Source organism: Pelophylax lessonae (assembly GCF_965119305.1).
Source record: "Pelophylax lessonae genome assembly, chromosome: 3".
Classification (NCBI taxonomy): Eukaryota; Metazoa; Chordata; class Amphibia; order Anura; family Ranidae; genus Pelophylax; species Pelophylax lessonae.
Genome location: NC_138770.1, coordinates 379,087,615 through 379,159,703, shown reverse-complemented (window position 1 = coordinate 379,159,703; position 72,089 = coordinate 379,087,615).

Below are 72,089 nucleotides of genomic sequence, written 5' to 3'. Positions count from 1 at the left end.
CCACCTCAAACTAGTATCCATGTCTTTTTGGACCTTGCTTTGTGTGCTGGTGGGCAGTCATGTTGGAACAGGAAGGGGCCATCCCCAAACTGTTCCCACAGTTGGGAGCATGAATTTGTCCAAAATATCTTGGTATTCTGAAGCCTTAAGAGGTTCCTTCAGTGGAACTAAGAGGCCATGCCTAACCCCTGAAAAACAAACCCACAACATAATCCCCCCTCCATCAAATGATTTGGACCAGTTTGGGGTGGAGGAACCTGATTGGTCTGCACAGAGTCCTGACCTCAACCCGATAGAACACCTTTGGGATGAATTAGAGCCTAGACTACGAGCTAGGCCTTCTGGTCCAACATCAGTTCCTGACCTCACAAATGCGCTTCTGGAAGAATGGTTAAACATTACAAATGACACACTCCTAAACCTTGTGGACAGCCTTCCCAGAAGAGTTGAAACTGTTATAACTGCAAAGGGTGGGCCAACTCAATATTGAACCTTACAAACTAAGATTGGGATGCCATTAAATTTCATGTGCGTGTAAAGGCAGGTGTTCCAATACTTTTGGTAATATATATATATATATATATATATATATATATATATATATATATATATATATATACACATACATACATACAGTATATATGGGTATTCACTTTTTTTTTTTACTTTTATTTATAAAGTGTTTTAACCCTCAAGCACTATAGGCTATGTAATATTTCATGACTACATATTAGGCTAACCAAGCACAGAAACATTTATATTTAGTGGTGATATTGGATATAAAAAGATCATATTGGTAGGAGATTTTTAAAAGTGTATTATTCCTAATTGGTAGTGATTAAGAGAAAATTACTGTTTATTTAATTGTATTCATTTAAATATGTAAAACATAAAAAAAAAAAAAAATATTTAGATAAAATTGGTATTTATTTGCTAAATGATAACTTTTTATATTATGTGAAAAGCTTAAAATATCATATTCAATTCTACTTCACACTCACACAAAAATCTTTGACATTGTACTTACATTGTTACTGCAATATTTTTTCTCCTATCCAAAGGGCCTAATTGATTTATCTGCCAGAAGCCAAAAGCCCCCAAAATAAGATAGCTTTGAGTTTACAGAGGTCATTTTTCATTGTCTAAATAAAATTTTCTAAACAAAAATCTTTCATCCTGTTAACCGCAGGGTCCTTATCTCCCTGGAGGCAACAGAATCCTGAAAGAAGCCATTTCAATTCCTTTATATGGAGAGATAAAAGCAAGCGTTTGATTAGAAAGGTATGGGAAACATTACCATTACATAGTATTATTATGAGCTAAGGAAATAGTTCCATTGTGCAATATAAACTTGATTCACATAAGTGTAAAAAAGATGAGTATATTTTGCTTCACTTTCTTTAAAATATATAGAAATACCCTAATCATGGTTAAAGTCATAGCCAAAACAAGTTGATATGTATCAAGCAGACTGTCACCAGCTGAAAAATTGCAGGTAAAGTCATTGGAAAATCAAGTAGATTGAATGTTTATATGCCGTGTTTTTCTATTCCAAAAATTATTTGCAATACGCGAAAGAACTTGCTAGTACATTTGACTACTCCAGGAAGAGTCTATTTCCTAGCATCATCTTCCTTGCCTATCATGGCTCTCTCCTCTTCTGGGAGTATGCAATTACTATTTGTCCTGGTCCACATCATCTATCCCTCCTTTCCCTACATACCCTTGTATTTATCTTCTGAGTGGGGGAATACTATAGAGTGTCAATTGAGTGATATTTCTGAGTCTGCTGGGACTGCAGACATCACATGCAAGATGGTAATCCAAAGCAGTAGTCTCAGGCTATTAGGGTGTCTACAAAAAAAAATAGTTTTTTTTCTGGTAGATAATATGCATACTATACTTACTGTCTCTAAATATTGGGATTTTTGTACTTACCGTAAAATCCATTTCTCTGAGTTCATCGACAGACACAGCGCTCCATAAATCATAACTACTGAGTTACTTTGCCTCCTTCAGGAGTAGGAATAGGCAGAACAAAAAACACCTGGCTACGCCCATGGACCGTCCTTAACTTGGTATATAACCCCTCTTTCTGCTCTAGGTAATCAGTTTAGTAGCAAGCAATATTAGAAGTATCAGAATTCCATAGAGGGGTGAGTGGTGTGTCCATCGATGAACTCAGAGCAATGGATTTTATGGTATGTACAAAAATCCCATTTTCTCTTTCGTTCATCGACGGACACAGCGCTCCATAAGTCATAACTACTGGGTTATTTTGCCTCCTCCAGGAGTAGGACTAGGCAGAACAAAAAACACCTGACTATACGATGGACCATCCTAAGATTGGTATATAACCTCTTTTTCTGCTCTAGGTAATCAGTTTAGTAGCAAGCGATATTAGAAGTATCAGAATTCCATGGAGGGGTGGGTGCTGTGTCCGTCGATGAACTCAGAGAAAAAAATCCCATTTTCTCTTTCGTTCATCAATGGACACAGCACTCCATAAATCATAACTACTGAGACATCCAAAAGCAGTGCCAAAAGGAAAATGAAGGGTGGGCTAAATAATCCAAGGCTAAACATAAGTGCCCTTAACAAGGACACAGGAGCCCCGCCTGATAAAATAAAAGTTTAAAGAAAAACATTCCTCAAGAGGGAACAGCCCCTCTTAAACAGCAGCCTGCAAATCTTTGCAGCCAAAAGAAACACCAGCTAATGCCAAAGTATCTACCAAATAGATTTTTGTGAAGGTATGCACCGACAACAAAGTGGCTGCCTTGAAAACTTGCAATATTGATACCTGATAACAGAAGGCCCAAGAAGCACTCAGCGCCCAAGTAGAATGTGCCATGACGGGAAAAGGTGGAACCTAAACTTTAATGGAATAGGCCTGAGTCACTGTCTGTCTGATGCATCTGGAGATAATAACCACAAAAAGTGAGTCTGACCTCTGAAAGGACTCAGTAGCTGCCAGAAACATCCGAATCGCATGAATCACATCCAATTTATGCAAAGCAAATTCCTTGTGATGAGCCGGCTTGGGACACAAGGAAGGCAACACAATGTCCTCATTCAAATGGAGGTCAGAGACAACTTTGGGCAGAAATGATGGACAGGGACAAAGAACCACTTTATCCCTATGGACCACCACATATTGACTGCGACAGGAAAATGTTGCCAATTTCGATACCCTGCGGGCCGAGGTAATAGCCACCAAGAAGGTCACCTTCTGGGATAATGTAGACAAGGGAATCTCCTATTCTCAGATGGAGGTTTTTGGAGAACTGGAAGCACTAAATTAAATCCCATGGCGGCAAAAGAGATCATACAGGTGGAGCCACATGACGAACCCCCTGAATGAAGGTACAAACTAAACAGTGCGTGGCTAGGGGTCACAGAAAGAAGATTTTCAAGGCAGACACCTGGCCCTTGATGGTACTCAATGCCAACTTCTGATAAATGCCCCATTGAAGAAAGGTTAAGATCCGAGCCAAAGAAAAGGATTGAGGATGAGCGCCAATTGACTTACACCAAGAAATGTACGCTTTCCACGTACGATGGTATATCTTGCTGGAAGGTGACTTCCTCACTTTCACCATAGTAGGGATCACTGATCCAGACAAACCTCTATCCCCAGTACCTGGCTTTCAATAGCTAAGCCATTAAAACCAGCGACTGTAAAGCAGGATGGTAGATTAGCCCTTGGGACAACTGGTCTTCTCTAAGAAGAAGCCCCCAGGGGATATTTAATGGCCACCAGGATGATTGGAAGATCCTTGCTCTTGATTACTCGCAGTCACAGGAACTGCGAAAGAAGCCTGAGCCAAAGATGATACTGGCCTTACAATTTGGCCAGAGGAAGGACCAACCTGGTCAGAATTAAAATCAGACCTAGATAATTTAATTCCCTGGACAGGGACAGGAGGAACCCTGGGTAGTTCAGACATTACCTGAACCTTTGCGGGAATTAAATCCGCACAAGAAGACTCAGGAACTAGAAAATCCTGAAAAGAACAAACTTTGCCCCCCTTTCTGGGTACCCCCAAAAGAAACATTTTGCGGATCTCCTTGACGCCCACAATAAATGTCCACGGGGCCGCAAACCAGCGAAGGTGTCCCCCCCACCCCAATATTGGGTGAGGGCAGACCTTCATGTTAAAGCGGGTCTTGTCTGCTGGTCCAGAGAAGCTAGCTCTAGGCTTACCAGACCAAGGTTGCTTTGAACCTCCCGGGAAGGTTTGAAAGATCTATTTCCCTTATTCTCTGTCCCAGGAGCTCAAAATAATTTTCTATGGGCTGAGAAGGAGGGCCCCTGTCTGCGACAAGGCTCCTTCCCTTTTCTTGTAGTAGGAAGTTACTCTTTTCCCCTGTGAGACCCTTAATGATGTCATCCAGGGTATCCCCAAACAGGCCTTGAAAGGGCATATCAATAAGAGCTTTCTTGGAGGCTTGGTCTGCGGACCAATTCTTAAGCCACAGCACGTGCCTAATCTCCACCCCTGAAACAGAAAGTTTGGACAGCACAGGAGCTGTATCCAAAGCTGCAATACAAATAAACTGCAGCTCATGGATCAACCGGTCCGCTAAATAAACATAGGCAGCGGGGACCTGCTCATCCCCCAGGCCCTGGCACAAAAGCTTGGCCCATTCCCACTGCATCCTCTGCCCTGGGACCCGCACCAGACTCCAGGTCCAGACAGGGGAGAAAGAGAGTTAGGGAAGCCCAGCTCACTGAGGGATTTTAAGGATGGGAGGAGGGAACCTGCAGGCAGGTCCGACCATCCCTGGAGTTTACCAGCGTCCACCCCAAAAAAAACACCAAAAGGGGAAATGGGGGACTGTACCTTCCATTGTGTGGGTAATGCTCCACACAGAATCCTCACCACAGAAGTAAAGGAGCTGTCGGCCAAGGGACCGCTGCGACTCAGACCCAAGCCGGCTGTATGCCACCCTGTAAGATGTTTAACTTGAGGGCCAGCCTCTGTCTGTGAGGCTATGTCGCAGCCGACCTAGCCTGTAGCAGTGGTCTTCATGTGCTCGCTGGCTGGGCTGGGGGGACCACTGGATCTAAATTATCCAGCCCATTGCCCAGCCTGCCAGTTGATTGAAGATCTCCAGAGAGAAAAAAACAAAAAAGGAAGCAGTGGAGGAGAAAAAATTGCTAGGACCAGAGATCCCAGCTGGGAGCCTAGGTCCTTACTCCTGACTAGACAGATTAAAACAGATTAACTAGAGCAGAAAGAGGGGTTATTTACCAAGCTGAGGACGGCCCATGGGCGTAGCCAAGTGTTTTTTGTTCTGCCTAGTCCTACTCCTTTAGGAGGCAATATAACCCAGTAGTTATTATTTATGGAGTGCTGCAGTGTCCGTCGATAAACGAAAGAGAAATACATATATACATATATATATATATATATATATATATACACATACACTGCTCAAAACAATGTAAGGAACACTTTGAAAACACATCAGATCTCAATGGGGAAAAATATCATGCTGGATATCTATACTGATATAGGCTGGGTAATGTGTTAGGAATCAAAGGATGCCACATTGTTTGATGGAAATGAAAATTAGCAGAGGGCTGAATTCAAAGACACCCTGAAAATCAAAGGGAAAAAAAGATGCAGCAGACTAGTCCATTTTGCTGAAATTTCAATGCAGCAACCCAAAATGGTACTCAGTAGTTTGTGTGACCCCCATGTGCTTGTATGCATGCCTGACAACGTCAGGGCATGCTCTTAATGAGATGACGAATAGTATCCTGGGGTATTTCCTCCCAGATCTGGTCCAGGGCATCAATGAGCTCCTGAATAGGAATGATCGAATGGTTCGGGTCAACCATCGGTTCGACACGAACATTGGCTGTTCGAGGTTCGGCCGAATTTAGAACTTTTTGCCCAAAAAGTTCGGAATTCGGCAACCAGAACCGACCAAAATGCAATGGGACAGGAAATGGGCTTTAAAAGCCCATGATTGGACCAGAACCATTAGCAAAAGCCAATTGAGGGGGCAGGAGAATGCTAGGGATGTGATTGGAGTGACTAGGGGGTCCATAGGCCAATCATTAGTGAATACGCCCCCCAGTATATAAGATAGCCCCCGCCAAATTCCTAGCATTGTTATACAGGGACATGGAAGAGAGTGGAAGCAGTTCGTGGACTTCTGCTACAAAGTGTCATTTAGCATTTATTAGTGTGAGGAAAGGGATATCTAGTGTAGTTAGGGTGCTCTTTTACACTTTAGTTAGCTTTAATAATTTAGTTTCTGTAGGGAAAGTGTTAAGTGCCAGGGTGACCTTAGTGTAGTGCAGGGTGAACTGACAGTGACTGCTATGGCAAGGTGACAAACCCTTCCATATCAGGGTGACCACTATAGAGAAAAGCTAGTTTCTCTGAAGTCACTTTCGCTGCAGTAATATGGCTTCGCCCCTGTCAGCTTGCTTTTTGGCTGCAGGCGTCTATAGGGATTTTTTGAGCACGTTTGGAGTCAGGCATGACATCTGAACATGTGTATAGGGGGTATATATACACACCAATGTATGTATATATACACCTGCACATATATAGGTGTACATACAGTTTTTTGGTGCAAAGCACCCGTGACCTGCGCTCGGAGTGGTGTGAACTTTAGTCCACCTTATTAAAGGTATTAAAGGTATTTCTGTAGCTGTGGACACGTCAACGCCTTGCTGCCCCTTACACGACCAGGGAAGTCTGGAAACACTGCAACAACAAACAAACACAAGGGCGCACCGGCCTAGTGCATAATCATTTAGATGGTTTATTTAAAAAATAGGATTAAAAATACTCACAAACGAGTTCTTGTTAAAGTAAAGGTATCCGAGGATGAGTAGTCCCTTAGATTCTTGAAGGCTAACGCGTTTCAAGGCCTATCCTCTTCCTCAGAGCCTACTATATATCACACCTATATATGTCTAAGTGTAAAATACATATAAGTATGTGTGTATATATACCACTATACACAAGTTCAGATGTTTTGCCTGTCTCCAAAAACCCCCAAAAAATGCCTGCAACAACACACCTGGGCGTTTTTTTTTTTGGCGCTAGCGTTGTTTTGGGCATTTTTTTGGGTTCTTTGGAGGCAGGCAAAACATCTGAACTTGTGTATAGTGGTATATATACACACATACTTCTATGTATTTTACACTTAGACATATATAGGTGTTATAGGAGCGGAGCCATATTCGTGTAAATGATTTCTGTTCATAATTCGTGTAATTATATTTCTGCTACTATTACACCTATATATGTCTAGGTGTTTATATACATATAAGTATGTGTGTATATATACCCATATACACAAGTTCAGATGTTTTGCCTGCCTGAAAAGACCCCAAAAAATGCCCAAAAAAAACGCTTGCTACTAAACTGGCAAGGTGTGAAAAGAGAGAAGCCACTAACCTGTTCTATAAGTGACAAAATACAAACGATCTTTTTTTTTATGGTTCTGGACATGCTACAGAGCTGAATCTTCACAGGTACACTTTTTAGACCCCCCAGATACTAAATCCAAAGAATTTTTTATTTTATTTATTTATTTTTTTTCAATAATTGGCTCTCTATCAAAATGACAATTTTTAAGAACTTTTTTTGTGTGATTAATAGTCCCTGGGGTTTGACCCAGAACCCTAGGCACTTTTTAGGGGCATTTATTGGGTTTTAGGGCTTCAAAATGGTGTTTTTTGATTACCGAAGTTCAGGTCCCATTGATTTCAATGGGGTTCTGAAATCCAGGCCGAACTTTTGGGAGGTTCGGGTGTTCTGGTCGAACTGAACTTTTCAAAAGTTCGATCATCCCTACTCCTGAACAGACTGAGGTGCAACCTGGCGATGACAGATGGACTAAAACATAATGTGCCAGAGGTGTTTTATTGGATTTAGGTCAGACGAGCGTGGGGGCTACTCAATGTTATCAATTCCTTCATCCTCCAGGAACTGGCTGCATACTCACATAAGGACAGGCATTGTCGCACACTAGGAGGAACCCAGGACCCACTGCACCAGCATAGGGTCTGACAATGGGTCCAAGGATTTCATCCCGATACCTAATGGCAGTCAGGGTGCCATTGTCTAGCCTGTAGAGGGCTGTGCGTCCCTCCATGGATATGCCTCCCCAGACCATCACTGACCCACCATCAAACCCGTCATGCTGAATGATGTTACAGGCAGCTTAACATTCTCCATGACTTCTCCAGACCCTTTCACATCTGGTACATGGGCTCAGGGTGAACCTGCTCTAATCTGTGGAAAGCACAGGGTGCCAGTGGCGGACCTGCCAATTCTGGTGTTCAATGGCAAATGCCAATCCAGCTCCATGGTGCCAGGCAGTGAGCACAGGACCCACTTGAGGATTTTGGGCCCTTAGGCCACTCTCATGAAGTCTGTTTCTGATTGTTTGGTCAGAGACAATCACACCAGTGGCCTGCTGGAGGTCATTTTGTGGTGTTCTGGCAGTGCTCATCCTGTTTCTCCTTGCACAAAGGAGCAGATACTGGTCCTACTGATGGGTTAATGACCTTCTACAGGTCTGTCCAGTTCTCCTAGAGTAACTGCCTATCTCCTGGAATCCCCTCCATGCTCTTGAGACTTGTGTTGGGAGAAACAGCAAACCTACGGGCCATGGCATGAAATAATATGCCATCATGGAGGAGATGGACTGCCTGTGCAAGTTCTATAGGGTCCAGGTATCGCCTCATGCTACCAGTAGTGAAACTGACCCTAGCCAAATGCAAAACTAATGAAAAACAGTCAGAAAAGATTAGTAGAGAAAATAATGGCAGTAGCCTCATCCTGTTGAACCATTCCTGTTTTGAAGGTTGTCTCATTGTTGCCCACTTAGCAGTGGCGGCTGGTGCTCAAAATTTTTGGGGGGGGCGCAAGAAGAAAAATGTAATAGGTATTGCTTTGCGTCAAAAAACGCAGTAAAAAATGCGTGATTTTGAAGTCATGGTACAGGCATGGCACAGGTGATGGTATAGGCATGGCATAGGGGATGGTACAGGTATGGCACAGGTGATGGTACAGGAGATGGTATAGGCATGGCACAGATATGGTATAGGCATGGCACAGATATGGTATAGGCATGTCACAGGTCATGGTACAGGAGATGGTATATGCCCCCTTTCAATGCAGAGACCAGCGTACATGCCCCCTTTCAATGCAGTGACCAGCGTACATGCCCCCTCTCAATGCAGAGACCAGCGTACTTGCCCCCTTTCAATGCAAAGACCAGCGTACATGCCCCCTTTCAATGCAGAGACCAGCGTGCGTGCCACCTTTAATGCAGAGATCAGCGTGCGTGCCCCCTTCAATGCAATGAATATTGTGCTGTGCCCCCTTCAATGCAATGAACACTGTGCTATGCCCCCTTCAATGCAATATACACTGTGCTGTGCCCCCTTCAATGCAATAAACACTGTGCCCCCTTCAATGCAATGAACACTGTGCTGTGCCCCCACAATGCAGAGTTCAGCGTGCATGCCCCCTTCAATGCAACTGTGCTGTGCCCCCTTCAATGCAATGAACAATGTGCTGTGCCCCCTTCAATGCAATAAACACTGTGCTGTGACCCCTTCAATGCAATGAACACTGTGCTGTGCCCCTACAATGCAGAGTTCAGCGTGCATGCCCCCTTCAATGCAACTGTGCTGTGCCCCCTTCAATGCAATGAACAATGTGCTGTGCCCCCTTCAATGCAACACTGTGCTGTGCCCCCTTCAATGCAATAAACACTGTTCTGTGCCCCCTTCAATGCAATGAACACTGTGCCCCCACAATGCAGAGTTCAGCGTGCATGCCCCCTTCAATGCAACTGTGCTGTGCCCCCTTCAATGCAATGAACAATGTGCTGTGCCCCCTTCAATGCAATAAACACTGTGCTGTGCCCCCTTCAATGCAATAAACACTGTTCTGTGCCCCCTTCAATGCAATGAACACTGTTCCGTGCCCCCATCAATGCAGAGTTCAGCGCGCGAGCCCCTTTCAATTCAGAGTGCCACAGCATTGTCCCCAATCACTGCAGACCACCACAGCATTGTCCCCAATCACTGCAGAGCGCCACAGCATTGTCCCCAATCACTGCAGAGTGCCCACAGCATTGTACCCCAATGATTGCAGAGTGCCACAGCATTGTACCCCAATGATTGCAGAGTGCCACAGCATTGTACCCCAATGATTGCAGAGTGCCCACATTATTGTACCCCAATGATTGCAGAGTGCCACAGCATTGTACCCCAATGATTGCAGAGTGCCCACATTATTGTACCCCAATGATTGCAGAGTGCCACAGCATTGTACCCCAATGATTGCAGAGTGCCCACAGCATTGTACACCAATGATTGCAGAGTGCCCACAGCATTGTACCCCAATGATTGCAGAGTGCCCACAGCATTGTACCCCAATGATTGCAGAGTGCCTACAGCATTGTACCCCAATGATTGCAGAGTGCCCACAGCATTGTACCCCAATGATTGCAAAGTGCCACAGAATTGTACCCCAATGATTGCAGAGTGCCCACAGCATTGTCCCCCAATCAATGCAGAGACCAGTGTGCGTGCTCCCTTCAACCCAATGCACTTACCTGGCGGCTCAGCTATCGGCGGCGGCTTCTCCCCTCCTCGATCCTTCGTCCTCTTCTGCGGCGGCGGGAAGGTGAGCGGCTTCTCCCTCGTCCTCTTCTGCGGCGGGAACCAGCGGGCGGCCTCTCCTCTTCTCTGCAGCGGGAACCGGCGGGAAGGTGAGCGGCGGTGACGGTGAGTGACTGACGCACGCACCGCCACCACCCCCATTGCGATGTCAGCGATCGGATGTCCTGGATGATGATTGGTCCAGGCTGGAGACTGGACCAATCACAGCCAGGATATCACAAAGGTGGGGGTGGCCAAGCGCTCTTTCCTGCGCCCAGGTTACGCCCCCAGAAGGCAGCCAATCGGCGCCTTTCTGGGTCGTAAACCCCACCCCCCTTTAGCCACCACATAGGCCAGCGAACCGATTTTTTTTTCTATAACTTTATTGTTCTTTTTTGGCATTTTTTTTCCTTTTTTTTAAGGGGGCGGCGCCCTGGCGCCCCCTATGCACGGGCCGCCACTGCCACTTAGTGCACCTGTTACTAATTTCATTAACATCAAAGCAGTTGAAACTGATTAACAACCCTCTCTACTACTTAACTGACCAGTTCAATATCCCTGGAATTTAACTGACTTGATGCTATACTGTTGGTAAAAAGTGTTCCTTTAATTTTTTTGAGCAGTATATATATATATACACACACACACACACACAGTGCGTGTATTCCATTTTATTTTTACAAAGTGAATGTCTGGTGAAAAGGTCTCTTTGATTAAGTTACAGCTCAGATTTTATGATGCTTTTATCTGTTTGCATGTGTTTTCACACATTGATATGCAACTTCTGCTTATGTAAGAGCTCCCCATCCCCGATTCAAAGCTGCTCAGTAAATAAAATGAAAAAAGAATGTAAAAAATACAAACCTTACATCTCAGTGAGTTTACCTAGATGAAGGTAATGTCACTGGGTATCAGTAATGTGGCCACACGCTAGCAGCTGGTTTTCGGCCTTGCTCCCAGTGTGTCCCAGCTTGCCCCAAGCCTTGTGTCCCTAAGTCTGTAACTTACTCTTGTCCCTCCAGCACTCCTACAAAATCTATCCTCCTTCATCGTGTCTCACTTTTTACTTCAGTTTGTTTCTTGCTTTTCTGCTTCAGTCTGTGAGTTCCCAGCAAGGCTTGTTATCTCAACCTGTGCACACCCAGCATGTGTTTCTCATTTTACATAGTTACATAGTTACATAGTAGTTGAGGTTGAATAAAGACAATAGTCCATCCAGTTCAACCTGTGTAGGTGTGTGTGGCTGTAATCATCTCACATAGCCCTGAATGTCCTGATCCTTGAGATGTAAGTCTAAGAGTCTTTTGAAAGCCACCATACTTCCCGCAGTGACCACCTCTTGTGGTAGAGAATTCCACACTCTTGTAGCCCTAACAGTAAAGAACCCCCCACGTTGCCTGAGGTTAAAACGCTTCTCCTCTAATCGCATTGTATGCCCTCTTGTCCTCATGGAATCCCTTCGACTGAACATTTTTTTTCTAAGCTGGGATCCCCATTGAGATATTTATAAATTGCTATCATGTCCCCCCTCAGGCGTCTCTTCTCCAGGGAGAATAAATTGAGCGATTGCAGACGCTCTTCGTAATTAAGGTCCTCCAATCCCCTAATCAGTTTAGTTGCCCTTCTCTGGACTCTCTCCAGCTCCAACACATCCTTCCTGAGGACTGGCGACCAGAACTGGACAGAATACTCCAGATGCGGTCAGACCAGAGTTTTATAAAGTGGAAGGATTATAGTCTTATCTCTGGAATACATACCTTTCTTTATGCATGCTAATATTCTGCTGGCTTTGGCAGCTGCCGCTTGACATTGCATGCTGTTGCCTAATCTATCATCCACCAAGACTCCCAGATCCTTCTCCATTTTTGATTCCCCCAAGTGTTCCCCCCCTAACGTGTATTGTGCTTTTATGTTTTTAGTCCCCAAGTGCAAAACCTTACACTTCTCCACATTAAACCTCATTTACCATGTCGTTGCCCACTCCGTTATTTTGTCTAGGTCATTCTGTAGGATATCTGCTTCATGCTGTGCAGTTATTGCCCTGGCCAATTTAGTGTCATCTGCAAAAACTGATAACGAACTACTGATCCCGTCCTCAATGCTGTTTATGAATAAATTGAACAAGGTTGGTCTCAGGACTGAGCCCTGGGGCACCTCGCTTACAACCTCAGACCAGTCTGAGTATGCGCTGTTTATTACTACCCTTTGGACACGCCCTTTTAGCCAGTTCCGTATCCAAGAGCAAACCCTGCTGTCGATACCTGCAGACCTTATTTTATAAATTAAGCGATTGTGGGGAACTTATCAAACGTCTTAGCGAAATCCAAGTACACCACGTCCACTGGTCTGCCCCTATCTAGCTCACAGCTCACCTCCTCGTAGAATGTTAGGAGATTGGTTTGACAAGAACGCCCATTTGTAAACCCGTGCTGATTACTGCTGATGATGTTGTCGTCTTTAGCAAACTCTACGATATAGTCCCTTATCATCCCCTCCAGAAGTTTACATACTATTGATGTCAAAATGACAGGCCTATAATCTCCCGGGATATGCCTCTGACCCTTTTTGAATATCGGAATCACGTTAGCCTTCCTCCAATCCCCTGGTACATCTCCTGTCCTAATACTGTCAGCAAAGATCAGGAACAGTGGTCTAGATATAACCTTACTGAGTTACTTGAGTACTCTCGGATGTACGCCATCCGGGCCTGGTGATTTGTTTGTGTTAAGTTTATCCAGCCTTTCCCTGATTTCACCCTCTGTTAGCCATAGTGGCAAGTCCTGTGTATTACTACTAACCATACTGTACAGTCATGGTCAGTGTACCCCTCCTTTTCATGTGTAAAGACTGACGAAAAAAAAGCATTCAGCACCGTTGCTTTTTCAGTGTCCTCTGTAACCATCCTCCCATCATCGTTAATTATGTGCGCAATATGCTCAGCCCTAGCTTTTTTGCTGTTGATATATTTAAAGAATTTCTTTGGGTTTTTTTTACTATCCTCCGCTATTTGTCTCTCAAAGTTGATTTTAGCCATCTTGATTGCGTGTTTTCTTTTCTTATTTGCCTCCTTGTATTGCTCGAAAGCTGATACTGTGCCCTCTGATTTATACTTTTTGAAGGCCAATTTTTTTCCCCTAATAAGTTTTTTAACGCTATGGTTTAGCCAGCCAGGTTTGGCTTTGTCTCTTCTAAATTTATTTCCCATAGGAATGCACTGCGAGATGCATTTGCTTAATATGTTCCTAAAGCATTCCCATTTATCCTCAGTGGTCAGTGATCCCAGGGTTTGGTCCCAGTTTACCCTTTCCATCAATGAGTACAATTTTGGAAAGTTTGCCCTTCTGAAGTTTAGGGTTCTTATGTTCCCCACTTGCCTTGTTATTTTGTTATTTACACTAAATGTGATCATCCTGTGATCGCTAGAGCCCAGGTAGTCGTGGACTCCCACCTCCGAGATTAGGTCAGGGTCATTAGTGATCAATAGATCCAGGACTGCGTTTTCCCTAGTAGGAGAATCCACCAACTGTGACATGTAATTATCCTGTAAGGTTGCCGTGAACAGACGGGCCTTCTGTGAGTGTGTAGTCCCCTCTTCCCAGTCAATGTCGGGATAATTGAAGTCCCCCAATATGATGACTGATCCCAGTTTTGCCACTTTACCCAGTAGTGCTAAAAATTCCAGCTCTACCTCCTCCCCTTGTTTAGGTGGCCTATAGCAAACCCCCACAATTACTTTTCCCTTATCTCCTTCTCTATGGAGTTCTACCCACACAGATTCTAAATCCATGCTCATCCCTTCCGTGATGTCACTCCTCTCTATCACCTTTACATTGTTCTTGACTTAGAGACATACCCCTCCCCCCTCTTTTTCCTACCCTGTCCTTCCGGTATACCGAATACCCTTGGATATTGGCCAGCCAGTCATGTGAGGGGTCGAACCAAGTCTCCGTTATTCCCACAAGGTCTATGTCATCCTCATGTACTAACATTTCCAATTCATCCATTTTATTAGCTAGGCTCCTGGCATTAGCATATACCCCTCTTAGTTTTACGGAATTTAAACGTGATTGGTGGTTATGTTTATTCCTGTTTGGTCTGAGGTTTTCCTGCACAGACCTGCCAATTGATGTTGTGGACCTACAACATCATTTTCTCTCTTAATGTATTCCTGTGTTCTCTGGATATTTTCCTGTGTATACTGCTGTCTTTTGAGTCCAGGCATCAGCGGTGAAAAAAATTATTTTTACCTGAGTTGAGGCCTACTTAGATAAGTCAGAAGATCGCAACCTTTTTATCACTTGTGACACAACATCTCCATCCAGGAGCTCTAGTGAAGACCAGGCAGTATTTTAGACAGAGCCCCTTTCAGGGTTCTCATTACCGCATAGCAAGCAGTCAATTGAATCTGCACTGTGACTTGCGCCACCATCCTCCAAGCTGCTACTCTTTGGTCAGTCCCTAGTAGGAATCTACATCATGTTGGCCACAGCCCCCCCCCCCAAAACCCCCCCCCCCAAAAAAAACAAGAGGTTTATTCATCACTTAACAATAACAAGGAGAGCCATCCCTTGAATCTTGTGCATACAGGACTGCTGGTGTATAGCACATGTACAGCTTAATTATGAATGCATTATTTGTTGTAAGCTTTAACCAAGGGTTCTACATCCAAAAAAATTATTTTCTCCACATGTTGATGTAAAGCTTATATTAAGGAAATGCCAATTCTTATATTCTCTGCAGTGGTCTGTAATGTTCCGGTACCTTTGGTACCCTAAATTACACTTTCCACAAGTGTATGCGCCCTACCATTTACTTTTGGAAAGGTGCGCATACACCTTTAAGACTGGAGCTGTCATCACTCAGCGCCGGACTAGATGGCTATTTAAGGCGTCGGTTCTCACTCACATGTGTTCGTTCAAACACCCTTATCTGGATGCTAACCTTGCTTGAAGCTTCCATGCTTGCAAGCTTACTTCGCTGACGGAACCTCGCTGCGCTGATCCCTGTATCCCGCTACTGGATCATCCGCCTCTCCTGAACCACCCTTCGGCTGTATCGCTAATAGTGCTAAGTACCCCACAGGGGAATTCTCTATAAACTTATACTAAGCTTACACTATCTAGCTCTGCATAGTAGAGACTGTTTATCACATCTGCATAAACTAGATTGCTAGCTCTTGAGACTACTGCTACTTTTCTGCACTGGGTTGATCTCTTTTGTATGTCCACCTGCTATTCTATCATCTGCTATCATACAACATTGCTAAACCTTCCTGCATCCATCTGCTACTGTCTCACCTTCAAGTGTCTATCACTCAACCTATCCCTCAACCTTCCTCATTGTGTTACCACATGCATAAAGTCACTCTAAGAACCAGCTTGCTAATTGTGTGTATTTACTGGCTGAAATAAGACCTTCCACACATGATGAGTCATTGAGGTTGGGAATGGTATCTCAGCATATCTCTTACATGACTGCTGACGTGGAACTATTTCTGCAGCTGAAAATCCACACCATATAAAAACGCAGGAGCGTTACAGATTGAACAAACCTAAAAATGGATTCAGCAGAAATAGTTCCAGAAATAACCACTCAGGTGACACAATTACAACAGCAAGTATCTGCCTTAATACACGCACTTGCTGAATTAAAAGAAGACAATCAGGCTCTGTCGCAGCAGGTAATTAGACTGACACAACTTACCTCTGCTCAGTCCCCTGAACCCAAGATAAATCCCCCTTTGGTATTTACAGGCGATCGCAAAAAATTTCGCGAATTTAAAAACGCATGTGAGTTACTTTTTTTGCTAAAACCTCGTACCTACCTTACTGATCACATTAAGGTTTGTACTATTATTTCTTACCTATCAAGCGATCCTCGAGCCTGGGCAGATTCTCTTTTTGAGAAAAACGACCAGCTTCTCAACTCCTATACCTTGTTCCTGGCAGAGCTCACTAGCCTATATGATGACCCCAATAGGCAGAGTACTGCTGATCTTCAGTTAAGATCCTTGAAACAAGGAAGGAGGCCTGTGGAAGACTTTGTCGCAGAGTTCAAGAGATGGACCCTTGATTCAGAATGGAATGATGCATCTCTGAAAACCCAATTTAGGCTTGGCCTATCAGACGCCGTTAAGGACGAGCTCGCCCGAGCGGATCTGCCAAAAACCCTGGATGCATTAATACAACTCAGTATTACCATAGATAGAAGACTACGAGAAAGAAAGGCTGAAAAGATGGGAATGCCATTATCCGTTTCCTCTCGGAGTCTGGCCGTTCCTATGGAGGTAGGAACCATACGCCCACCGCTATCAACTATGGAAAAAGCCAAAAGACGAAATGAAAATCTCTGCTTGTACTGTGCATCCCCGGATCACAAGATAAACGTCTGTCCCCTAGTCAACAAAAAGAAGGGTGAGTGTTCACATGTCTCTCTAGGAGGATTGACAACTTCATTCACTAACCCCTACATTTCTGTTTTTTTGACATTACAGTGGGACCAGAACAGGATTACTACTAAGGCCATGATTGACACAGGATCTTGTGGAAATTATATGGATATATGTTTTGCTGCTTTAAATAAAATTCCTATTATTTCTAAACTCAAACCTGTCTCAGTAAGTCTTATTACCGGTGTTCCGTTATCCTCTGGTCCGATCACCGATCAGACACAAGCACTTCTAGTCACTATTAACAAGTCTCATAGGGAGACTTCTTTTTTTTTTAAAACAGTGAGGTTTATTGAAACTTTTGGTACAATACAAAAATAAACCGTGCATTGAAACTGCGATCAGATTCATAACACATTGGGGTACAAAAATACAAATATACAAAGTGATTAACACCGAGAAACAGAACAGACATAGTAAAAATAAGGCAGTAGTCAGTGACTCTCCGTCGGCCCAACACTCAAACAGAAAATATTGGTTTAACAGGGGCGGTCAGCATAAAGTAGTTACCCACTGCATTACCAAGCCGTATCAGGGCACTGCACCCATTTGTCCCAAATCTTGTTGAACTTCTGAGGGCACCCCCTATGTTTATATAAAAGTTTATGAAATGGGATGACACTATTAATTTCCTTAATCCACAATCCTAGAGTAGGAGGAGTAGGTCTCATCCACCTCCTGGCTATCAATTTACGTGCTATAAACAAAGTTTCCTGAAGAAATATGACAGTGGATTTGGGCATCTCTCCATCCGGGTAGACCCCCAGGAGACACTCCTTAGGGGAGAGTTGTAGAGGAGACCCCATCTTGTCATGTAGAAATGTGACTACTTGTTGCCATAGAGTCTGTAATTGGGGACAGCTCCACAATAGATGAAAGAAGGAAGCATCAGGGTCTCCGCACATAGGACAAGAAGGGACCAAGTCAGGGTGATATTTGGACAGTCTAAGTGGGGTGAGATAAGCCTGGTGTATTATAAAGGTCTGGGTTAGGCGATCCGACAGTTTTGGCGACACTCTGCGGCACGTCTCCAGGGCATCCTCCCATTCCTCATCCTCCATGGCCCCCACACTGCGCTCCCAGCGGGTCTTAAGTGCAAAAGCCAAAGTGGTCGAGGAAGGTGTGTGAAGTTCAGAATAGAACATGGAAATAAGGTGACTGGGTTCCGTACTTTTAACAATCTCAAGGGTGGTAACCGATTCTAGCTCAGGAGGGCCGTCAGGGAATTGAGATCTATAGGCATGGGAGAGCTGTAAGTATCTGTAGTGCATGGGGCCCTGGAGCGCAAACTGGTCTTGCAAGGTCTCGTAAGACCGCAGACCAGTGGTCGTGGAGATATGGCTAAGGAGAAGAATACCCCTCCCGCTCCATACTGACAGGTCAGGGATGGAAAGGAACTCACGCAATGTACTATTATGCCACAGAGGGGTGAATGTGTGAAATGGAGGGCACCGAAGCCTGGACGCTACCACCTCCCAGATCCGACAATAGTGGTATAGAAGAGATCTGGGGCACAGGGGCTCCGGCGAGCCCCTGACGCCCCTAAGGATAACTAGGAGGGGGTCCCCGAGGGGATGAGCCCACCCAGGGCAGAGCAGGGTCAAGAAGCGTTCTCTATCCGTTTTATCTATGTGAAAGAACTGGGACAACTGAGCTGCCAGATAGTACAGATTAAAATCCGGCAGGGCCAATCCCCCTAGATTTGTAGGATTCTTGAGTTTGCGCCAGGAGATCTTGTGCCGGTTAGCACCCCAAACAAAGGTCTTGAGGAGTGATTCCATCTGCTTAAACAGCTTGAGTGGCAGGTAAATAGGAGAGTGCCATACAGCATAAAGTATTTTGGGAAGGAGAATCATTTTAATTAAATTGACTCTACCCATCACTCCCAGAGGTAATTTGGACCATACTTGAATTTTAGCCTTAAGCAGAGGGAACAAGGGTTGAACGTTATCCGGGACATAATCTGCTGAGTTAGCTGTCACTTGAATCCCTAAGTATTTAATGCGGGATACACATTGTAAGGCCGGGTTTGCGGGGGCGATCACCTGCGGGCTCTCGTCAAGCGGGAGAATTTGTGACTTATCCCAGTTTATCTGAAAACCGGAGAATCGTCCATACCGTTCAATTAAAGAAAGGGCCGTGAGTAGGGATTCTCTAGAGTCTTCCAAATATAACAAAGTGTCATCCGCATACATGCTGATCTTCTCCACCAGCGGTCCCTTACGTAGGCCTCGAATCCCGGGATGTGCTCTAATGGCCATCGCCAGGGGTTCCGCGGCCAGGGCATACAGCAGGGGGGAGAGGGGGCACCCCTGTCGAGTGCCACGGGATAGAGGGAAGGCGGTCGACTGCCAGCCATTTGCCAGGACCCTAGCTACCGGGGCGCTATATAGAAGTTTGACCCACTTAATAAAATTAGGTCCAAAGCCGTATCGGTCCAGACAGGTGCATAGAAATGGCCACTCTACCGAGTCAAATGCTTTAGCCGTGTCCAATGAGACCACCACCCTGCCACCCATTCCGTCGTGCTGTGCCTGGAGATTCATGAATAACCGGCGAAGGTTAAATGAGGTGTTCCTCCCAGGCATGAACCCGGCCTGGTCCGAGTGTATGAGTGAAAGGATCACCTTGTTAAGACGGAGGGATAAAATTTTCGCAAGGATTTTAGTGTCTACTGGGAGCAAAGAGATGGGACGGTAAGACTCTGGGGCGTGTACATCCTTGCCCGGCTTGGGAATGAGCACAATTAGCGCCTCACGCATAGAAGGGGGCAGGGTTGCATCTTTGAATAGAGATTGAAACAAAGCCAATAATTTAGGAGAAAGGAGTTCCGAATATTGGGAGAAAAATTCAATCGGGAGGCCGTCCAGGCCGGGGGCCTTAGATCTAGGGAACTTGGACACGGCTGCTGCAATCTCTTCCACAGAGATGGGTGCCTCGAGGGTCGCCAACTGGTCGGGTGTCAAAGTGGGAAAGTCAATAGAGTCCAGAAAGTCATGCATGTCAGTGCAGTCAGCGGGAGCCCTAGAGGTGTAAAGTGTACTAAAAAATGATCGGAAACACTGTGTCACCGCAGCAGGATCAGTGATCTCATTACCCAGGTCATCCTTCAAAGTAATAACTACCGGGGGTCTATCCTCACAATGAACTAAATATGCGAGGAGTTTCCCCGCCCGCTCACCATGTGCAAACAGATTCTGCTTCTGAAAAAACATCTTAGATTTCGCCTTCTCATAGTCAAGTTGGGAAAGGACTTTAGAGGTCAATTTATACTGGGATTCATGTGCCGGAGTCGGGTCCGCCATAAAGGCCTGTTCAGCTTCAATTAGATTTGTCGTTGCCCTGGAGATCTCCTCAGCAGCCCGCGCTCTAACAGCCTTGATTTTGGAAATCATAGTGGATCTGGCGAACAGTTTAAATGCATCCCACACCGCAGCCGGGGAGGCAGTGCCCTCATTATCAGAGAAGAATTGTGTCCAGGTCCCCTCAATGTCGTTCCCATCAGACACCAAGGGGAGCCAGGCGGGATTCAGGCGCCAGGCCGGGGGAGGTCTATTGCAGGGCAAGGACAACAGTATCCAATAACGGCAGTGATCAGACAGAGTCCGTGGGGCGAAGCCTGCCGTCAGTAACCTGGGGAGCAGGGTTCGAGACAGCAATATCAGATCAATGCGTGACATAGAATGGTGTGCAGCCGAAAAACAGGAGTACGCACGTTGAGCGGGGTATTTGCTGCGCCAAGAGTCGGCCAAACCAAAGCTCTCCAACAATCGGGAGAACCTGGTCGGGGACGACCCCGGCGGCGCCTGGGAGGCGCCACCGGATCTATCCAGACCCGAGTCCATCACATTGTTAAAGTCACCCAGCCAAATCACCGGGGCCCCCGGGCTCTGTGCCATAAACGCCAGTCCCTCCATAATAACCACAGCAGAGTAAGGGGGGGGCACATAGAAAGCCATCAGCAGCATCAATTCCCCATAGACTGACGTTTTGAGAAAAACATATCTACCCATTGGGTCGACCTGAGATCCTAGGAGCTGGAAATGTACCGATTTGGCCACCAGTAGCGCCACACCCCTGGAGTGCGAGCTATAAGCAGAGTGCTGCACCCAGCCAACCCAGGGCCGTTTGAGAGACTGTTGTACACGGCCCTCCAAATGTGTCTCCACCAGAACTATAATATCAGCCCGTACACGGCATAGAACATTAAAGACAGCCGTCCGTTTAATCTTATCGCGCATACCCCTGACATTCCACGTCAACAATTTCAATGCGGCCATGGCAGGGGTAATACGGAGCGTGGAGCGGAGGCTCCCAGGATCTCAGGCAATGAGGCCACAGAACTAACAAGTCCACGGGCATACACTAGCAGTAATAAACGGCAGCAGAAGAGCAGATAATTATTACTTGAGGTCAATGTGCATAGAACAGAAACAGTATAGAGATTGTACCAAATATAAACCGTAAACAATGGTAATACCATAATCCCCCCTCCCTGCCCTGCACCAACCCCAACTTGTGCGGGCATGTTCCCAAACAAGTGCCTCAACCAGAACAGGCCCACATGCGACTGGTAAAGAGCAAGATCAGGAGGCCAGGGACCCCCAGGGTATTCAGCAAAAATACAGCAAAATACAATTAGGACAAGCAAGGGGGCCCGGGGGCCCAGGTCCAGCAGAAGTCGCAGGGGGCAACAGGGGAGTTGGGCACAAACACACGCCTTAGCGGGTGTAGGGGGCGAAAACCAACAGGTGTATCGCTGGGTAGCAAAACCTATGGGCAGGTGGAAATCCATAGGAAGAGAACAGAAAAGTCAGTTCCATCTGTGGAGCTAGGGCGCTCCGCCGGTCAAACACAGGAGCATTTGTGCAGGGAAATGAGGGGGGAGGGGGGGGGGAAGGGGGATGCAAAGTCTTGAGTTCCGCAGGATCTACAAAACCCCCCCCCCCCACCCCTGCAGTAGCTTAAGGTACAGGCAATCAGGGAGAAAGTATCATGAAGTCGCCAGGGCAAGGTGGTCAGGCTCTAGCTTCCAGTCCTTCTAACCAGGAGATGGCGGCTTCCGGATCCTCAAAGAAGTGGGCTCGGTCCTCACCCTCCACTCTAAGACGGGCCGGATACAACATAGAGTATTTGATATTCTTGATACGCAGCCTGCGTTTGACCTCCAAAAAGCTCTTGCGGCGCCTCTGGACCTCAGCAGAGAAGTCGGGGAAAATCGCTATTTTGTGATTTCCAAATGGAATGTTCCCCTTAACTCTGGCCAGGCGCAATATGGCATCTCTGTCCCGATAGTTCAGGAATTTAGCGATGAACATGCGGGGGGGTGCACCCTGAGGGGGGGGACGCCCTGAGAGGCGATGTGCACGTTCCACAACAAAAGTGGGTGAAAAGGATTCTCTGCCATATGTCTGAGTGAGCAATTGTTCCAAATAGGATGAGGGGTCTGCACCTTCAGAGCCCTCCGGGAGGCCAATGAACCGCAGGTTACAGCGGCGCAGCCTATTCTCCATGTCATCTTGTTTTTGGAGGATAAGGTGTACTTGTTGCTGCAGCCTGTCTGAGGAGCTTTGCAATGGGGGGAGGGAGTCTTCCACCTCGCTAATTCTGTGTTCAGCCTCACCAACTCTGTCCCTTAGCTTCTGCATATCCTGACGCATCAAAGATATATCTACCTTCACCTCCTCGATTTTAGTTGTCAGCATGGTCTGGCAAGTGGCAATCGCTTCCAAAACCTTGGATGTAGCAGGGCTCTCAGGCTCCTCCACCACAAGCGACGGGCCGGCGCCATCTTGGATCGGGGCCTCCTTCTCCAGCCTCCGGAATGCAGCCAGTTTTGCCGCGGCTTCAGAGCCTTTCTTCGGCGGAGACATGCGGAGGTCAGTGTCGCGGGTGTGCGGGAGGTGAAGGAAGGATTATCGTGCCCGAAGGGCTGCAGGATTAGCGGTAAAGGATATCGGTCCGGCGGAGCTCCTCTCACACACGTCCTCTCACATGCTGCGCCAGGCCACGCCCCTCATAGGGAGACTTCTACCTTCGATTTAATACCATCACCCCACTTTCCCATTGTGTTGGGACTTCCCTGGTTGCACACACACCAACCAACCATAGATTGGAAGAAACGGTCCTTGACCTTCCCTTCTTCTTATTGCGAGGAAACGTGTAACCTCCCGTTTTCCGGGAAGATTCTGTCTGTGGTGACAGATGAGATTGCACCACTATGTTATCAGGATCTTTCTGAGGTTTTTCTTGAGAAAAATGCTCAAGCATTACCTCCTCATCGAGACTATGATTGTAGCATTGATCTACTCCCAAATAGCAAATTGCCGTTCGGTCATGTTTATCCTCTTTCACAGGATGAACTTGCCCATCTCAAAACCTATTTGGATGAGAACTTGGAAAAAGGTTTTATTAGACCTTCCACTTCTTCCACAGCAGCAGGACTCTTTTTTGTTCGCAATAAAGATTCAAGTCTCAGACCTATCATCGACTACAGGAAATTGAATGCTATCACAATAAAAGATCGCTATCCTCTACCGCTTATCCCTGAGCTCATTGAGCAGGTGCGTGGAGCTACCTATTTTTCAAAATTAGACCTGAAAGGAGCATACAATCTCATTCGAATCCGTGATGGACACGAGTGGAAGACTGCGTTCAGAACTAGATACGGATTGTTCGAATATCTTGTGATGCCATTCGGCCTATGCAATGCCCCTGCAGTTTTCCAACGATTTATAAACGATATTTTTAAAGACTTACTAGATGTCTGTGTTGTGGTATATCTGGACGATATACTTATATATTCACGGACCCTGTCTGAACACATAAGACATGTAAGACTTGTATTATCGAGATTGCTTGCACATAATCTTTATGTGAAGCTGAAGAAATGCTTGTTCCATAAAGATGAGGTGCTCTTTCTAGGCTACATCATATCCAAAACAGGAATCGAGATGGACATGAGTAAAATATCCTGCATTCAGGATTGGCCTACACCAACTACACGCAAGGCGCTACAGCGATTCCTGGGATTTTCAAATTTCTACAGGAAGTTCATAAAAAACTTTTCTGCTATTGTGAGACCCCTCACACAGCTCACTAGCATAAAAATACCATTTAGATGGTCAGAAGAAGCAAATAAGGCTTTCCACTTGTTAAAGACAAGGTTTACTTCCGCTCCCATATTACGCCATCCAGACCCATCCCTCCAATACATTCTGGAGGTAGATGCGTCAAACCTGGCAGTAGGAGCAATACTCTCCCAACGACCTACCCCCACTTCACCACTTCATCCAGTCGCCTTTTTTTCTAAATCCCTGAGCAGTCCCGAGATAAATTACCCCGTGGGTGAGAAGGAACTGCTTGCTATAAAATTGGCTCTGGAGAATTGGCGACATTTACTCGAAGGCACCCAATTACCAATAATTATATACACGGACCATAAAAACCTCCAATATCTTCAGACTAGCAAAACTCTCTCGCATCGACAGGTACGATGGTCACTATTCTTTCTAAGGTTTAACTTCCTAGTGACCTACACACCTGCAGATAAGAACAAAAAGGCGGATGCACTATCACGACTAACTGAAGAAAACTACTTTGAAATTCCTTCCGTTCCTATAATACCTCACAAACGCATTATTGGAGTTGTCCGTTCCTTGAAGGAAGAGGTTCTGCATGGTATAAGGTTGGATTCACCCCCACCACAACTAACTACCGATGCAGAAGGCTTCCTCTACTACAACGACAAACTTTATATACCACCTACCCTACGCACCAAGATCTTGGAATTATCGCATGATGTGCCTATGGCAGGACATATGGGTATGACAAAGACTTTCAATTTGATTTCTCGGCAATTCTGGTGGCCTGACATGAAAACATCTATACAAAAATTCGTCTCTTCATGCAATGTCTGTGCCAGGTCCAAAATTGACACTACGAGACCATCCGGTCTACTATGCAGTCTACCAATACCCCAAACTCCATGTGAGGTTCTGTCATTGGACTTCATCGTAGAATTGCCTCCTTCCAAAGGATTTAATACCATCTTGGTGTCAGTGGACCATCTGACAAAGATGGCACATTTCATTGCTATTCGCAGACTACCTTCGTCCAAACAAGCGGCAGAACTCCTGATGAAACATGTCTTCAGATTACATGGTATCCCAAAAACTCTTTTGTCTGACCGTGGATCCCAATTTATTTCTAAATTCTGGCAAGAACTATGTCACATACAATTGAGCGGAAGCTCACTTCTCCTTACCATCCGCAGACCAACGGACAGACTGAAAAGAGTCAACCAATGCATCGAGCAGTATTTACGTTGTTACACTTCTTACCAACAGGATGATTGGTTGGATCTTCTCCCCCTGGCAGAATTTGCCTACAACAACGCAACTCACAGTACAACCAAGCAGAGTCCGTTCTACTTGAACTATGGGTTCCATCCCTCTATTCTCCCTCCACGCATCCTTCCTTCAAATAACCCAGTAGCCTCAGACTATCTTTCCCAAATAAAGGATTCTCTGGGTTTACTAAATTCTACCATTGCACACGCTCACAGTCAACAAAAGAAGTACTATGATCTTCGTAGAAGACCTTCTCCACAGTATACTATCGGGGACCTCGTTTGGCTCTCAACAAAAAACTTGAGACTGAAGATCCCTAGCAAAAAGCTTGGACCTCTGTTCTTGGGACCTTTCCCAATCAAGAAACTTATTGGAAAAGCTGCAGTGCAGCTTACATTGCCAATGGACCTAAAAATCCATCCCATTTTCCATGTGTCGCTACTAAAACCCCATGTTCCGGACCAAGGAATAAGGCCTAATATTCCACCTCCCCCTCCTGTACAAGTTGAAGGTGGAGAAGAATACGAGATAAAAGAGATTCTGGATTCTCGTATCTACAGAAGAAGACTTCAGTACTTGGTTAGATGGAAGAACTATGGGCCCCAAGACGACACCTGGCTAAACACCTCTGACATACATGCCCCTAGATTAATCCGCAATTTTCATGCGAGATACCCAGACAAACCAGCTCCAGAGGCCTTCAGGAGCAGGTCTTAAGGGGGGGGTATTGTAATGTTCCGGTACCTTTGGTACCCTAAATTACACTTTCCACAAGTGTATGCGCCCTACCATTTACTTTTGGAAAGGTGCGCATACACCTTTAAGACTGGAGCTGTCATCACTCAGCGCCGGACTAGATGGCTATTTAAGGCGTCGGTTCTCACTCACATGTGTTCGTTCAAACACCCTTATCTGGATGCTAACCTTGCTTGAAGCTTCCATGCTTGCAAGCTTACTTCGCTGACGGAACCTCGCTGCGCTGATCCCTGTATCCCGCTACTGGATCATCCGCCTCTCCTGAACCACCCTTCGGCTGTATCGCTAATAGTGCTAAGTACCCCACAGGGGAATTCTCTATAAACTTATACTAAGCTTACACTATCTAGCTCTGCATAGTAGAGACTGTTTATCACATCTGCATAAACTAGATTGCTAGCTCTTGAGACTACTGCTACTTTTCTGCACTGGGTTGATCTCTTTTGTATGTCCACCTGCTATTCTATCATCTGCTATCATACAACATTGCTAAACCTTCCTGCATCCATCTGCTACTGTCTCACCTTCAAGTGTCTATCACTCAACCTATCCCTCAACCTTCATCATTGTGTTACCACATGCATAAAGTCACTCTAAGAACCAGCTTGCTAATTGTGTGTATTTACTGGCTGAAATAAGACCTTCCACACATGATGAGTCATTGAGGTTGGGAATGGTATCTCAGCATATCTCTTACATGACTGCTGACGTGGAACTATTTCTGCAGCTGAAAATCCACACCATATAAAAACGCAGGAGCGTTACATGGTCAAACCTGACCTCAGTGCCTGACATAGGGTAAAATTAATGCACCTGAGCTACATCCTTGATGCCGAGGTGTCTCAGTTTTTAATTTGTAGAAGCATAACAGACTTTATACTTAGAACATTCTAGAAAATAAGTGACTTATATAAATACAGAAAGAGAGAAATCTCAACTGAAAAGCCCCTGCACATATGCCAGATAAAATAATACAGGAGAAAAATTAATTAAAACTATGCTTTAAAAAGACAAGGGTACCACAGGTAAATTTTAATTGAGTTGTGGACCTTAGGCATACAACATATGAAAACTTTATGTAAATACTATGGCCATGTGTAGAATGTCCTACCCTTCCTTCTCCCCCAAAGCTCACCGAGAACATTTACTGCAAAATCCCAGCTGTCAAAATGACAGCTGGATTATGTTTTGTATCATAGGAGCAACTCTTGCTTCTTCTGTGTGCAAGGACAATGTGTGTAGTGACAATAAAAGTTATAATGTTATTATTGCCTTATTTTAACTACTGCAGCTCATTAATAGCATATCAAAGGGTTGTCTTTTGGTCTACATGTGATGTCAGATAAAGAATCATTGCAAACTAAAAGGGAAAAAATAAATATATTGTGTCTGAATCCCATTTGTTGCAGAGAAGGCCTATAATTTGGAGTGCATCTTAGTGCAGACTTCTGGAAAAATGAGTGAGCCAATCACATAAGCAGGAAATTACATTTCTTATTGTGTTCTGAACATCAACAGGAGTGTAACACCTCCAGGCTGCCATATTTAATTAAACTGTACACAAAATTACAGTGCTTCAGATTGAAAAGAAAAGGTGATTTCTAATAACAATTAAGTATAATATGGCCTGTGTATTAACTGTATATTGCAATATTTGTTTTTTGCTATTTTTTCCACAAAAGTAGAGTTAGCCTTTAAATAACATGCTTGGAGATGCCCTAAACTTGCAAATAATGTAGCACACCTGTAGAACCTACCCCAGAAAAAGTGACCAAAGAAAATTGCAACTAAATGACAGCTATTTTCCACAGACTATTGTTTGCATGCAAAGTGACCAAGTAATCCAAGTAATCCCTAGTGACATCATTGACCATGTGAGGTAAATTACATCAGCCAGTATCCCCAGTCAGTTTGTTGACATTAACAGCCGGCTATGAAATGATAATTTGCAGAGTGTAATGGGAGAAGATCACCACAAAGCAGGTCATTAGGGCATTGTTCATTGTGATTGACAATTAATCTTCATATATTGCTCTACAATGTGATTGATTTTGGATGCACATTAGGAAACCATGTTTATTTATTTATTTATTTATGTTTTGTTTTATTGCCACTAAATGAATGACTTCTGGTTGCAGCAGCCCAATGTTCAGACGAGTGACTAACTGGCCAAATATGGCCATTTATTTTGCCTGTTCAGAAAACTGCAAGCAATATGGGTTTGAGACGATCTCATGGTCAATCCATACCCAAGTATATCCCTAGTCATTACAAACAGGAGAAACTATAAAACTGCTCAAACAAGAAATATGTTTTTTGGTTTTGTCTATAATTTGCATAAAATCCATATTTCAAAATAATATTGCCAAGAGAAATTCTTGTTTGTAGAAAATAAAATCTGTATTACTTAGTTATCTTGAGTAAAGACAAAGGTAATTCATAAACAACAAGCTCATACCCAAAATAAAAACATGTCTTTGGTCAAAAGTTAAAGTTTTTTAGAGGTGCAAGAGATGAACTTCAGTTAAGAATTTAATAAAATGCAGAGAACATGGTTAGCAGAAAAAAATATTATTGGACAACAGATTCTGGGTCTAACTCAAGTTTACTCAAAGAAACTAAGGGAAAAATTACAAACCTTTAGTGAAGTTAAAATAAAGTACATAGTGTGAGATAGAGTGTTGGAAGCCTATTAGTTAAATAAATTTAAAGATTATTTTATTGAGCTACAGCAGATTTATAATCCTGAAACTCTACTTCCTATCATGCTGTATGTGGAATATTCCAAACAATGGCAAATTAATAGGAAACCATACTTAGAGAAATACTAGGGATACCAACTTGAACCTTCTTCTAAGAATAGTTGCTTGGCTAGCTAAGACTTTATATTCATATACAGTCTTTTTCATCATCCAGTGAACCCATTGTGGCTGTGATACACTGCTGCATTTGTCTCGCTCTAGTTTGGTTTGATCCTTGGGTGTGGTGCGTGATAGATAATATATTTTTTTTTATAACTTTCAAACTGTGATTATGTATATGCATGTTATATTTTTTTATTTTTTAATGTAGTTGTATTCCTAGCACAACAAAAACACTTCCTGATAAAGCCAGAATGGGTGAAACATGTAGAAGCAAGTGCATACAGAAACTGAAGTTTCAGCAGAGTGTATTTCCATCCATGGCTGTTGTTATTCATGAATATTTATGCATATAAATGTTTCCTTGTTTTTATACTTTTTAAATATGAATTACAATAAATGCAAATTATAACTGTATCAGGTTTGCTTTAAGGCTGGCACCTAAAACGTCCCACTTCCTTTTTTGGCAAATATTTTATCAGTGTATATCAGTGTATAATAAACAAAAGCCATGGCCTAAAATGTCAAGAAACAACATTGATATCTGGAGGACAGAGCAATACAAGCAGTCCAATATAGTGGTACTATTACTACAATTGGATACTGATATGAAGGATGCTGGATCCGTTCTACATATTTTTTTTTATTTTCACAAAAAAGAGGTATACGAGAAATATTAATTGGGATACCAAGCTAAAAATACAAAATTGTTGCAACTAATAAGACATATGTATCTCAAATTGCACGCAATCTAGGATGTTAGACATTGCAAATAGCTTTGAACTTTGTATATAAAATATAAGCATGCCTTTAAATTTAAACTAAATATCATTAACAACTTGTGCTTAGAACAGCATTATTTCTAGCTCTTTTTCAGCAAGTAATGTTTATAGAGTTATTTTTCGATCATACAAGGTTAGGAGGGAGGGAAATTTGTGGGAAGGAGAAATCAGCTAAGCAAATGTCATCATATGAAAAAAGTGTGATTGATTAAATATTGACCTGCTGTTTAAGCATTGGGTAAGAACCAAGCATTATAAAATCAATTCTTCACTTGACTTCATGTTGTGATTAGTGTTAGCTATTTTAATACAAGATCAAGAACTGAATAGCAGACTCATACATTTGTAACACACTAGAACTGTATTAGTCATTTTAAACCAACCTTAAATTAGACTAGAAGACAGCATTAAAGCTAATATAGGGGTGACTGTGTCTACCACTGAGAAAAATGACACATGGTATGGAATCTCTTAACGCAAAATTACTTCAGGGAAATTTACTGCTATTCCCCATCTCTGAAATGGAACAGTGAAGCACAAAGCATACAGTATATTGCAGCATATAAAATACAAAAAGGGTTATGTAACCATGTATATTTTATAATAAATCAATCAATTATGTATCTATCTATACATATATTTACACTGCTCAAAAAAATTAAAGGAACACTTTAAAAACACATCAGATTTCAATGGGGAAAATATCATGCTGGATATCTATACTGATATGGACTGGGTAATGTTTTTTGGAAGGAAAGGATGCCACATTGTTTGAAGGAAATGAAAATTATAAACCTACGTAGGGCTGAATTCAAAGACACCCAAAAATTAAAATGAAAAAATGATGCAGCAACTCAAAATGGTACTCAGTAGTTTGTATGGCCCCCAGGTGCTTGTATGCATACCTGACAACATCAGGGCATGCTCCTTATGAGACGACGGATGGTGTCCTGGGGTAATTCTTCCCAGATCTGGACCAGGGCATCACAGGGCTCCTAAACAGACTAAGGTGCAACCTGGCAGTGTTGGATGGACCGAAACACAGTGGCGGCTGGTGAAGTTTTAAGATGGGGGGGCGCAAGACCCCGCCCTTCTATTTTGGCCCCTCCCATTTCTCAGAAGCCACACCCCTTATAGACCCCACCCATTTTGTCCCCTGTATTTTGCTTGCGTGAACCAATTCTCCCAATATATCACATATTAAGGGCTCCATCAGTACTAGTATATCCCATAATAGGGAGCAGGGGCCCTATTATGGGATACACTGACAGAGTGGCACAAACCCCACAGTACAGGCCCCTTGTACAAACCCCACAGTACAGACCCCCTAGCACATGCCCCCTTTCAATGTAGTGACCAGCGTACATGCCCCCTTTCAATGTAGTGACCAGCGTACAGGCCCCCTTTCAATGTAGTGACCAGTATACAGGCCCCCTTTCAATGTAGTGACCAGCGTACATGCCCCCTTTCAATGTAGTGACCAGCATACATGCCCCCTTTCAATGTAGTGACCAGCATACATGCCCCCTTTCAATGTAGTGACCAGCATACATGCCCCCTTTCAATGTAGTGACCAGCATACATGCCCCCTTTCAATGTAGTGACCAGCGTACATGCCCCCTTTCAATGTAGTGACCAGCATACATGCCCCCTTTCAATGTAGTGACCAGCGTACATGCCCCCTTTCAATGTAGTGACCAGCATACATGCCCCCTTTCAATGTAGTGACCAGCGTACATGCCCCCTTTCAATGTAGTGACCAGCATACATGCCCCCTTTCAATGTAGTGACCAGCATACATGCCCCCTTTCAATGTAGTGACCAGCATACATGCCCCCTTTCAATGTAGTGACCAGCATACATGCCCCCTTTCAATGTAGTGACCAGCATACATGCCCCCTTTCAATGTAGTGACCAGCGTACATGCCCCCTTTCAATGTAGTGACCAGCATACATGCCCCCTTTCAATGTAGTGACCAGCATACATGCCCCCTTTCAATGTAGTGACCAGCGTACATGCCCCCTTTCAATGTAGTGACCAGCATACATGCCCCCTTTCAATGTAGTGACCAGCGTACATGCCCCCTTTCAATACAGTGACCAGCGTACATGCCCCTTTCAATACAGTGACCAGCGTACATGCCCCCTTTCAATGTAGTGACCAGCGTACATGCCCCCTTTCAATACAGTGACCAGCGTACATGCCCCCTGCAGAGGTATGGCAGTGGGAGAGATGGGATCAGGCAGAGGGATGGTGGTGGGAGAGATGGGATCAGGCAGAGGGATGGAGGTGGGAGAGATTGGATCAGGCGGTGGGCGGGATGAGATCAGGCAGAGGGATGGAGGTGAGAGAGATGGGATCAGGCAGAGGGATGGTGGTGGGAGAGATGGGATCAGGCAAAGGGATGGCGGTGGGAGGGATGAGGGCATGAGGCAGAGAGGGATGGCAGTGGGAGGGATGGTCATGGGATGAGGCAGAGCAGAGGGGGATGGCAGTGGAAAGGCTGGATGGATGGATGGTCATGGGATGAGGCAGAGCAGAGGGGGATGGCGGTGGAAAGGCTGGATGGATGGATGGTCATGGGATGAGGCAGAGCAGAGGGGGATGGTGGTGGAAAGGCTGGATGGATGGATGGTCATGGGATGAGGCAGAGCAGAGGGGGATGGCGGTGGAAAGGCTGGATGGATGGATGGTCATGGGATGAGGCAGAGCAGAGGGGGATGGTGGTGGAAAGGCTGGATGGATGGATGGTCATGGGATGAGGCAGAGCAGAGGGGGATGGCGGTGGAAAGGCTGGATGGATGGATGGTCATGGGATGAGGCAGAGCAGAGGGGGACGGCGGTGGAAAGGCTGGATGGATGGATGGTCATGGGATGAGGCAGAGCAGAGGGGGACGGCGGTGGAAAGGCTGGATGGATGGATGGTCATGGGATGAGGCAGAGCAGAGGGGGACGGCGGTGGAAAGGCTGGATGGATGGATGGTCATGGGATGAGGCAGAGCAGAGGGGGATGGCGGTGGAAAGGCTGGATGGATGGATGGTCATGGGATGAGGCAGAGCAGAGGGGGATGGCGGTGGAAAGGCTGGATGGATGGATGGTCATGGGATGAGGCAGAGCAGAGGGGGACGGCGGTGGAAAGGCTGGATGGATGGATGGTCATGGGATGAGGCAGAGCAGAGGGGGATGGCGGTGGAAAGGCTGGATGGATGGATGGTCATGGGATGAGGCAGAGCAGAGGGGGATGGTGGTGGAAAGGCTGGATGGATGGATGGTCATGGGATGAGGCAGAGCAGAGGGGGATGGCGGTGGAAAGGCTGGATGGATGGATGGTCATGGGATGAGGCAGAGCAGAGGGGGACGGCGGTGGAAAGGCTGGATGGATGGATGGTCATGGGATGAGGCAGAGCAGAGGGGGACGGCGGTGGAAAGGCTGGATGGATGGATGGTCATGGGATGAGGCAGAGCAGAGGGGGACGGCGGTGGAAAGGCTGGATGGATGGATGGTCATGGGATGAGGCAGAGCAGAGGGGGATGGCGGTGGAAAGGCTGGATGGATGGATGGTCATGGGATGAGGCAGAGCAGAGGGGGACGGCGGTGGAAAGGCTGGATGGATGGATGGATGGATGGTCATGGGATGAGGCAGAGCAGAGGGGGATGGCGGTGGAAAGGCTGGATGGATGGATGGATGGTCATGGGATGAGGCAGAGCAGAGGGGGATGGCGGTGGAAAGGCTGGATGGATGGATGGATGGTCATGGCCCATGATGACCATCCATCCAGCCTTTCCACCGCCATCCCCCTCTGCTCTGCCTCATCCCATGACTCATGGGATGAGGCAGAGCAGAGGGGGATGGCGGTGGAAAAGCTGGATGGATGGTCATGGAGGACTGACAGGACAGGAGGACCACGAGGACTCACCGGTGGTGATGTCTTCTTCCAGCAGATGACCTCCGGTGGTCTGGTCTCCTCTCCGGTGCCGCCGTCACTCCCGTCCGGTGTCCACCCGACTCCATCGCCCGCGGTCCGGTCCACTGCTGCGAGTGACGTCAGCCTGGTCAGTGTTGGATGTCCTGGATGCTGTGATTGGTCCAGGCTGGAGGCTGGACCAATCACAGCCAGGAATCCACGAAGTGGGGGTTTCCAAGGAATCTGCCTTGCGCCCAGGTTACGCCCCCCACGCCCCCCAGAAGGCAGCCAATCGGCGCCTCTTCTGGGTGGTAACCCCACCCCCCCACCCCCTCCACATCGGCTGGCGGCGGCGGCGAACGCAATTTTTTTTTTTTTTCAAACTTTATTGCTCGTTTTGCAATCTTTTTTTTTTTTTTTATCTTTTTTTTTTCTTCCTTTTTTCAGGGGGGGCGGCGCCCTGGCGCCCCCTATGCACCGGCCGCCACTGCCGAAACATAATGTGCCAGAGGTGTTCTATTGGATTTAGTTTAGGCGAGCGTGGGGGTCATTCAATTGTATCAATTCCTTCATCCTCCAGAAACTGGCTGCATACTCTCACCACATGAGGCCGGGCATTGTCTAGCACCAGGAGGAACCCTGAACCCACTGCACCAGTGTAGAGTCTGACAATGGGTCCAAGGTTGTATCCTGATACCTAATGGCAGTCAGGACGCCATTGTCTAGCCTATAGAGGTCTGTGCATCCCTCTATGGATATGCCTCCCTCGACCATCACTGACCCACCACCAAACCAGTCTTGCTAAATTATGTTACAGGCAGCATAACTTTCTCCATGACTTCTACAGACCCTTTCACACCTGTCACGTGTTTAGAATGAACCTGCTCTAATCTGTGAAAAGCACAGGGCACCAGTGGTGGACCTGCCAATTCTGGTGTTCAATAGCAAATGCCAATCGAGCTCTACAGTATCGGGCAGTAAGCACAGGGCCCACTAGAGGACGTCGGGCCCTCAGGCACCCTCATGAAGTCAGTTTCTGATTGTTTAGTCAGGGACATTCATATTAGTAGCCTGCTGGAGGTCATTTTGTAAGGCTCTGATAGTGCTCATGCTGTTCCTCCTTGCATAAAAGGTGCAGATACCAGTCCTGCTGATGGGTTAAGAACCTTCTACAGCAGAGGTCTTCAAACTATGGCCCTCCAGTTGTTCAGAAACTACAATTCCCATCATGCCTGGTCATGTCTGTGAATGTCAGAGTTTTACAATGCCTCATGGGACATGTAGTTCTGCAACAGCTGGAGGGCCATAGTTTGAGGATCCCTGTTCTACAGCCATGTCCAGCTCTCCTAGAGTAACTGCATGTCTCCTGGAATTCCATGCTCTTGACACTGTTCTGGGAGACCCAGCAAACCTTCTGGCAGTGGCACGTATTGATGTGCCATTGTGGAGGATTTGGAGTGCCTGTGCAACCTCTATAGGGTCTAGGTATCGCTTCGTACTACCAGTAGTGACACTGACCCTAGCCAAATGCGAAACTAGTGAAAAACAGTCAGAAAAGAGGAGTAGGGGAACAAATTTAATTTGCCTCCATCTGTAAAACCATTCCTGTTTTGGAGGTTGTCTCATTGTTGCCCATCTAGTGCACCTGTTGTTCATTTAAATAACACCAAAGCAGCTGAAACCGATTAATAACCCCCTCTATATACATAATGCATATATGTGCATGTTTTGTAATGTAGTAAAATATTCCTAGAATAGTTACATAACACCATGTGCATGCCTTTTTTTGCTACACGAAGTGATTTTATTTTTACTGACAGTTCCCATATATACCATACAAATGCAAATGTTATGTTGAGAGAAAGAGTATGAGAGGCACCACATTTTTGTAATTAAAACTTATTCTACACTTTGTACACTTAAAACATTAAGCCGGCCATACATGGATTGAAATAAGTCTGGTTCCCTTGATCTACCATGCCAACAAACATACCAAGAAGCTCACTGCCTGAAAAGGTTCAGGAGCTTCTTTAGTACATTTGTTGCACGCAGGGCGAAAACATGACAAACACACTAAGAAGCTCAAAGCCGAAAAGGTTTAGGAGCTTCTTTTGCATGTTTGTCATGCATAGGTCAGCCCATTCAAGTGAATAGGCTACCCTATGCGTGTTATGCAAAAACAAGTATGCATAAATGTGCTAAATGATGAAGTCAAGTGATTGATGACCCAACTCGTTGGGCCGAGCCAGGTGATGTCAGACCAGGAAGTTTGGCGCCAGAGCACAGCCAATGACTATCTGTGTGTTTTAACCTTGCTCTAATGCCTGCATTTATTTATTTGTATGTGAGTGCAATACTTTTGATTTAAATAAAGCAGAGGGACTGTTTTAAATTACTAAACTATTGCAGTCCTGTATTTTCATTACCTTTGAGCACATCTCAGCAGCAAACTGTATTGGGGACTGAACATCCCTTACTAAAAAGGATTGTAAAGGCAGAAGGTTTTTGTTATCTTCTGCCCATGTTAGCTTTGTAGTCTGTTAAGTGGGCTACAATCTCATATAGTTATTGTACCTTCACCCTGCTAGTATAGATACTGGAATTGCAAATTGGGAGGCACTAAGGACTTCCATGGTACTGTTCATATTAACAAAACAAATTTTTGTTTAAAAAACATTTTTTATTACAAAAATATATATAAAATCATGAATACAATAAACAAGCAAGAACAGAAGCTAAAAATACATATCGTCTCCTTTAAAGAAACTGGACTCATTTACATATTACACCACTAAAAAATGTAGGGGTCTGTAATCCCTGTTTAGCCAGTCTTTTTCTACATGTTTCACAGGGTAATCACTTCCTCAAGAGCTTAGAAAGAGTAATAATCTATGAAGGAAAAATACAAACAATAATATACAGATAGAGTATACACATATATAGAAAGTCACATCCCGATGCATACATGTACACACCGACAAATAGGTACCTAACCCATCTTCTAACACACCGCATGCAGAGTAAATTTATATGGTTGAATTTATTATTTTTTGCACGTATTCTATCAATTTGGGTATGTACCTTTTTGTGGGTATGTACATGTATGCATAGGGATGTGGCTATCTCTATATGTGTATACTCTATCTGTATATTATTGTTTGTATTTTTCCTTAATAGATTATTACTCCTTCTAAGCTCCTGAGGAAGTGGTTTCCCCACAAAAAACATATAGAGAAAGACTATCTAAACAGCAATTACATACCCCCCATTTGTTAGTGGGGTTATATGTAAATGAGTATAGTTTCTTTGAAGGAGACAATATGTATTTTTAGCTTCTTTTCTTGTTTGTTTATTGTATTATTGATTTTATAAAATTTTTTGTAATAAACAATTTCTTTTAAACTAAAAATTAGTTTGTGATAATGAGCATTACCATTGAAGTGCTTATTGCCTCCCAATTTGCAATTCCAGTTTTGTCTTCTGTATAGAAAGGGGGGAAGCAGCATATGGTTCCAGAAAAAGAGTTTTTAAAAATCAGTGGTGTGGTATACAGGTTTGTTTGAAAGCCTTTGCCTGCCCAATAAACCTTTGTTAAATTTCTGAGAAAAAAATAACTTTGACTTGGCTAAATATGGCTTGGTGTTTGCGTAAAACATTTTTTTGCTAAAAAAAAATTACTAGAAAAAATAGAAGCTGTTCACCTGGAAAAGTGAATATTAACTTTGAAAAATGTATGTTCCCTTTGCAAAGAGAATTAGTAAATAAGGTAAACTTTACTTTAAATACCACACATCATGTGTAGCGAAAATAAAAGAGCAGGGTTTTTGCTAGCACATGATTGGTTTTTCAAAGTGAAAACAACTTATATTTATTAATTTACATTCATGAACCACTTGTCACAAAATCACATACCTGTACGACATTTTGCTTCAAGTGGTTGTACCGGGGTGATCCTTGCAGGTGCAGGCATCTTAGCAGTATCATTTTTAGAGCCAATGTAGTACCTGGAAGCAACATCATGACATCACTTCTGGTTTACTGGATTCTTAAAGGCGCCAATTTTACAAATTTCAAAGTATTCAAAAACACAGATCTTGGTGTTTTGAATGCTTTCAAGTGCAGAGGAGGGGCTTGAGGTCTTACAGACCCCAGATCCCTTCATAAAGAGTACCTGCCACTGTCTAATACAAAATAAAAAAGTAAAATAAATAAGAAAAAAATAATTTAAGCGCCTCATTCATCCTCGCATGCAGAAGCGAACGCATACGTAAGTCGTGTCTGCAAATGTAAAAAGCGTTCAAACCACACATGTGAGGTATCGCCCTGATTGTTAGAGCGTGAGCAATAATTCCAGTGCAAGACCTCCTCTGTAAATCTAAACAGATAACCTGTAAAAAATGTTAAAGCGTCGCCTATGGAGATTTTTATGTATTGTAGTTTGTCGCCATTCGACGAGCGTGCGCAATTTTAATGCATTACATGTTAATTATCTATTTACTCAGTGCAACATCATTTATCACATTATACAAAGAAATTGGGATAACTTTGCTGTTTTTTTTTTCATGTATTAAAATGTATTTTTTTCAAACAATTTCATTTGAAAGACCGCTGCGCAAATACAGTGTGACATAAAATATTGCAATGACAGCCATTTTATTCTCTAGGGTCTCTATTATAAAACAATGTTTGTGTATATATACACACACACTTATATGTATTTTACACATACACATATATAGGTGTGATAGGAGCGGAGACCTATTGGTGTTCATTATTTCATTAGCGCAAGCATAGTGTTCTGCTATTTTCACACCTATATATGTGTATGTGTAAAATACATATAAGTGTGTGTGTATATATACCCCTATACAGAAGTTCAGATGTTTTGCCTGCCTCCAAAGTCCCCCACAAAAATGCCCAAAAAAACGCTTGCTACAAAACCGGCAAGGTGTGAAAATAGCGGAGCCATATCCCTGTTCTATAAGTGACCTAATACAAACAATCTTTTTTTTTCTGGTTCTGGACATGCTACAGAGCTGAAACTTCACAGGTACACTTTTTAGACCCCCCCAGACACTAAATCAAAAGATTTTTTTTTTTTTTTTTTATTTTTTTTTTTAATTTTTGCAATAATTGGCTCTCTATCAAAAATGAAAAATTTTAAGAACTTTTTTTGTGTGATTAATAGTCCCTGGGGCATGACCCAGAACCCCAGGCTCTTTTTAGGGGCATTTATTGGGTTTTAGGGCTTCAAAATGTTGTTTTTTGATTACTGAAGTTCGGGTCCCATTGATTTCAATGAGGTTCTGAAATCCAGGCCGAACTTTCGGGAAGTTCGGATGTTCTGGCCGAACTGAACTTTTGAAAAGTTCGATCATCCCTAGTGGTCACCAAGTGGTTAAAGTGAACACATACTTTCCAAAGTGAACATACACTTTCCAAAATGAATTCCTTCTCTAGAAAAGAAAAGCCATAATTTTGATATTTTAGGGACCCCTTTACCAGTCCACAAGGGTTGAAGTTACCGGTTTCCATCCACAAGTTAGTTTAACTTGATCGTCCACATTTCCATGCTGTCATTTTTCAATACACAGGTGGTGTACCTGTAAGAACTAGATTGGTGTCTTGACAAAAGAACTCTATTTTTTGATGTATACACACACACACGCAAGACACTAAGGGACAATTCATACTATGCTGTGGCAGTAACACAGGTTACATGCATAAATATTCTAGGGGATGACAATAATTTTTAATGGCACTTAAAGGCAATACACAGTAGCACACCACAACTGTTCATTGCCATGCATTGCATTCCTGAAAAATGGTCAGCTGTACTTTTTGCCATGCTGGGGTGCTGTGGCAGCTCATTTAAAATGAACAGGCTGCCTTAACACAATGTGCGTTAACACGTGATGTAACATGCATTAATGTGCAGGCTTTACCGCACTGGAACAGTGTGAACTCAGCCTAAAGGCATAAAGATTGTTTTCAGCATAAAATAGAATCTGCAGGTTCAATGCACTCTTGAAAACCAACCCCAAAAAATATATGAGGGGGTATTTAAGATTTTTAACCATGAAAATTAACCATGAAAATTGGATCACAGCAAAAAAAAAAAAAAATTATATATATATATATATATGTGTGTGTGTGTGTGTATTTATTTGTTTAGCCATCATTATAACATTTCCACATTAAACTGCAAAAAAAAAATATTTTTAATAATAAAAACCTAAAATAAAAAATAAAGATTCAATTATTTTTCATAATAATAAAATGCTTTGATGATGGTTTTCCTTTAATCAAACTAATATCACATGTGTTGCCATTTCACTTGTGAAATAACACCAATTTGGCATTTATCCAAAGTAAAAGTAAAAATTAAAAAGGCTTGCTAATATCGAACCAAACCAAGATACAGCAAATATGTCACAGCAGGAGAATGAAGCTTCTGGGGAAAAGGCAAAGCTGTGTGACAGATGGAAAGGTCTCAATGGATGAATGGTGCTACTACAAATAAGTAGCAGGCAGCCACAGGGAATCAAATAATGATTAGAAATGAAAAACGATGGCTACACAATGGAAACATTTTGACTTGAGCTGCAGAAAAGAGTAAGGATGTAATTAGAATATATATAAAAATATATTTAATTAAGTGACTCTAGCACAATTTTTTTTAAAAAACTACTGAAAACAGACGTGGCACACAGGCCAGACTTCTAATCATCAGTATTGCTGGAACCTACAGAAAAAGATAGGGATAAAACTAAGTGTGCCCTTAGAGAGGAAGGAGCATGCTCCATAATTTTTGCAGGCTGCCCTCAAACCTAAACAGATTACTTTTTGCCAATCAATATTTGTAACCACTAGAGGCCTTTTCTTCTCCAAAGTTTCTCTTTTAAAAAGGTTCAGAGAGTCTTGGATTCAAGTCTACATTTTAGTTTTGCCAATGGGCGCTGTGATAAGGATATCTGACAATGACAATGTCAATTTTTCATCCCTCTATTGGAGTGTACATTGAAATATCCCATTGTGCTCCGCAGGCTAGTTCTGTTCTGTTTAGATGCACAATGTTGACAAAATGGTCTAACTAATGGGAGCAATACAGCAGTTGCAATTCCTTTTTTTCTATATTACTGCAATATTCACTTTTATTACTCTGCTTTTTGTGTGATTATGCAAATCATTCTGCTCTATATTGTATATCAGTCTTTGGAATGTGATACTTGGCATGGGAAAGATTCTTGACTCACAGCAAACCTTCCCAAGTATTTATATATAGTAATTGTATGAGTATTTTTTTTTCTACAATAACAAACAAATTTAGCTTCAGACTTCTCCCACCAATAAAAGTAATACATTGTGTTCCTATATAGGTACAGTATATGTGAGATTAATTTAAATACATAAATAAAGGCAAATAATAACATATGGTAATATTAAAAACTCTTTATTTATTTATAGTTTGACAGGGTTGCAAAGGCTTGTTTTTTTTTTAATCATTATAATAAACAGGTTTATACATTCCTGCTCTGTGCAATAGTAATAGAGGGGAGAACTGCTGCAGATGGGCACAGCACTGGATCGAGTGAGTGCTCTCATAAGTATTTAGGGGAAGAGGTCGCAATACAAATAGTGGTAATCGTAAATAAATGGTGCGCTCATTTTAATGATTCTTTCCTCCATGAAAACCAACAAAAAACAACAAAAATATCATGAGTAAGGAACGGGTAACAAATTTTGCCAATAGTCCTTCCTGTGCATCTGTATAATTTTTGACCATAATCAGTGTACCATGCTAAACATAAACTAGTAAATGAAATGTGTTCATATAAAAAAAAATAAAAATAAAAATAAATGTCCATATAGTGATGAATGATAATCCAATCATGAAACCAGGTAAACAGGTATTCACCACTGTTCAAATCCGTGCCCAAAACCGTGATATGTTTGTGGAAATATACAAACTTCCACCAGCCACCTTAATGTGAATTGGCCGCTCACTTTAGGGAATGACCAGATTTGGTCAAATAGTGCCTTTTTTGTTATTACAATGATGCTTTGTCCTGTATCTGTCCGCCTGATGAAATCCGTCTCACCAACAATCTCCTGGTAAGGTACTAGCTAGATGCACTCCTAGCATTTTCCATTTTCCCCGGATATATAAACAAAAAGATGTTCATCGTGCAATATTGCTAAAAAAACTTCCACTTTAATTTGTGACAAATAAAACACACTCACATTTAGCACATCTTTAGACAGCACTTTTGATGGTTAGAGTATCGGCTAATCGTCTTTAAACCGCTTTGTGGGCATACGAGAATGTATTATTTTTTTGTACATACTCTATCAATCGGGGGGGGGGGGGGGGTTCTCCTAACACATTGCATATAGGGTCATTTTATTTGCCCGAATTTTTTATTTCTTCTGCACATACTCTATGCATATGGGTACGTACCTATTTGTGGGTGTGTACATATATGCATTGTAATGTGGCTATCTATATATGTGTATACTATCTGTATATTATGGTTTGTATTTTTCTGTCGTAGATTATTACTCCTAAGGGCTTCCATGGTACTGCTCATACTCACAAAACTAATTTTTGTTTAAAAGACATTTTTTTATTACAAAAATATATATAAAATCTTTAATACAATTAACAAACAATAAAAGTAGCTAAAAATATGTATTGTCTCCGTCACAGAAACTGAACTCATTTGCATATTACATCACTAAAAATGGGGGGTTGTGATTGGTGTTTAGCCAGTCTTTCTCTACATGTTTCTATGAAGGAAAAATACAAAAAATAATACACAGATAGAGTATACACATATATGGATAGAATATACACATATATAGATAGCCACAGCCCGATGCATACATGTACACACATATAAAAAATTGCTTTTTGATATTTTATGTTTTCAGAGGCAATGAATAAGTGGAACACCTTTTCATTTTTTACTGTTTCTCCTTGACACCTGCTCAAAAAAAGAAAAAAAGCCTGTAGTTTACAGAGCTCAGTAGCTGAAGCTGAAATCTACACACACAAGGGAATGAGTCAATTTCCCTTCAAAGATGAGACATCTTTGAGTTTTCCATAAGACCCCATCTGAAAAGAGATACAGTAGGTTTTGCCAGGTTCTTATTTTAGCTAACATGTAAAACAATTTTAATAAATATTGCATATATATATATATATATATATATATATATATATATATATATATATATTACAAAGGGTTTACAGCACAGTGAGCATACACTTATATCCAGTAAAGGCACCCCTGCCCTATATAGTTACCAACCTGCACCATGCAGTGAAAATAGGTAGAAAGAATGTTCAGGTCCAAATAGCTTCATATATACAACACATGAGAAACTGGTGTTACCACTTGTTAACCCTTTCTCAAAGCAAACTATTGCTTATAAATTGGGGATTCTTAGTTGCCATATATTGCAATATTTGTTTTTAAGCTGGCCAACTGTGTCAAAGTGATTCCTCTTTGGCCACCCCTAACCCGCTCTTGCAGATTTGCCAACTCTTAATTTGCTAAAATAGCTACTCTTGAGAATGTGGACATGGGGTGTCAATATGGCGCAGACACAGCTAGAGATGGAAACAGAAAAAAGCTGTGCACATCCATTAAGGGAAAAAAAATACAAAGTTTAGGAAGGTGGATAGCACCAACAGGTAAAGCTAATTATCTGTGCAAATAACCAGCTGGATCCCAAAATAACCACCAAAATCTGTATATAGTATAGTGGTGACTCCAAATCTAAATTTGGTCCCTGGTATAAATCGCATACCATGGACCTGCTAAAGTAAAAAGTAGTGGCTACCTTAGTATCTGCAAAATCATCTAAATAAGTGCACGATCTAAAAAACCTCTGAACTATTGTCACAACTCGCTTTATATGCATATTTGTATTGGTACAAAGTCAAATAGAACACTTGCATTAAAAAACAGGTGCACTCCTTAAAAGTTTATAATAGAATAAAACTCCTCATGAGTCCACTAGCGGCGCTTAAAGTATATATTGCACATATACTAATAACGCATGTGAGTCAATAGAAATAGTGAGTCCAACACCACAATTAAAAGGGGTGATCCAGACGATAACAGTCCAAATGAAAGTCCATAGCAGTGCAGCAAAACCTCCTGAGGGTAATAAGATAGAAGACCTCCACCTCACCACGGTGCACCCCCGAATGGAAATGCACTTACCAACAGTGACTCAAATAAAAGCCCATAGTAACAATCTCTGCCAGGTCCTCCTCAACCAGAGTTCTCTCCAACTGACATAAGGGCTGCTTGACCACTCACAGGACGTACATGCAAAAATAAATGTCACAGGCACATAGCGTAACCCCGTTTTTCATTTATTCCCAAGATAAAAAGCATTACACCAAGCTCCTAAGAATTGCACTCACATGCTTCAAAGTAGTAACAGACGTTGTAATACATAAGTATTCAGATGTTACCGTGCTGTCAGTCGTCCAACACCGATAGTTACAGACCGCCGGGTACCAAGGCGGAAGACTTCCGGGTGTGGCGTCTGACGTATGCCGGTAACCAAGGTAACCGCGTGCTCACGCTCTAACGCATTTCGTCATCACGGACTTCAACTGAGGACTGTTATCATCTGGATCACCCCTTTTAATTGTGGTGTTGGACTCACTATTTCTATTGACTCACTGCGTTATTAGTATATGTGCACTTTATATACTTTTAAGGAGTGCACCTGTTTTTTATGTTTACACATTTTATAGTGGCAGCTAATTTTTTAGAGTACAGTTGAATGTGCCCTTTGATTATTTAATTTTGTGCGCTGGGTGAGCAGGATTTTTATTCTTCTCTTAGTATTACACAGAACACTTGCATTATCAAACAATCACCCAACCTCAACCTCAGATACACAGCAGTTGCTAGGTACGAAAACAATACCAAAAAAAGAACATAGAACATAGATATATAAAATAAAGAACTTCAATGCACCAGCAGTAAATTTTCATAAAGAGTAGCATTGAGCTTTCTAAATAGAACTAATGCACAGAACATGCAAATCTTGTATGTCATTGTAGTTAATGAATGTGTTATGCTTTTATGCATTGAGTCATTTCATTTGTCTGATTAATGAATAGATGTTTGGTCATAAAAGTACTCTTTTTTTATTCATCTCCTATAAAATGTATTATTTTCAGGGCTTTACTTGGGGAAGAAAATCATCTCCATGTCTGTTCCCTGTACCTTCATACTGTAGAACTAAATTATCATAGAGTGGATTCACTGTAAAGTGGATAGGATTCTGGAAGATTACCAAACCTACCAAAAACTGATTTGTTCATTCATTCATAGAAAATACAACAATGGCTGTGCTGTTTCCTTCAATTTGGAGATGCAATTTCCTCTTTTTTTTAGTAGTAGTTACTGTTATTCCTTCTTTTCTACAACTGCATATATCACAAATCAAGCCTGCATGTTCAGGCCCTGTTATGTCGTAGACTATAATATACAGTAAAATAATGAAAGATTGCAAAAATGCGCCACCAGGTGGCGGCCAGCTGGGCGCATCTATACTGTATGAGTGTGCCACATCCTAACAATTAGATTGGGATTGGAAAAGGAAACATGGACCTTAACGGCACCAGTATATAAAATATAACATTTATTATAGATGTTTAAAATATAAAACATACAGATGGTGCAATAGACAACACATACAGGAAAAATCATAAACACAAAAAAAAGAGAAAAAAGGTAGGTCATTTCCAAACTACCAAATTAGTACAATGCAAGCATAAATACTGTATGTGTGGGCTCTGTGACAATACCCATACTAATGTTCCCCACGGAAAGGGGAAGAGGAAATGTAATATACAGTAGGCCACAGGATTCAATATCTTTGCCAAGTGATTACAAAATATAAATATGTATTGAAGGGCAATATGAATGTTATGCTTATCATTCTTATTGTCAAGACCAGGAAGATACTGCTGGTCAAGGTCAGGGTTAGGGCACTGGATATTTCTAGTACAACGTTAGGTACAAAGGGAAAAGATCCATGTCAGTAACAAGTAAAAAAGCAAAGGATCAGTAGAGGATTGAGAGTCGGAGAATATAGTCTATTAAGCCCAAAGTCAAAACAAGAACACCAAGCAAGACCAAGGAGAACCTGTCCACAGGTCCAGCAAAAGAGTCAGAGACAAAGGTTATCTTCTCTACCTTTAACAGCACTCAGACACTCACATTTTTTACTACTCAACAGACATGTGTCAGATAAAGATAAGATGTGCCATAGAAGCTAGCTAACAGTAGCAAAACAGACAGAATAGGGGAACTAAGCAATGGATTAGGGACTTGATTGGTTATCAGGGAAACTGCAGTATAAGATAAATAAATGGTGCACAAGCAGGATAGTAGTGAAAGACAGACTGGGAAACCATGTTTGAAGCACAAGTCATTCAAACCTTACTGATCAATAACTTTCCTAGTCCAACTGTGAGATATAATCATTTTTGGATATGACTCAAACTTTCCATTTAAAGAGCATCTAAACTCAAATCCAAAAATGTATAGACTGCGGCTTACCAATCCTTAAGGCTCCGTTCACATGTAGGCGTTTTGGGGCGTTTTTGGGGCGTTTTTCTGCTCTAGGATCAGCTCTCAAAACGCCCAACAAGACAAATCCTATTCATTTCAATGGCCCCTGTTCACATCTGAGCGTTTTGAAGCTGTATACAAAACGCCCAACGCTCAAAAAAGTACATGAGCTTCTTTTTGGGCAGATTACAGGCGTTTTCCATTGATCTCTATTCAATCTAAAAACGCCTGCACAAAAATCGCGGTAAAAATCGCGGTAAAATCGCGGTAAAAAACGCCGCAAAAATCGCGGTAAAATCGCGGTAAAAAACGCGCGAAAAACGCTACGCTCAGGTGTGAATGTAGCCTAAATGTGTTGGCTGTATTATCTTTCTTTTTTTTATACATTTCATTTTTATTTTCACCTGTTGATCTTCCTTTAACAGGCCAAGCTGTTCAGCAAAAGTGTCACTTAGAGGGTTGAGATACACCATTTAACACTGACAGAGGTGCCTTCAATGGCCAACTTTTATTAACTTAGTTAAAACCTTTATCCTAAAAAGAAAAAAAAAAAAAAAAAACAATTTCAGTAACTGCTTAAAAATTGTTAGCTGCAGTTAGACTTTAACCACTTTAATACCGCTCACGGTAATACTACTGCGGCAGAGCGGCACGATACCGCTCAGCCACGTAGTATTAACGTGATGCGCGATCACGGCTCCAGAGCGCGCTCCCGCGCGCCGCGGGTCCCGATCCCGATGTCATTCGGTAGGGAACCGATCAGTCATCAGATACTGACCAATGATTTTTGGTCAGTGTCTGTAGATCGGTCCCCACCAATGGCAATCTGTCCCCTGTCTGTGTAATGTAAACACAGACAGGGGAAGTGATGTCACTGTCCTTCCTGGAGTCCTTTCGGTTCCAGGAGAGAGACAGAGACACACCAAAAACGTGAGTTCCACTAAGCACTACACTGACACACCTCACATAGGTACATTTAACCCCTTCATCACCTCTGATCACCCCCTGATCACCCCCAAAACCCCTCACAGTGAACACTATATACAGTGGTATACAGATATTTTACTGATCACTGTATAAGTGTCACTTGTGAGCGTAGTTTGCGCCTGCGTTAGGCCCAAATAGGGTTAGGGTACCCGCCACCTATCCCCTAATAAAGTTTTTACCCCTTGATCAGCCCCAGTTAACCCCTTCACTACCTATTACTCTGTGCACTAAATACAGTATATAGGTAAATACTGATCACTGTATTTAGTGTCACTAGTGACCCTAATTTGCGCTTGCGCTAAGCCCATATAGGGTTAGGGCACCCGCCACCTATTCCCTAATAAACTTTTAACCGCTTGATCTTCCCCAGTTAACCCCTTCACTCCATATAAATCAGTGCACTAATATATACAGTATATCAGATAACTACTGATCACTGTATTTAGTGTCACTGGTGACCCTAATTTGCGCTTGCGCTAGGCCCGAATAGGTTTAGGCCACCCGCCATCTATCCTCTATAAAGGTTTAACCCCTTGATCTCCCCCAGTTTAACCCCTTCACTTCCCTGTCACAGTGTTCACTATATACAGTGATTACCGATCACTGTATTAGCGTCACGGGTGACACAACTTAGGCTAGCTAGTTAGCGTCAGGGTCCCACTACACCACCGTTACTTAGCGTCAGTTAGAGTCAAGTACACTAACACACACACACCACCGTTACTAGTATAGTGTTTGAACAGATCAATATCTGATCTGATCAGAACTATACTAGCGTCCTCATAATTTAGTGTTCCCCAAACGCAGTGTTTGCACAATCAGCACTGATTCCTGCTAGCACCTGCGTTTAGCCCCCCTGCCCAGCCCACCTTACCCAGGCAAGTGTAGTAATCAATAGATTACTGACACTTCCAAAAAACACAAATCACACAAAACCGCTGCGTTAGCAGAGTCAGGCCTGATCTCTGTTAGCACTAGCAGTTTTTCTTTGTAGCGACCAAATAGTCCTCGACAACCAGGTGCTTTTATTACCTAGTAGTCGCATCACTGTACGAGTAAATTTAGCTACCAAAATGACAAAACGTTCGTTCAGTGATGATGCTATATACAGTATAATGGCCATGTCAAGTGAGAGCGATGGGGAAGCCTCACTGTCAGAATCAGGGTCAATATACGAACCAGATGACGGCAGCGGCTCCCTGACAGATAGCTCCGACAGAGGGGTCCCTGCTAGGGTCAGGCGTACCCGACCCCATTCTGGAGTTGTTGACTTGCAAGAACTGGAGGTTTCTGGTATGCAGCAGAGTGCCAGTACTAGTGCCGCTCACACTTCTCGTGAACTGGCAAGCACGAGCGGCCTAGTACACCCTGGACCTTCAACCAGCACTGCAGTATCACCTGGTGACGTGGCGAGTCACCTGAGTGCAGTTGAAGCTGGTGCGGTGGCTAGCACGAGTAGTGGCCCGCAGCCACCGCGTATCCGAAGACAGGCCCGTAGAGCCCATAGTGTCCTCCCTGAAGCGCTGGCATATCCTAATTGGCAGCCCACAGATTCCACAGCGCCAGTACTTCCCCCATTCACCGCCCAACCCGGAATCCAAGTGGAAACAGCTGGTTTTAATCCCATAAACTTTTTTGAGCTGTTTTTCACTGAAGATCTTTTCAGATCTATTGTGGACCAATCAAATTTGTACGCTCAACAATTCATCGCCGCCAACCCAAATTCACCCCTTGCCAGACCATTCGCCTGGAATCCTATTACGATTCAGGAGTTTAAAACCTTTCTGGGCCTTTCCTTCAACACGGGCATTACAAGAAAGAATGAATTGCGGTTATATTGGTCCACTGACCCAATTCATCAAATGTACGTGTTCTCTGCTGCTATGTCCAGGGCTCGATACCAACAAATATTTCGGTTCATGCATTTCAACGACAATGAACTCTGTCGTCCTCGGGGAGACCCTGAATATGATCGGCTCCACAAAATTCGGCCCCTCATAGACCACTTCAATCAGCGGTTCGCAGCCTTGTTTACCCCCCAACAAGATGTCTGCGTTGACGAGTCCCTGATTAAGTTTACTGGTCGCCTTGCTATCAAACAGTACCTCCCCAGCAAGCGTGCCAGATACGGGGTCAAGTTGTATAAGCTTTGTGACAGGGCCACAGGCTATACAGTTAATTTCCGTGTCTATGAGGGAAAAGATAGCACTGTGGAGCCCCCCGACTGCCCAGGCTACATAGGGAGCAGCGGCAAGATAGTTTGGGACTTGGTGTCACCCTTATTCGGAAAGGGGTACCACTTGTACGTGGACAATTTCTATTCAAGCGTGCCACTTTTTAGACACCTCTATCAATTGCAAATTGGCGCTTGTGGCACCGTGCGATCTAATCGCCGGGGCTTCCCCCAACGGCTAGTGAATGCCCCACTGAGCTCGGGGGAGAGAGCCTGCTTGAGGTGCGAGGAATTGCTTGCAGTGAAGTGGAGGGACAAACGAAACGTTTACGTGCTGTCCTCCATTCACCCAGACACGGCAGTCCAAATTACTACGGTCACCGGTGTTGTTGTTGAGAAACCCCTCTGTGTCCACGACTATAACCATAAAATGGGAGGGGTGGACTTCAACGACCAGATGATGGGACCGTACTTAATTGCCCGTAAGGCCAGACGCTGGTACAAAAAAGTGTCTGTATACCTATTTCAATTGGCTGTTTACAACGCTTTTGTCTTATACAAAGCTTCTGCTGGAACATTATCCTTCTTTCAATTCCAAGAAGAGATAATCAGAGCCCTTCTGTATTCAGCTGGTGCTCCTGCCCAACTTCCCCAACCAGATGCAGTGAGGCGGCTGCATGAGAGGCATTTTCCGCAATACCTCCCGAGTACCGATACCAAACGATACCCCCAAAAAAGATGCCGTGTCTGCAGCAAGCGCGGATTTAGGCGTGACACCCGGAATTATTGTCCCGACTGTCCTGACCGACCTGGTCTTTGCCACGGTGACTGTTTCCGTCGCTACCACACACTAGTGGATTATTAGCATAGGGTACAGCACGGCACAGTTTAGGGCACATTTACACAGGGTCTCAAAAGATGTTCGATGGCTATCGTCATTTTGAGAGACCCGAACCTGGAACCTGGAACTCGACGTTTGAAGAAAAAAAAAAAAATACATAAAAGCCAAAAATAGTTGTCGTCTCAGTCATTTTTTATGTTCTTCTACACTTCCTATGTACTTTTAATGTACTTTGTTTGTTTTTCATTCTTTTGTGACCTGTTTCTCTTGCAGGTACTCGTCGGCTACCACGCATTGATTTCATATATTCTGACACAAACAGTGTTTGCGCTCAGCATACATGGATACCTTTGCTGATAGCAGCTGTGGTGATTTTCTGATTTCAGCACTGCAGTTAAAATCCTATTTTGGTATACGTGGATAGCGCCGTGTATACCCATCATTAAATTCAGTGGGTGGTTGTTTGGGCGGTTAATGATGAGAATCCAAAAACTTTTGTTGTGTCAGTCATTTTATATGTCCTACTCTTCCTAATGTACTTTTTTTTAATGTACTTTGTTTGTTTTTTCATTCTTTTGTGACCTGTTTCTCTTGCAGGTACTCGTCGGCTACCATGCATTGATTTTATATATTCTGACACAAACAGCGTTTGCGCTCAGCATATATGGATACCTTTGCTGATAGCAGCTGTGGTGATTTTCTGATTTCAGCACTGCAGTTAAAATCCTATTTTGGTATACGTGGATAGTGTCGTGTATACCCATCATTAAATTCAGTGGGTGGTTGTTTGGGCGGTTAATGATGAGTAATACTACGCATTATTCCTGTGCTGATTTCTGATAGGTTCTCTTTTTTTTCGTTCAGCCCACAGGCTGCATGAAAAAAAAAAACCTATATGCCAAACAAAGGCCAGCAATGTACTGGTACGTTGCTGGACTTTGAGTGGTTATACCAGGATGATGCCTGCAGATTTAGGCATCATCTTGGTATCGTTTTTTACAGCAAGCGGTCGGCTTACATGTAAAAGCAATCCTAGCGGATAATTGGCCGCTAGACTGCTTTTACATGCAGTGGGAGGGGACTCCCCCCCCCCTCCTGCCGCCTTCCGCTGCCTTCCACGGTTTTTCTCGGGCTCTCCTGTCCCACCGGTTAACCCGAGAGTGCAGCCGGTGGTTCAATTATCTAACCATAGAGCTGATTGGAGATGAGAATGGCTCCAATCATCTCTATGGCCTAAGATGCCGGAGGCTACGAGCATTTCATAACTTCTGTTTCGCCAGAAATAAACAGCGCCATTGGGAAATTGGGAAAGTATTTTATCACACCAATTTTGGTATGGTCAGATGCGTTAAGGTCAGAGGAAAGATCTAGAGTATAAAAGACCCCAATTTTTTTTAAAAAGAGTACCTGTCACTACAGATTGCTATCATAGAGGAAATTTAAATTCACCGTGATAACAATAAAAATGATTAAAGAAAAAAAAATGAAAGAAAAGGTGTCAAAATAACATAAGAAAGCAAATTAAAAAAAAAAAAAAACAAAAAAAAAAATCAAGCCCCCCTGTCCCCCCGTGCTTGCGCGCAAATGCGCGCACAAGCGTTGGTCTAGTGTCATATGTAAACCGCAATTTCAGCATGCATGTGAGGTATCGCCGTGAACGCCAGGTCGAGGGCAGTAATTGTTGTGGTAGACCTCCTCTGTAAGTCCAAAGTGGTAACCTGTAAAGACTTTTAAAGGCTTTTAAAACCGTACGTAGTTTGTTGCCGCGGCACGGGCGTGCGCAATTTTTAAAGCATGTCATGTTAGGTGTCTATGAACTCGGCATAAGATCATCTTTTAAATTTTACCAAACAATTTGGAATTATATAGTGTATTTCTGCATTAAAAATAAAAAAAGTGTTTTTTTACGCAAAAATTGCGTTTGGAAAATGTGTGCGCAAATACCGTGTAACAAAAAAAATTGCAACATCCACCATTTTGTTCTGTAGGGCCTCTGCTTTAAAAAAATATATAATGTTTGGGGGTTCAAAGTAATTTTCTTGTGAAAAAAAAATATTTTTTCATGTAAACAAAAACTCACAGAAAAGGCTTGGTTTTCAAGTGGTTAGAAGAGTGGGTGATGTGTTGCTAAAATTGAGCATAAAATGCCAGGACTGTTCAAACACCCCCCAAATTACCCCTTTTTGGAAAGTAGACACCCAAAGCTATTTGCTGAGAGGCATATTGAGTCCATGGAGTATTTTATATTTTGCCCTAAGTTTCAGGAAAATGACAATTTGTTTTTTTTTTTTTGTTTTTTTTCACAAAGTTGTCACTAAATAATATATTGCTCACGCATGCCATGGGTATATGTGAAATGACACCCCAAAATACATTCTGCTGCTTCTCCGGAGTACAGGGATACCCCATGTGTGAGACTTTTTGTCAGTCTAGCCGCATACAGGACCCGGAAAACCAATCCGCACCTTCTGGCTTTCTAAGGGCGTAAATTGTTGATCTCACTCCTTACTACCTATCACACTTTTGAAGGCCATGAAATGCCAAAATGGCACAAAACCCCCCCAAATGACCCCATTTTGCAAAGTAGACACTCCAAGCTATTAGATGAGAGGCATGATGAGTCCATGGAATATGTTATATTTTGCCACAAGTTTCAGGAAAATTATTATTTTTTTTTTTTTTTTTTTTTTTACACAAAGTTGTCAGTAAATGATATAATGCTCACACAAGCCATGGGTATATGTGAAATGACACCCCAAAATACATTCTGCTGCTTCTCCTGAGTACAAGGATACCCCATGTGTGAGACTTTTTTGCAGTCTAGCCGCGTACAGGACCCGGAAAACCACTCCCCACCTTCAGGCTTTCTAAGGGCGTAAATTGTTGATCTCACTCCTTACTACCTATCACACTTTTGAAGGCCATGAAATGCCAAAATGGCACAAAACCCCCCCAAATGACCCCATTTTGCAAAGTAGACACTCCAAGCTATTAGATGAGAGGCATGATGAGTCCATGGAATATTTTATATTTTGCCACAAGTTTCAGGAAAATTATTATTTTTTTTTTTTTTTTACACAAAGTTGTCAGTAAATGATATAATGCTCACACATGCCATGGGTATATGTGAAATGACACCCCAAAATACATTCTGCTGCTTCTCCTGAGTACAAGGATACCCCATGTGTGAGACTTTTTTGCAGTCTAGCCGCGTACAGGACCCGGAAAACCACTCCCCACCTTCAGGCTTTCTAAGGGCGTAAATTGTTGATCTCACTCCTTACTACCTATCACACTTTTGAAGGCCATGAAACGCCAAGATGGCACAAAACCCCCCAAAATGACCTCATTTTGCAAAGTAGACACTCTAATCTATTTGCTGAGAGGCATGGTGAGTATTTTGCATCTCTCATTTTTTTTGGAAAATGAAGAAAAAACAGGAAAATGCATTTTTTTTCCTCTTTTTTCAATTTCCAAAACTTTGTGACAAAAAGTGAGATCTGCAAAACACCCAACATGCCTCTCTGCAAATAGCTTAGGGTGTCTACTTTCCGAAAAGGGGTCATTTGGAGGGGGGTTGTGCTGTCTTGGCATTTCATGGCCTCCGAAACTGTGATAGGTAGTCAGGAGTGAAATCAACAATTTACGCCCTTGGAAAGCCTGAAAGTGGGGGTTGGCTTTCGAGGACCTGTACTCGGCTAGACTGCAAAAAAGTCTCACACATGTGGTATCCCTGTACTCAGGAGAAGCAGCAGAATGTATTTTGGGGTGTCATTTCACATATACCCATGGCATGTGTGAGCAATATATCATTTAGTGACAACTTTGTGTAAAAAAACAAAAAAAAAAAATAATAATAATATATTTCCCGGAACTTGTGGCAAAATATAAAATATTCCATGGACTCACCATGCCTCTCAGCAAATAGCTTGGGGTGTCTACTTTGCAAAATGGGGTCATTTGGGGGGGTTTTGTGCTATGTTGAAATTTCAGGGCCTCCGAAACTGTGATGGGTAGTCAGGAGTGAAATCAACAATTTACGCCATTAGAAAACCTAAAGATGGAGATTCATTTTCGGGGTCCCGTACACAGCTAGGCTCCCAAAAAGTCTCACACATGGGGTATCCCCATACTGAGGAGAAGCGGCAGAATGTATTTTGGGGTGTCATTCCACATATACCCAAGTCATGTGTGAGAAATTTATCTTTTAGTGACAACTTTGTGTTAAAAAAAAAAAAAAAAAAAAATTGTAATTTTCCCAAAACTTGTGGCAAAATATAAAATATTCCATGGACTCACCATGCCTCTCAGCAAATAGCTTGGGGTGTCTACTTTGCAAAATGGGGTCATTTGGGGGGTTTTGTGCTATCTTGAAATTTCAGGGCCTCCGAAACTGTGATGGGTAGTGAGGAGTAAAATCAGCAATTTACGCCATTAGAAAACCTAAAGATGGAGATTGATTTTCGGGGTCCCGTACACAGCTAGGCTCCCAAAAAGTCTCACATATGTGGTATCCCTGTACTCAGGAGAAGCAGCAGAATATATTTTGGGGTGTAATTACACATATACCCATGGCATGTGTGAGAAATTTATCTTTTAGTGACAACTTTGTGTTAAAAAAAAAAATTTTTTTTTTTTTATTCATTTTTCAAACACCTGTGACAAAAAAATTAAATATTCAATGAGCTCAACATGCGTCTCAGAACATTCCTTAGGATGTCTACTTTCCAAAAAGTGGTAATTTGGGGGGGTCTTGTACTGCCCTGCCATTTTAGCACTTCATGAATTGAGATAGGCAGTCAGAAATTAAAGCTGCGTAAAATTTCAGTATTTACACCATAGTTTGTAGACGCTATAACTTTTGCGCAAACCAATAAAAATACGCTCATTGAATTTTTTTTTGTCAAAGACATGTAGCTAAATATATTTTGGCCAAAAAATATGACATAAATTGAGTATATTGGATATTTTTTAAAAGACAAAGTTGAAAATTTCATTTTTTTGCAAAATTTTCGCTCTTTTTTTATTAATATCGCAAAAAATAAAAAGCGCAGAGGTGATCAAATACCACCAAAAGAAAGCTCTGTTTGTGGGAAAAAAAGGACGTAAATTTTGTTTGGGTACCACATTGCATGACCGCACAATTGTCAGTTAAAGTCGCACAGTGCCGAAGCACAAAAAGTGGTCTGGACGTAAGACAGCAAAATCCTCCGGTTGTAAAGTGGTTAAGCAATTGCTGACCGCCCTATAGCAGTTTTACTGCTACAAGGCAGCAGCTGTGGGCAGAATCACGTATATATATATATATATATATATATATATATATATATATATATATGTGATTTCACATTTCTGCCTGCAGGGCGCACGTGCATCACTGGTGGGCCACCTTTGCTGTGATAATTCACAGCAGAAGCGTATCTGTGTGTCCTGGGGACTCAATGTCCTCTGGCCCCTGCGGATCATTAGTAAAACATGGAGAACTAACATATGCCTATGTAAACAAGGCTCTGAGTTCTGACAGGGGGGGGGGCTGATCCTGTGTCTCTGCAAAGCATAAATTAGAATCAATATCTTCCCCTAGTAAAAGCACCACACCGTGTACACAAAAGTAATGGCTAGGCACACAGTTAACCTTTTGATTGCCCTAGATGTTTAACCCCTTTCCAGCCAGTGTAATTAGTACAGCACTGATCACCAGTGGTGGCTGGTGCTCGATATTTTAGGGAGGTGGCAAACCAATGCCACCCCCCCGGGAGATGGATTGGACAGCGGCATTCAGAGGCCTCCTTACCTTAGGAGGCAGATGACAAGGATCCGAGGTAGGGCTGCTGCTCCGCGCTCCAGGTTCTCCTTGTTTTTGGGATGTTGATTCTCTTCCTGGCCGAACAGAAAGTAGGTCCTGAGACCTCAATTGGCCGGGGGTCCTAAGACTCCCTGGCCAATCGGGTCTTAGGAGCCACTTCCTGATTGGTCGGGAGGAGAATCAGGAGGACAATAGTGAATATTAATTCACTATTGTCACACAACTGGGTGGGCTTGGGGCACAGTGCTCTGTGCCTCAAGCTCACCCTTTTTTTAAGCCAATTAAAGGCTCAGGCTCTAATCACGTGCTTAAAAAAAAATCCATTGAAATTCATGCGTCCAGCACCCTGCTTGTAGATTAGGGGCCGGGCGCATAGATTAGGGGGGCGGCACCTTTGCACCCCGTATGGAAAGGCTGCCACTGCTGATCACTGTATTAGTGTCACTGGTTCCAACAAAGTCTCAAAAGTGTCAATTAGTGTCCGATAGTCCACCAAAATATTACAGTACCGCTTTAAATCACCAATGGCCGCCATTGCTAGTATAGAAAAATCCATAAATATATCCTATAGTTTGTAGACGCTATAATGTTTGTCAATATACGCTAAATACATATTGGTCTAAGTTGATGAAAAAATTTGACTTTTTACATTTGTTTTTGGATATGTTTTATAGCAGAAAGTAAAAAATATTGTTTTTTTTTAAATGGTTGGCCTTTTATTGTTTATAATGCAAAACATAAAAACGCAGTGGTGATCAAATAGCACTAAAACAAGGCTCTATTTATGGGGAAAAAAATGACATACATTTTATTTGGATACAGTGTCACGCGACCGCGCAATTGTCAGTTAAAGGAACACAGTGCCGTATCGTAAAAAATGGCCTTGTCATGAAGGGGGTAAATCTTCATTGTCAACTGGTTAATTTGTTGGTCACTTATGTAAATTCTATCTAACACTACCCTTCCCAGACAATTCTGCAGGTGGGTGTCTGTTGCTCCTGAAAGAGACGGGATGGAAAGTGTGTCATTGGCCAGATTACCTTGTGAAAATAAAGGGAAAATCCTTTGTGACCAACAACATCCCTTTAAAAATGTCTGGAATCCCTGGATCAGATACCTTCAGTCCCTGTAGGAGGGGGTGGAGGGGGGCCGGTGGTCTGGAGTGTGGGGATTGGTGAAAAATCCTACCCTTTTCTTTCTTTTCTCCTGCTTAGGAACCAAATATGAATAATGTTTCTGAATTGCCATATATGTTGATACTTAAATTACTATGCCTATAGTGTACAGATCATCTTGACCGCTGCACGTTATATGTCTTCACCTAGCCCCCTCGGGTGAAGATGGCTGTTGACAGTAACTACGATATGGTATAGTTCTATTACCACTAGAATATGTTGATTTTAATCATTTCCACTGTTACTCCATTGTTTAACATATACTTTTACTATTTTGTACCCCATTCTTTACTTAAAATGCTTTTCAATAAAAATCATTGGAAAAGAAAATAAAGGGAAAAAAGCTAATGACAGAAAACATTAGCCATGAATTCGAAGGTTTGATAAGAATGCTATATAGTATTTTTTTGTTTTCAGGTTTTTATACACTTTAAGGAATCTGAACCAGTTCAGAGATGGCAGTATTCCTTAAAAACTGGAAGCCCTACACTATGTTACAAGACCTTTATTCAGTGTTTGATATGGACAATGTGTGTTACAGCAGAGGCTAACCAGAGATATCTCATACATGGTAAGTTAAATAAATCAATTCATACATCAATATACTCACAAAATGAGTGAAGCAAAAAATACAATTCAAGACAAAAAATTATCAGTTAACTTATATGTTTATAGGAAGCTGATTTAAACATTGTGACCAATGATGCATGTAGTTTGGTCTACTTTACTATATTATGAATTCAGTCTGGCTCTATTTTAAAAATATTCCATCCAAATTAATAAGTCAGTAGCAACATGAAGAGGAATTGAAGATTTAAGAGTTCAGCCTCCACCAAAAAATATGTGATTCATAAAACTTGCTTCTCCTGTGACTTTATTTTAGGTTTACAGTATACATGTTTACTACTTCAACTGGTATAGAAAAACAAATCTGCTATATTGCTAAGCCTGAGGCTAAATTATTGGAAAATGTATGATTAAAATATTTTTAGTCACAGGAGCTTCATAAACTGCTCTTTTCTAGAGGTAGGCTTCTGGATTTCAAAAGCTGTAAAAATTTTAGCAGCACATTCATTATATGTCAATTCATACTGATGGTTATTTAAACATTCACATATCCTCTGACCTCTGCGCAGCTTTAATTTTCAATTATTTTTCAAAATACACCAATAAGATAAGACATTAAGTATGTGTGTTTCCCTCAAGCTTGCCGCTTCTAATTTATTTTCTTGGAATTGAACTGTGTTCCGGAGGAAAGCAAAACTGAGAAAGCAAGCAGAATGTCTAAATGGCTTTTTAAAGGAATATCTTGAAGAAGAGAGAAAAAAAAGAACTGGATTATTAATAGCGAACCCTGAGATGATGGATGAAACAACAACAGTATCCTTTAATCATAAAGCACTAACATTCCAACAGAGCTGGTAAGTGAGTGGAGCAGTGAAACCATTTGAGATTTAAACAGATGGATTACTAAAGGTTCCTCAGTGGGTTTCTGGACAGATTTCAAAACAGCAGACTGATTAACTAATTCACAAAAGGCAAGCAAGTCTTCCAATCAATATGCTTTTATGTAACTACATTTGTGTTATAATATTTAAACACAGCAAACAACTGCTCATGGAAGAAATGTCTAAGGTCATATTGGGAGGGGTGAAGATGTTAAATCCTACAGCTGACACATATTTTTCACATTTTGGGTTGATTTACTAAAACTGGAGAGTGCAAAAACTGGTGCAACTCAGCATAGAAACCAATCAGCTTCCAGGTTTTTTTTTTTGTCAAAGCTTAATTGAACAAGCTGAAGTTAGAAGCTGATTGGCTACCATGCACAGCTGCACCAGATTTGGCACACTCCAGTTTTAGTAAATCAATCCCTTTGTGTCTCCTTATCTGATCGACACGTAATCTTCAATATTACTGTTCTTTCATCATACTTTGCATCCATATAACAGTAAGACATATGCTGCACAGGCAATTCTTGATCTGTCTATTGTAACATGCAAGAGTAATGGGCCAAACGATTACACAGAGCGTAGCTTTAACTTGAACATTGTTAAACAGAGTAGGATTAGTAATGCAAACAGTGTCAAATGCTGAACTGGTGCATCCAGGACAGAACAATGGTAAACCAATTAAAAGCTGTACAAACAGAAGCTCGTAGGGACAATGTTTCTGCAACTCAATAAGGACACTAGGTAGCAGTGCAGTGTAGTCTCTATAAGCCTCTGTAGCCACAGATACAAGAGAATGAACACTACTTGAGTAAACAGTACAAAACATAAACAAGCAAATGGCCACTTTCCCCACCTATAACTGATCTTTGCAGCAAGGAGCACATGGAAGGATGACAGTAAATAAACAATTATCTTAGCTTCTGTGACAGCATCACTCACAATGAAGTCCAGGCTAGGTCTTGGTACACAGATGAAGGTTGAAGGGATCTCTGAGCTGGAACCACAGACAGGAGCCTGAAGATGCACTTGAAGCACAGTACCCTGGTAGCAATTGGAGCAGTTCTCCTAGCAGTGGGTGGGTCTTCCATAGTAGCTGCATGCTATTGGACTCTTGCCCAGCTACCTGCATGAAGGAACTAGCAGTGAAGGACTGTACAGCTGGTTAAAGATTACATGCCCTTCCACCTTTGGCTCATCGGGTGTGGTCTTTCTGAGTAGCAGAGGGTGACAACATGAAAACATATATTCCCTGGGTGTGTCCAGGAGCTCTGAGGCTCCACTGCCCGAGCATGGTGAGTTGAGATGCATTCTTTTACACTACTAACATATTACCAAGGGCTTGCAACCAAAGTAAATTACCAATATACAAATCTTTGAGACCTTTTATCAATCACGACATTACAATGCCAGATTACAACTATTTGTTGGTCCCAGGAGCCCACATAACAAGTTACAGTGATTTTGTTTGTCTGCAAGGCCTATTGAAAGTTATAGCATAGCAGTGGCAATTTTACGTCATGCAAAAGCATGATGAAGCATTACCAGGGGTATCTATTATTAGAAGACGTATACAAAATTATTTAATTTTAGAAAAGACATGTCAGCACCAGCTCTTTATAATGCAGATGTTGCTAAACATATGAAGTTGTAAAGAGATATAAAATAAACAGCATACCAGAAACTCATTTATGATGTTGCTAGCAGATTTGAATGTAATTATATACAATTTACAGCATAGGCTGTTCTAAAACTATCAAAGTAATTCAAAGAGCAGAAATAGTCATTTATTGTAAATTTGTGGGAGGTAACATCATTATTATCTGTGAGGCAATTCAACTACTGAATTATAAGGGGTGAAGATAGTATGAAGATAGATTCTGCCCTGTCTGAGATGCACATCTAGCAGCTTGCAGGAAAATGCAAACAATTAGAGATAGCATGAATAACTGTATCTTTATCTTTTAATTCAAAAATGTCACACTAACTTGGATAAATCTGCAGGTTCAAAGCACATTGACTGGGTGCTGTCCAGTATTGAAGTACTTTTAATAATAAAACATGCACCTTGGTGATGTGAGTATCTCTAAAGCAAAAGTCCATAAATAAGTCCAAATGAAAAAAAAAAAAAAAAAAAAAATCAGGGGGAGATAGTCCAGAAATGGCAGCTGATCCGAGAGTAGACATGGGCTCTGGTGTGGCTAGATACAACAGAAAAAGGGGAAAAGTGCCTCTAAGTTTACTAACTTTAGCACATTTATTAAAAGCCAGAAAAATATCCACTCATCTGGCATAAGATGATAACAAGCATATCGGATTTACAGGGGATGTACGCGGGCCTCGCGTCCACTAAGATGTTACCCGCAATCTCAGCACATTATGCAGTGATGAAGAGAAGACCAGTACTCGAACTGGAGACAGGGATGGAAGCCGGAGGCTGTGAAGGGCCATGGAACACAGGGCCATCGAGTGCAGCACAAATGCAAAACCAACTAAGACAGTCCTAGATAGGAAGCACGCAACGCATTTCAGAGCATGTGCTTAACACCAGAAAGTGTATAAGTGTGCTCGTTTGTCAAGCTTTTGGTTGGAGCAAGGCTAATTTATGCAGCGGGCAATTGCTGGATTAACCGCTAAGAGGTAAAAAACCATGATACATGAATATTTACATACAAAGGAGAATCTAATGGGGGCTAAAAACAAAGCATACATGCAATATCCTATACTTATAAATTAATAACAATAACATATATGCCATTATTTTGGCATAATTATGAAAAAAAAAAATCATTATGAAAAACATTATAAAGCAAAGGTCAGCGATATAAACCCAATTGATATTCCACAATATGTGAGATTCATATAAATAAACCCAGATTAGGAGATTAATACAATCATTGAAAAACCATCCCTGCCTCCGGTTCGTGTACTGGCCTTCCCTTCATCACTAGATGACGTGCTGAGATTGCGGGTGACATCTCAGTGGACTCGAGCCCCACAGTTATCCCCTGTATACAGTATCTGATATGCATGTTATCATCTTACACCATATTAGTGGATATTTTTCTGCCTGTTAATAAATGCACTACACCTAGAAGCGCCTGTCCCCTTTTTCTATTGGAATACTTTTAGATTGCGAAAGCAAGACTGAAATGATAACATAAAGTAAATGTATGGATGTTAACTTTGAAAAATGGTCAACTAAGCTAAATACGTGTATCATTGTTACTGTATTGTTAAACATTAAAAATGAAAAAGCAGCCACTAAAGCATGACAGATATATATAAAGTCTTACATCTTGTTGGGCATATAGAGTATCTCACAAAAGTGAGTACACCTCTCACATTTTTGTAAATATTTTATTATATCTTTTCATGTGACAACACTGAAGAAATGACACTCGGCTACAATGTAAAGTAGTGTGCGTACAGCTTGTATAACAGTGTAAATTTGCCATCCCCTCAAAATAACTCAACACACAGCCATTATTGTCTAAACCGCTGGCAATAAAAGTGAGTACACCCCTATGTGAAAATGTCTAAATTGGGCCCAATTAGCCATTTTCCCTCCCCGGTGTCATTTGATTCTTTAGTGTTACAAGGTCTCAAGTGTGAATGGGGAGCAGGTGTGTTAAATTTGGTGTTATCGCTCTCACTCTCAATCTGACTCTCTCATACTAGTCACTGGAAGTTCAACATGGCACCTCCTTGCAAAGAACTCCCTGAGAATATGAAAAATAGAATCATTGCTCTACATAAAGATGGCCTTGGCTATAAGAAGATTGTCTCTGAGAGCGGCGAGTGCCGTGATTCTGCTGCAAGGATGCCGCGGGTGCCCAGGAGTGGGTGAGTACACGGCAGTGCCGTGACAACAAGTGTGTCTTGCCTACAGTCAAGCATGATGATGGGAGTGTCATGGTCTGGAGCTGCATGAGTGATGCCGGGACTGGGGAGCTACAGTTCATTGAGGGAATCATGAATGCCAACATGTACTGTGACATAATGAAGCAGAGCATGATCCCCTCCCTTCGGAGACTGGGCTGCAGGGCAGTATTGAAACATGATAATATCCCCTAACACACCTCCAAGACAACCACTGCCCTGATAAAGAAGCTGATGGTAAAGGTAATGGACTGGCCAAGCATGTCTCAAGACCTAAACCCTATTGAGCATCTGTGGGGCATCCTCAAACATAAGGTGGTGGAGCGGAAGGTCTATAAACATCCACCAGCTCCGTGATGTCATCATGGAGGAGTGGAAGAGGACTCCAGTGGCAACCTGTAAAGCTCTGGGGAACTCCATGCCCAAGAGGATTAAGGCAGTACATGCTCGAAAACAGGGCTGGCCCAAGACATTGTGCTGCCTGGGTCCAAGAATGAAATGCTGCCCCCCCCCCCCAAAAAAAAATAAAAAATAAACACGCCCACCAAAAGGAACCCACATGCATTATTTTAGATCAAAATAATTACAATTATAAATTTAACAGGAAGTCAGATTTACATGCAACAGGCTAGTTAGGGTAGTATACGGACAGGCTAGGTAGGGTAGTATATGGACAGGCTAGGTAGGGTAGTATACGGACAGGCTAAGTAGGGTAGTATACAGACAGGCTAAGTAGGGTAGTATACGGACAGGCTAAGTAGGGTAGTATACGGACAGGCTAAGTAGGGTAGTATACGGACAGGCTAGCTAGGGTAGTATACGGACAGGCTAGGGTAGTATATGACAGTGGGATCAGTGGCAGTGCTGGAGGGGGATGGGGAAGGGACTTCTTTTCCATGTTGCTCATGAGTAGGGCAGCCCATTGAAATTAATGGGCGGCCCTGCATGTGATGCATAAAAACCACATCTGCACTTGTGTGCAAAAAAAAAAAAGCTAAACTGTGTAAATGCAAAATAACAGATTGTTTCTAAATATTTAGTGTTCATACAATTGCACTACCATGTAAATGGCTGTGAACACTGTGCTCTGCTCTGTTTATTGAGGACAGTTAACTTGTATTGAGTGGTTAGGTAATGTGGGGAATTTAGACTTTGATAACAGAGGGTTAAATGGAATGGTCAAAATTTCTTCACATTATCTGGACATACACAGAGTGTGTGTGTGTGTAGGGGGGGGTGTATGTAGTGATATGTGCCAGCTCAGGAGATGTCTGCTAGTTGTGAGCAAGGCAGCAGACTCGGCCGACCCCCCTCCCACACACCCCTGCTCTTCCGATCCTCAGTATTAGCATAATCATTCTTATCTCCCTGCAATCAAATCCTCCTGATTAGTGCTGATGTAAAACGGTCAGCTTACCTCCTTCAATTGACTTTTCTTAAAACATCAGCTCACGCCCTCCTTGCACAGTGTCAGCAGAACCCGCCTCCAGGTTCAATGAGCAGACACTGGAGATGGGAGGGGGGATCTAAGAAAATCAGGGCACAGATGGAATGTACAGGAGATTTCTGGGGGAGATAGAAAAAAAGAGTTTGGGAGCAGTAGTGGGACAGTCACTGCTGTGGGCAAGTAGGTAATGTGCATTAGATGATTAGGGTGTGCACGCCTATGAGTTGTACTCACTTTGGCTCTGTGGTGTCTGGCACTAGCAGCAGTGACACCTCTGACAAGATCAGCCCCAGCTGAGCTCCTCCCACCTTCAGCCCTCACGAGTCAGCTGACCTTTTAGTCTCTGCCCCCCGGCCATTCCGTGAACTGAATGGGCGGCCGCAGGCTCCAGAGACAGCCCAGCTGCTGATGCTGCTTTGTTCCCCGGCTCACTGGGATGCACCATCTGCCCGCCTGGACGGGGGGGGGAGACATGGAGCTTGTCGCGTCCAGAAGTCCCCCTTCCTTCTGCTGTCCCTAACCCACACAGCCGGACAATGAGGAGGGGGCACCTCTGGTGCCCCTGACTTATGTGTACTAATAGCGGCGGCACTGCACACAAAACTGCTAGACAAAAATGTGGGTGTCAATTTGCCGCCCCCCTCAAACTGCCACCTGGGACCAATGGATCCAGCAGGACCCATGGTAGGGCCGGCCCTGCTCAAAAATAATGGTGGCCACAAAAAATATTGACACTTTGGGCCCTGTTTGGACATTTTAACTTAGGGGGTACTCACTTGTTGCCAGCGGTTTAGACAAATAATGGCTGTGTGTTGAGTTATTTTGAGGGGACAGCAAATGTACACTGTTATACAAGCTGTACACTCACTACTTTACATTGTAGCAAAGTGTCATTTCTTTAGTGTTGTCACATGAAAAGATATAATACAATAATAACAAAAATGTGAGGGGTGTACTCGCTTTTGTGAGATACTGTATTACCTATGTAATATTGGTTAGTTACAAGCTGCAATGAAAGTCACTATTAAGGTATATGTTCACTTTTTTAAAAGAAAAATAATAAATGCACATTTTGTTTGCAAGTAAAAAAATGTGCATTTACTATATATATATTTTTAGGAGCCTGGTTCGGCAGATCTCTGGCGCCATGCTGGTCTCCTGAAGACTGTCAGTGTGAGCTGTCTGCCCGTCCTTCGTAAGGCAAATCAGTTTCACACGGACAGGTAGACTCAATGAACTACCACAGTGCTCAACAGCGCCATTGTAGTTAATTGAGAAACTACAAGCCAACAGCCGCAAAGGACATAGGAGGTATTAAAGTTGAACTCAGAGGTTAAATTACTCTTAACCTTCCTAGCGGTATTCCCGAGTGTGGCTCGGGGTTAAATTTCACTCGGGGTACCGCTAGAAGTACTCACCCTGTCCCCGGGATCCATCGATGTATCCTGGTGGTGTGCGGCGGCAGATCTTCCTCCCGATGCTGTGTGCCCCGGCTTCCATCTCCTGCGACGTGACGCTCGCAGGGGGGTGGAACTGGTGGCAAATTCAAATAGTAAAACACACCAAACACACTGATACATTGCAAAATAAAAAAAATTCCCATTAGTTTGCCCCCCAGTGCCCTTTGCTGCAGTTTTACTGTACTTTATATATATATATATATATATCTACAGTATATATATATATATATATATATATATATACATACATACATACATACTTTAACTTATTTATAGTTATTTATTATATTATAATTTATGATTTTGTGTTTCAAACTTTATCATACCCGAGATGTTATAAAGAAGAACGAACAATTAAAAAAAAAAAATCATATGTAAATAGTTGGTTTGGGTTGCTAATTCTTAAGAATTACATGCAAAATAATGGCACCGCTTTCAGCACCTAAAATCGGAAAGAATCATACCGCCAGGGAGGTTAAAGTACATTTGCAGTGGGGCCTCCCACACAACAAGGGTTAAATGATTGTTAAGTGTAGATGGTAGAGGAAAAAGTTTTAATATTTACAGGTTGTAGGTGGGCTCTTACCATCCTCCACTAAAATGCAGGACTATTGTTTCTGTAGTGTATGTGATGATGTCTGAGAACAATTTACACAGCATGGAGGGAGACTGAGGGTGTGAGAAATAAGAATAGTATCCCATCTTATTCCTTTACCCCTGGACTTAAGGAGTATTTAAGCCTTGCAATGCAGAGAGACCCTACTGCAATGGTATTTTTGTGGTGTTTTAAGTTTGACTTTAAGTGATGACTGTACATATTTTTACACCTAAATAGCATATACTACAATAGCAAAGATGCAGTAAAATAGCAAGTTTAAAGTGTTGTTTTCATCCTTAGAATATTGTTGTTATAGTTGTACTAATCTTTCATGTACAGATAATTTGGATGAAATATTATAATTAATCATTTTGACTATTTTAAAGCTGTTTAGAGCATTTTCTCTGTTTATTATCGCCAAAGTAATGTAGCAAAATTTATTTTTTAGTTGTGTTTTATGCTGGCATTTATCAAGATATGAGGCATGTGGCTGGAATAATGGTATAGGTGATTGAAGTGTTAAATGAAATATTACAACATGCATTTATGTTTATATTTGCTCCAGGATGGCAATCGCACAAGTTAGTAAGTGTGTATGTATGAGTTGTTTGTCTTCTCATCCTGTGTTGGGTAGCCTACGCTACATAGCCCAATGTGTAAAATTGTCATGCAATACTCTAGTATTTTATTAGGTTTTATGAAATGTTATTGAAATGTTATGAAGCTTTCAAAACTCAGAAACAGAAATGTTGTGCATAGGGGAAAAACTCAGAAAGTGAGAGCACATGTACTTTCATTAGAAAAATGGCTTGTGTTTTGGAATCATTTTGAGTTTCTTTTGAGCTGTTTGATCTGCCTCTAACTTGCTCTTGTTTGCATTCATATTGATTTGTTTGGGTGGGAGAGCAATTCACATTCAGCATAACATTGCATGTGCTATTGATCAAAAGGGAAAATATAGCAATTGCAGCAGTAAACACAGGTGAATGCTGGTCCATAAAGTCCGAAATTCTTCACAACCACACTAGGTGCAAAAAAATAAGCATATTAACCACTTGCCTTCTGTGCACTTAAACACCCTTCCCATCCAGGCCAATTTTCAGCTTTCAGCGCTGTCACACTTTGAATGACAATTGCGCGGTCATGCTACACTGTACCCATTTGAAATTTTTATCATTTTTTTCACACAAATAGAGCTTTCTTTTGGTGGTATTTAATCATCTCTGGGTTTTTTATTTTTTACAAAAAAAAAGAATAAAGACAAAAAATTTTGAAAAAAAAAAAAAAGTTTTTCTTATTTTCTGCGAGTAAATTTTAAAAATAAATTTTTCTCCTTCACTGATGTGCGCTGATGAGGCGGCACTGATGGGCACTGATAGGCTGCACTGATGGGCACTGATGAGGTGGCACTTATGGGCACTGATGAGGTGGCACTTATGGGCACTGATGAGGAGGTACTAATATGCCGCACTGATGAGCACTGATAGGCGGCACTGATAGGCGGCACTGAGAGGCGGCACTGAGAGGCGGCACTGATGAGCACTGATAGGCGGCACTGCTGGGCACTGATAGGCGGCACTGCTGGGCACTGAGAGGCGGCACTGCTGGGCACTGAGAGGCGGCACTGCGAGGTGGCACTGCGAGGTGGCACTGCTGGGCACTGACAGGTGGCACTGCTGGGCACTGAGAGGTGGCACTGATGGGCACTGAGAGGCGGCACTGATGGGCACTGGCGGATGGCACTGGACACTGACGGGTGGCACTGATGAGCGGCACTGATAGGGAGCACCATCAGTGCCCACACTCAGTGCCCATAGTGCTGCCAGTCAGTGCTCATCAGTGCCTAGATGAGCAGGCACTGATGGGCACTGACTAGCAGCACTATGGGCACTGATTGTGGGCATTGATGGGGGGCACTGATGGCGGGCACTGTGGGCACTGATGGGGGGGCACTGTGTGTGTGTTTTTACCTTGCAGTAATCAGGGCACTGGTGATCGGTGCCCTGATTACATTGCTGTGTGTCCCCGGCGCTGTGAGGCTCTCCCTCCTTCCTCACACTGCAGGCTCTGTGTGAGGAAGGAGCGCCGGCGATGAGAGATGATCTCATATGTTTACATATGAGATCATCGCTCATTGGACGGCCAGATCACGTGGTGAATGGCCGCTGTGATTGGCCATTCACCACGATCTGTGATCGGCCGTGTCCAAGGGACACGGCCGACACAGATTTTCCCCGCAGCGCGCTCGCGGGAGCGTGCTGGGGGCGTGTCACTGGGAGGCCGTTTAAAAACGGCCTCCCGAAAATTCGAGTCCGCGCTGCAGCTGTATATAGGCTGTAGCGCGGACGGGGGGAGGTTAAAAAAAAAACAAAAAAAAACAGTGTCACAAGCCCTAAATCTGGCAATATCCACTATCTTGAATGCCAGGAAAATTAGAAAGCACTCATTTTTAAGAGGTACTTTTTAGACATTAATGGCTGTGTGTTGAGTTATTTTGAGGGGGCAGCAAATTTAACCTGTTATACAAGCTGTACACTCACTACTTTACATTGTAGCAAAGTGTCATTTCTTCAGTGTTGTCACATGAAAAGATATAATACAATATTTACAAAAATGTGAGGGGTATACTCACTTTTGTGAGATACTGTATTACCTATGTAATATTGGTTAGTTACAAGCTGCAATGAAAGTCACTATTAGAGCCCATTCAGACTAGCGCGACACGACTTTGGGGGGCTACCTGTGAAGTCGCGTGCACCGCTGTGCACTGCGACTTCGGCGTGACTTGCAGAGACTTCACATAATGGAAGTCTATGCAAGTCGCCTCCAGGTCGCCCCAAAGTAATACAGGACACTTTTTCTAAGTCGGAGCGACTTGTGTCGCTCCTATTAGAACGGGTCCTGTGCTAATTAATGGACCGTGACCGATCGCGACTTGTCAGGCTGACAAGTCGCCTGACAAGTCGCGCTAATGTGAATGGGCTCTTAAGGTATAAGTTCACTTTTTTAAAAGAAAAATAATAAATGCACATTTTGTTTGCAAGTAAAAAAATGTGCATTTATTAATAAAATATTTACAAAAATGTGAGAGTTGTACTCACTTTTGTGAGATACTGTATATACTGTATCAGCTCCTCAGAATTTCTTGAGGTGGGTCTGGTATGGATATTAGGAGGGACCCTACAAAAGAAAAAAAAAATCATGGGGCAGTCTGGCTGGCCAGGAAAGGGGGAGGGGGTAATCTTGCATCCCCCCAACTCTTGAAGCATAACAGGCAACATGCCCTCAACTTGAGGAAGGTACCTTTTGTTGCTCCCACATTGATTAGGGAAATGGCCTCTTTCCCAAAACCCTGGCCTGGTGGTTGTGGGGGTCTGTGGAGAGGAATTACTGGAAGCCCCCTCCACAATAAGAGGGCCCCCAGATACTCGCCTCATGTAACTAAGTAAGGGGTACTGGTTAGTCATTCACAACTAAAGTAGAAAAAAATTGACACAGTTAGAAAGCAATTTATTTAAAAAAAAAACACACACATGCAATTGAACGAAGTCTATTATTGAAAATAAAGCCCCAAAATGTAAATCTTTTATCAGTCACATCATCCAGTGATGTAGATATACTTTGGACAGATAAATAACGCCCACTGACCTGGTGCAAAAAAAAAAAAGATTTCTTACCACTAGGGTTGAGCGAACACAGACTATATTGTTCGGGATAGTACCGGACTTTTTGGTGTTAAGTACCCGGACCCGAACATTTTACTGTATGTTCGGGATACAGTCCGTTGTTCGGTAATTTATTTCATGTTTTGGCGTGGTTTTAATGGCGCGGTTTCAACAGCTGCAGGGCAGCCAATCAACAAGCGTTTAACTAGTGTGCCCTTAGAAGCCATCACAGCCATGCCTACTAATGGCATGGCTGTGATTGGCCAGTGCAGCATGTGACCCAGCCTCTATATAAGCTGGAGTCACATAGCGCCGCATGTCACTCTGCTCTAACTACTGTAGGGATAGGTTCCTGCTGCTGCTGAGGGAGAGATAGGAGATTATTGTAGGGGCAGGCTGGAGATTGCTTTCAGGGAAAGAATAGGAAGAATCAGACAGCGATCTACATCAATTTTATTGTGTGGGGATGCAGTGCACGATCTTTTTGCCCTGACCTGAGCCCAGTGAGGAGGAGGGAGGAAAAAAAAAACTTTTATCAGTCTGTTAGTTGTGCGGCGTGTAGCGGCCATGTAATGCAAGCTCAGTGCATATGTGTCTGCTTAATCCTCATTTTAAAAAAAAACATTTTTTTCCTTCATATTTTACTGTGACATACAGCTTTTAGACACTGTTGTTCTAATCTGCTATTCAAAAAGCATGAATTTAAGGGGAACATCCACCGCCACCTCAACCTCCTACTCCATATGGGCCTCGTCCTCCTAGATCAAGATGATTCATTTTTATTTTTCTGTTTTTTATGTTATTTTAAAATATTTCCCTATCCACATTTGTTTGCAGAGCACTTGCCATGCTCTTAAGAAGAATTTGCTGACATTTGCAGCCCTCTAGCCCTTTCCATGTTTTTTTTTTAGAGCCATTTTAGTGCTCAAAAGTTCAGGTCACCATTGACTTGGGGTTCAGGATCGGGGTAAAGTTCGGGTTAAGTTCGGGTCACGAACCCGGACTTTTTTTTCAAGTTCGGCCAAACCCGGACATCCAAGTGTTCACTCAACTCTACTTACCACAAATGCACATAAACATACAGTATTTTACAATGATGTTCATCACCAATAGCCTGTGAACTCACCAACCAAATATGTTCTTTTTTTTGCATGGGGAGGGGTGGCTTCTTTAAATTCAATACTAGACCCTCATCCAGGACAAAGAACTTGAATTGTTTTGTGGGCATAACCCTCTCAACATTGGGAGGGTGCCTTGCTGGGGAAGGCCTTTGTTCCCATGCTGGTAAAGACAAGGGCTCTTACCCATGGATAACCAATGGTACTTTCCTGGCCCCAATCATTGATTAAATATGGGTATAGTTGCGCTAAAAAACTTAAAAAGTAAGCGATTGAACGCACAATAAAACAATTAACAAAGCAGCTACACTCAAATCATACACTGAGCATATGTATATAACAAAAAAGAAATAAAATATGTAGCGCTAAAACATTATGAACAAAGTCCATAAATGAAGTCCATTTCCACCAGTGATATTGCACGGCACCAATTTGCAGTAAAGTGAAAGGAATCCACCACCAAAAGGAGTGTTCAAAACACGCTTACCAGATAGTTATGTATATTGGGCCTTCAACTATCATAGAACTGCAACACACTCGGTGACGATTTGGACCGGACCTCTTCACAAAGATGAATCCCAGAATTGATACCTTGACAGTATACCTTAAGGGAGCCACTCAAAAGAAGGAAATAAAACCCCTCATAGTGCAGTAATTTCCATAAACTTTTTTGGATGTAAAGCAAAGATATATAGCACTCACATTTGAGTGCTATATATCTTTGCCCCTGAAGACATCAGTCATATGTGACGAAACGCCGCGTCGGGCCGCCCTTGCTGGACGCCTACATGCAATAGAGGACATTGGCTGCTACCTTGCTAACCGATTTGGAACCACGCAGGTCGGCGTGTGATTTGCACACTATACCCTTCTCAAATGTGAGTGCTATATATCTTTGCTTTACATCCAATAAAGTTTATGGAAATTACTGCACTATGAGGGGTTTTATTTCCTTCTTTTGAGTGGCTCCCTTAAGGTATACTGTCAAGGTATCAATTCTGGGATTCATCTTTGTGAAGAGGTCCGGTCCAATTCGTCACCGAGTGTGTTGCAGTTCTATGATAGTTAAAGGCCCAATATACATAACTATCTGGTAAGCTTGTTTTGAACACTCC